Genomic DNA, 72,089 nt, shown 5'->3' on the forward strand with positions numbered 1-72,089 from the left:
TTTCTTAAATAGCTTAAACATATTGAATTTTATTTGATTTTCTTTTTAGGAGGATCCTATTTTGAATTAAATTTGGTACACATTGACGTTATTTTGTTATAAACTATTCAATTAGATTATGTTGTAATTAGACTTTGTTTAGATTATATTGTAATTAGACTTTGTTTGCAATTAGACTTTGTAATTTTTTACTATTTTGTTATGTGTGATACCTTTGTTTAAAATTTGAATTTAAGTTATGAAATTGTGAATTTATGATATGATATTTTTAAAAAATTTAAAAGCTAGTTATATTTTTTTAGAGATTGAATCATCCGGTTCGACCGGTTTTATACCTATATAATGACATGTCTATTCAACCGATTTATCTGGTTTAATCCGGTTTAGTCGTGCGGTTCGACTAGTGACCCAGTGGTTCGACCGATAAATCAGTGACCCAGTACCCTCACCGGTTCGATGACCGGTCCGATTTTTAAAACACTGGATGCAGGGATATTTGTTATTTAGATATCATTGACAACTAGTGTGATACCCGTGCGTCCGCATGCGTACCTGTTGTGGCCATGTTATTTTGTTCTATATATATATAGATATATATATATATATATATATATATATATATATATATATATATATATATATATATATATATATATATATATATATATTATTCTAGAGGTAATTTTTTTTTTGTGTAAGCATTCTAGAGGTAAATGTCATAAAACCAGATGTGTAAAATATAGAAATTTGTTTTTAATAGGTTGGGGCAAAGTTTGAGATATTTTCTTCCATAAAAATTATTTTCCCGTTAATATTCAATATTTCGATCAGTAACTTCATGTTCCCGTAAATTTTTAATATGTTTATCTGTAATACATGTTCTCGTTGAATATTTTATTCAGTAACTTCATGTTTCCGTTAATATTCAATATTTTGATTAGTATCTTCATGTTCCTGCTAATATTCATTATTTTGATCAGTAACTTCGTATTCCTGTTAATACTCCAAACTTTTTCCCGTTAATATTCAATATTTTTATCAGTAACTTCAAGTTCCCGTAAATATTTTTTATTTTGATCAGTAACTCCGTTTTTCTGTTAATATTCATTATTTTGATCAATAACTTTGTGTTCCCGTTAATATTCAAAAATTGGATCAGTAACTTAATGTTTCCGATTATATTAAAAATTTTGATAAGTAACTTTGTCTTCCGTTAATATTCAATATTTTAATCAATAACTTCGTGCTCCCGTTAATATTCAATATTTTAAATATTAACGGGATATTCGTGCATTCGCACGGGGAGTAGTGTGGTACGCTCATTTGTTTTAATATTCAATATTTCGATCAGTATGTTCATGTTCTCGTTAATATTCAATATTTTATTCAGTAACTTCATGTTCCCATTAATATTCAATATTTTGATTAGTAACTTCATGTTCTTGCTTATTTTGTTCAATATTATATTTTTTTTATAAAAAAAAGAAATTGATGTAATTATTATTATGATACATTTCGTTCAGCAAAGATACATAATAAACTTAAAAATGAAATTGATAAAGAATAGAATAATGAAGTGTTATTTTATTAATATGCAATAAAAATTGGGAAGATCAATAAAAAATACACAATGTCGATTGTCCTATGCAATAAACTTAGTCACATTTACTTTCAACGTATTCCAGATTTGTTCCCGTTAATATTCAATATTTTTATCAGTAAAGTTATGTTCCCGTTAATATTCATTATTTTGATCAGTAACTCCGTGTTCCCGTTAATATTGAAAAAATTTATCAGTAAGTTAATGTTTCCGTTGATATTCAAAAAAATTATCAGTAACTTCGTGTTCTCGTTAATATTCAATATTTTGTCAATAACCCCGTATTTCCGTTAATATTTATTATTTTGATTAGTAACTTCGTGTTCCCGTTATTGTTCAAAATTTGTTCCCGTTAATATTCAAAATTTTGATCAGTAACTTAATGTTTCCGATAATATTCAAAATTTTGATCAGTAACTTCGTGCTCCCGTTAATATTCAATATTTTAATCAATAACTCCGTACTCCAGTTAATATTCAATATTTTGAATATTAACGGGATACATGTTCATTAGCACTGGGACCAGTGTGGTACGCTCATTTATTTTAATATTAAATATTTTGATCAATAAATATTATTTTTCCGTTAATATTTAATATTTTGATCAGTAACTTCATGTTTTCATCAATATTTTTATTTCGGAATTATTTATAAAACTATTTAAATCAATTGTAAACTTATTCTCGTTATTATTCAACATTTAATTAAATGTGTTAATATCAGTACCATATGCGCGTACCATATAATTACCCGTGTGTATCCGTAATATATTATTTTGTATTTGGATAGAATTGACCCATTAAAGTTTTAATGGTAATATTTCAATTATATTATATTATATATAGATAAATATATATTGATTATTGATGAACTTGTCCAGTTAAAATTTTAAATTTTATAAATGACAAACAAATTGTATGATTAATAAAAAATATCATACAATTTTGATATTATTTATTCATATAATACTTATGTTTCATTCTATTACTATTTATTCATACATTCCTTATGTTTCATTCTATTACTATTTATTCATACAGTACTTATGTTTCATTCGATTACTTATGCTTATTAACACCCATAGTTATTTTAAATATGTTTTTTAAAAAATAGTCAATAGATCTAATATATTTATTTTATTTGATAATCTCTAAAAAAATCTCATATATATATAACTTTCAAATTTTATATTTTAAATAATTTAGTAGTATTAGTAAGAAATCTTATTAAAGTGAAAATAGAAAATAGTAGTTAGTTTAATTATGCATTTTTTATCAAAAAAATCCATACAATATATAAAAGCAATGATATGCCTAAAACACTTTATTAAAATATGTATCTAATAATATTAATCTTTTTGTTAAATGAGAGGTTAGACATCTTCTAACCTTATGAAATTTGGTTTTAAAATTAGGTTGATAAATTCAGTATTTTGGAAAGTTTCTATTAAATAATTTTGAAGGAAATCAAGTGAGATAAATTATTTTTATTAATTTTTAATGATAATTTGATTCACTCAATGTTTGGTGATACAACATCAATATAATTGGAGTACTAAATATATTTGTAAAGTATTTGTTTTATACCAATTAAGATATTGGTAAGTAATTGATATGATTTTAATGTATTGATTCTATATCAATTAAATTATCCCCAACGTAATGATTTTAACGTATGGGTCGTTAAAAAGGCTTTTATATCTTACAAAATTAGATAATTTTAGGTAAATCATACAAAAGTACAATATTTTCTCGAAATTATATTTTTTTTTAGGTAGATCATACAATATTGTAAAAACAGTATAATTTTGTAAGATATAAAAGTACAATATTTTCTCAAATCTAATAATTTAAAAATACATGTGGTAAGTACTAAAAGAATAAGAAATCAAAAGTTGCAATCACATACATTAAATCATAAATTAAAAGTTGCAATCAATCAATCAATGATTACTAAAGGTAATTATGATATTTAACTTTTTTATAGGTAAATGATTTATGTCTTTTCATTCTAAACTCTTTATTTACCTAAAAAAATGTATTGTTTTTTTTCTTTATTCTTTGATTCTATTTTCTTATACATTTCAAAATTATGTATATATTTTTAATTTGTAATATTTTATTATATTTTATCTTTATTTTTGTTTTATTTTGTTCGACCTTACAATAAATAAATATCAATCACTACAAGAAAATTGGCCAATCGCGACGGTTAGTTTTGGCAGGTTACGACGGTTTGAATCGCCGTAAAAGGTAAGGCGCGACGGTTGTGTAACTGTCGCAAAAACGTGTGTCGCTAGGGTGTATTGCGACGGTTGTTAAAACTGCCACTCCAACCGTTGTTATTAATCGCGGCAGTCACAACACTGTTGTAAATTGTAAGTAGCGACGGTTACAAACCGTCGTGAAGTTTGTATGATCTTTTTAACTCTATGCTGATTGCGGAAGTTTATAACCCCCGCTAAATAAAATAATTTTTTTTAAAAAAATAAAAAAATGTATTGTAGCTATGAAATTTATTAATAAAATATAACAAGAAAAAATACTTAGAATTAACAACACTAACACTAGAAGAATCAACAAGCAAGTTAAATGCAGTTTGTACCATATCCTATTGATATTAAGGATTCCACTTGACGCAGGCAAACATGAAAGCTAGTGCGGAAAATTTTCTCATAGTAGCCAGGAACAAAGTTGCAAAGGGCAATAAGTGTCTGTGCTCTACCAATTTTATAAACTTCTTCAAGGGCACTCATGGTTTTAGCTTCGTGTATCCATCAAATTGCACTGAAAACATCTTTCTGAAAAAGATTCTGACTATAATAAGCAATATCCATCAAGAACTAAGTAGTAGAAGTTGCAAACAAATGTACTCCATGACAACAAAGAAACCTTTTTGTAAACAAACCAAAATTATTCTCTCCATGTCTTTGATTTTGATCCAATTGTTGAAGCTTTTCCAATTCAGTTTCTATCTCAACTTGCATAACTTTTGACATATTTGCAGCAGCTTGTTCAGCATTCTTTGCAACCAAAGCAGTGTATCTTGCTGTTTCAGGCATTTTCATCCTCCAATAGTATGTCAACACTGCCGGAATTACACTGAATATCAAGACTATCCTCCAAACGTAATCCGCTTGTGGAACTGTGGACAGAATTGGGTTAACATAAAAAGCTGGAGCAGGTTAAAAGGCTTTAAAAATATATAAACTATAATTCCAACAGCTCTACCAGCAAAAATTCCAAAACCTTGCATAGCAACAGCAACTGTAAATGCGCCTCGAGTCTTTTTGTTTGCATACTCAGACATGATTGTAGCAGAAAGAGGGTAATCGCCACCAATTCCAAATCCAAGCCAAAACCTAAAGAAACAAAGAGTAGACATACGATACTTGGTAAAGAGAGCAGGAAACTCATCATGACACCAATATAGAAGATAACTTAGACACATGATCAACATTTTCAAACCTTACAATTGGAGCAACAACCTTATCTCGCCCAGGATCTAAGAAATTAGAATCAACCAGCTTAAAATCACAAACAACACTTGAAATTGATACTAATCCCTAAAACCACAATGAATTGTGAAAACTGAGCCTTACTTTAACAACCGACTTGAACAACTGGTGGTTCTCTTTAGTTCAAAATGTACAAGCTGCAGTATACACAACATGTATCAAATCTATTAACAAATACTTGACATAGTTCTACCAAACTATAGCATCACAAAGTATGTAATATTATAATTCTTAATTAGATAAACATTAGTCAGTTAATCATTAAAATATGTATAAAGTGAAGTATTTAATATGCATTTCTAATTAGAGTTTATCACAGTCCGGCTCAAACATGGCCTGCTGTTGATTGGCAAAGGCTTTAATGTACTACCAGAGATGATGTAGGATAACTGTAATTGATTATAATATGTGAATGGATTCCTAAACATATGCTTCACTATCATACATGCATTTCTAGACAACTGTTGATCTAAAAACAATGGAAACCAAGTGATACTGACTTAGCAAAGTGCACATGGCAGCCAAGTGATACTCACTAAGAAAATTGCACTTAGTACAACCACACTTAGTAACTTCTTCATCAATTTTTCGCTCAGCATAAAGTGCACTTAGTAGCCCAACAAAACTATATTTATCCAAGCTTAAAACCTTTAATAATCATATGTTCATAGTATTCAAGTGCACAAGAAGAACGACCCGAATTAATAAAAGAGCTTAAAACAGCATTGTAGAACACTAAATTACCACCTATATGTCTGTAGACAATATAGGAGTAAGGGTAAATAAATCAGGTTTCATGTTTTTTTGCTCCGATAATAAGTGAAAAACTTCAATTGCATCATCACACATTTCGAACTTCAAAAGACAATCAATTAACACATTAGAAAGAACTAAATCAGTAACAAAAAAGAGACCTAACAGAGAGAAAATGTGAACCATTCTCTGGCCTAAGAATATGTAAGGCCCGTTGTGTAAAATACTACTTGTAGGCCTCATGGAAAAGATGATAATTCAAAAATCATGACCAATCATAAGCACATGTTGACAAATAAATAATTACAAATCTTTGTTTGGCAATTGTAGTTTATAAAACACTTGCATGCCATAAACAACAAGAAACAAAAAGAGAAAGATGCAGCATTTTATGCTAGAAACTAAGCAGCTGAAGCAGAACACAATTGGAAAATGATTCGAAATCAACTATTTTAAGCAATGAAAATTACTAGTACCTGAGATAGAAGATGACCGAGGTAGTTCTAATCAAATGACATAACTCGGACAATTCTTGTTCAACAACCTAAAACAAAACAAATCCAGAACTTTGAGAAATCGATTGTTGGAATCAAAATACTAAAATATATAATACAGACAAATATAAGCAAAAATTCTAAAGGGATCTATACTTCTCAAGCTTGTATTCCATATTTATAAACCATAAATTTCATTGTCTTCCTTAATAATGTAAAAACCCACCATATCTGTTTGTGAAAAACAATTTTAAAAGAGACAAAACACGATTTTTACATAACAAATATCTTCTAGACTTGTACCTCAATCCCATTTAGGAACAACAACAATACATACAAATCAGAAGCAAGAAAGTTTTTAGAAGTTACAAGAACAACAACATTAGATACAAAACAGAAGCAAAAATGAAATTAAAAACAATTTAGGGTTTTAGAAGGAAAGACACCGGGGTGCGGTTATGGACAATTGTAGGAAGCTTATTTGTATCAAGATGAGAGAGAGATGCGTGAGCTCAAAAACCCTAAAATCAGAAATCATTGTTGGAAGCTGAGAGAGACGTGAGCTGAGAGATACCCAGAAACCTAAAATAAAAAACAAATGTTTTACCTCTTCCTCCAATTATGTGTAGCACCTTCTCTAGTTAAGTGTAGCGCCAATACAATATTTGGGGGACGACGGTTCATCAATAGTCGCAGCCCTCTTCCTCACACTTCTACAATTAAGCGCGCTGTAAAAAATTTGGGGGACGACAGCTGATAAACATTCATAGTCATTATCACTGTTGGAAAAATTAGGGCACGACTGTTCATAAACCGTCACAGCTTTAAGAGGACGACACTTAGGCCCAAAACCGTCGCGAGTATCAGGGGCGGTTTTCCAAAACCGTTGCGGCAACCATCGTTATATAAGGAAGAGGGCGGTTTTCATGGAACTGTCGTTGCCTTTGTGTCGTAAATTGCTTTTTTTTCTTGTAGTGAATAATATTTTATAAAACTAACTTTATAAATTATATATAAAGTTAGATTGATGATAATCAATGGTTAAGATCTGGAGTAAGTGTTCAACACTTACTCTTGAAGTCAATACATCCCTCCTCTATATATATATATATATATTGATAAACTTACTTTTTTAATTTGACTTAACTAAAATATTCTTTAGTTCTATGAATTAATATACACTATTAAGTTATTTATATATTATAATATCTATAATTTTTATAATTACTAAGATTTAATATAAATATCACTCAAACATAAAATCAATTAATCAATGAAATCTATTTATTTAAATTTGCAATAATATACCAATTATTTCTTGATCATATCAAGAAAATAGGTGTGCTGCTTCATTATTTCAACAAACCACTCTTTAAAATCACGTTCAAATCGACCATAATGCTTGGAGTGTTATGGATAAGAAGTTAAAAATTGCAATCACATTAAATCAAAAATCAAAATAATAAATCAAAAGTTGCAATAAGATTAAATCAAAAATTTAAGTTGCAATCAATTAAAGATGATTATGATTTTTTTTATAGGTAAATGATTTATGTCTTTTCATTTCAAAACTCTTTATTTACCTAAAAAAATATGCTGTTTTTTTTTTATTCTTTGATTCTATTTTCTTATACATTTCAAAATTATGTATACGTTTTAATTTGTAATATTTTATTATATTATATCTTTATTTTTTATTTTGTTCGACCTTACAATAAATAAATATGAATAATATTTTATAAAACTAACTTTATATATATTGATAAACTTAATTTCTTAATTTGACCTAACTAAAATATTCTTTAGTTCTATGAATTAATATAAAATATTATCTTATTTACATATTATAATATCTATAATTTCGATAATTACTAAGATTTAATATAAATACCACTCAAACATAAAATTAATCAATCTATGAGATTTATTTATTAACATTTGCACTTAAAATATAAAAAATTAAAGTTCATTCTATGAATTAATATAAAATATCATGTTATTTACCTTTTATAATATCTACAATTTCGACAAAACTTGCGCAAGCATAACCCAATAATTTCAAGCAGATTCTCCATTGTATATTGACACCAGCCAACTTGATTTCTACTTCTACTGCTCAAACTTTCAAGGCAGTCAAAGAAGAATATTTATTTCAAACGAATCGTATATACGATGTTTGCTACTGTCTGCACTAGAAAAAAAAATCCAAAACACATGGATTAGGACAATATTTAAATTGTTACTAAAAAAATAGAAAATAGGAATTGGAAACAACCCAAGTAAAAAACGAACCATATACTATGGAGTGACGCCAATTGGTACTTCAAAATGATACACTACAAATTCAAAATGATACACTACAAATTCAACCTGCAAATAACATGAAAGATATTTTCTATCCAGAAAAGAAAGGAACAAAGGTTAAATATCGGTCTGTCCATGAATAGTAGTGGGAATGGCTGCAATTGCAAAAATAGTATAAACCAAAATTTCCACGATTAGGTTTGATGAAAATGATAGAGAATGTGAAAGTATGATTGGTTATATATAGTAATGATAAAACCGTTTTGGAATGTGGAAGGTGGAGGGCTTGGAAGGCAGAAGGGTTGGAAGTTATGGATCAAAGAATAGAAGGTTGAGGCTGCTGATGTGGAATATTGTGGAGACATCAGCTGATGTGGACAGTCCCAATGATCAAGAAAAGGGAGATTTTTCTTATATGATAGATATCAAATTGAGTAGCATTATTGAGAGTGAAGCAGTTGAAACTTTTCATTTGCATAACTGCTGCATGTGGAAGTTGGAGGGATGGATTATTAACTGCTGTTGCATGTTAGAAACAGATGAATATTTGAGAAGCCAAAAGAGTGGTGACGTGGATGCACCAGGTTGAAAGTTAGAAACGGATGAATATTTGAGAAGCCAAAAGAGTGGTGACGTGGATGCACCAGGTTGAAAGTTGAAAAAGAGAATTCCTTGCTACCATGAAGCCACGTGTCGCATCCAGAGGAGTTGTTGAAAAAGATATACTTTTCTTATATTATAGATTATAATAATTTAAAATATATTGATATAGATAATTTTATTTTAATTGTGTCTCTAATTTTTAAAATATAAGTGAGTCATTTTTTATATATTATAGCTTTACTTAAAATAAAAATTATAAAATTAATAAATAAATAAAATAAATTATTTATTCAAATTAATAATTGAAATAAAAAATAAGTATAGTTATAAAATTGAAATAAAAGAAAAACAATTCATAACTAAGAATCAAAATTTGAGTGAGAGAAATTATAAATTTAAAGTTATTTATTTTTTGACATATGAGAATAAAAATATTAAAATTACATATTGGATTTAAATAATTAATTAATTTATTTATTTATTATTAAAAAGATTGGGCGGAAATTTTGGTGGAAAGAAGTTAATTAATTTATTAATTTATTTATTATTAAAAATATTGGGCGGGAAATTTTGGTGGGATAAAGTTATATGATTATAATTTAGTATGATATGATATATTTAATTATTTATTAAATAGTATAATTAGTTGTTGTTTTCAGAGCATTTTACACTAAGGGTAATCTTACCCCACGGTGGGCGCCAAATGTTTCTGCATAACACTTTAGATTACTCCCCGGAAGAAGATTCAGGCAAAGTCACACAGGAGTTTATAAGTATTTGCTTTAGGGATTTGAGCAGTGCAAGTGGTGCAAGCTAAAGATAGAATGTGTCTTGCTTATCCCTCAGTCGGGAGCCCTTTTTATAGTGAAGTACATGGTCTAATAACCATTAATCAGTTTCGTAATTGTAATCGTGCATAAATACTTGTAATGTCCTTAATCATACGTAATCGACTCCATCAATGACTTGTAACGTCTTCTGACCATTGATTCCTCTATTTCCGAGTCAGCCACGATAGCTCCAGGTTGTCATCCAGGTTTTCGACGTCTAGACGCTTTAGTGACAGGTCGGTTGCTACTACTTCTTAGCGTTGCTCGGCACATCCGACTTAGACACCAGGTCCAAAGAATTAAGGGATATGTACAACAACATTACCCAACTTTTTAAGTTCGGCAGATAAAAATTCACCATAAAAAAAATATTTGTAAAAGTACATCAATAATGATTTTACTAATGAAGAATAATAAACAATGGGTTAATTTAGGGAATTGTGAATATTTTCTTCTATTTTCTAGTTGATCTTGATTGTTATGACATTTTAATGGTGATGGTAAATTAGACTTGATTATTTCAAATTCTGAATCTTGATATTCTTTACCATTAATAAATGTCTTCTCAATCATATTCCTATTAATATTGACATGTGTCAGACTTTGATCATTATAACCGATTTGGTTTATTAACTATTTCAGCTCGGTCGAGTTTTTTCTGGATAAATTACTTAGGGTGTGTTTGTTTCAAGATTAGAAATATTATTCCTTGGAGTGGTATTCCTAGGATTAGTATTCCTTGGAATATTATTCGAACTTATGTGTTTGGTAAGAATTCAGTTTCCTAGGAATACTGATAAAATTTACCAAGAAATTTTGGACACCAGTCATGTTTCTAGAACAACCATTATTAAAGTACCAATCCTCTCTAGCAGAATCTCTGAGAGACGTGTGAGCTATGAGTGCAGACACAACCTTTTTGGGAGTCCACTTCTTTGTTTTAACAACAATCTGTTCTTTTCTAGGTTGTGATACAGGTCTGGGATAACGACATAACTTGTAACATATGGGTTTTATATGACCAAACCTTCCACAGTAATGACATCTCCATCTTTGATTCTTACTTCCTAAGAAATTCTTTTGATGTCTTTGAGGATGTTGGAACATTTGATCTAACATCTTTTGTTTTCCTTTAGCTTGAACAAACTTCACTTCAGCCACTTCACGTTTGATTTCACCTCGATTATTATACCCAACACCTTTAACATTTCCAACATTCTTCCCAGTTTGAAGAATCTCATCCAGCACATTAGAACTATTGTTAAGCATTCTAACAGACTTAGTCATATTGTCCAATTTTGAATTGAGCAATACAACTTCACTTTTCAGTTCATAGATGGTGGATAGGTGCTTCACTTTTTCATCCTTAAGTTGTGCAACAACTTTCTTTTGATCTTATACTTGTTGACATACTTTTTCACTTCTGAGGCACAACTCCTTGTATGATATTGTAGCAGGGAAAATCTGAGATCTAAGCCATAGGATTGACTCAATATTTCATTTGAAATCGCCACCGCGCTTTATTGTTTCCAAAGGAAAAGGGAAAAGAACGTAAAACCCAAAGTTTGTTTTTTAAAACAAAAAGAGAACTCAGGTTCGGGTGTTGATTATACAAGGGGAAGGTTTTAAGCACCCCTCATATCTGTGGTATTCCACAGGAACCTTTTTGAAAATCTGTGTCGTGTGTGCTAAAAAAGGGTTTGTTTTATTTTTAAAATAAGCTCGGCAATACATTAAGCCTTGTGCCTACATACCTCCTTGGTGCAATGGAGAAGTCAGAGCTAATGTAGTTCCACTTAAAAGGGAAAAAAATTTAAAAACGAATAAACACTTTATCGTCGTCGGAGAGAAATACTCAGCCATTGATCTTGAGCATGAGAACAAACGAGTTCTTTGCATCGCAAATGAAAGAAGGGCTCTAACTCGGATAAAATCAACGAGTATGCCACTAGCTCTCTCACGCGGAAAAGATCTCATTATATCAATCAATTTCAAAATCGTGGGGTATCGCCATTCGTTTCAACAATTAGTCGTGTCTAAACTTTTGAAGAAAAACCACTAAGGGCAAAAGATATTTTTAAAAGAAAGGTTTTGAAAAGATTGCAAACATAAGAAGGTTTTTAAAAAAGGGAGAACATTTTGAAAATTAAATAAGGGGAGGAGATGAAGAGGCTATCCTATTGCGTAAAATAAAAGCTAAGGAAAAGAATGGTCTAACCGAAGAAGAAGCCAACACTTGACATTATGGGTCAAGGTAGATTTCCCATCCTTTGAACTACTAATACCAACACATTATCACTTGGGGATCCAGATGAACTCATTATCTTATCACCACTTTGCATTAAGCACATTAACATTCTGACGAAAATCGGACAGAGTAACGGCTGTTTTCGGGTAAAATCCTTATCTCAATGCCTTGGAATTAATCATCAAGGACTTTCAAGGAAATACCTGCATACACAAATAGACAACAATCCAATGCCAGACAGACAGAACAATCACAGAGTAATAACAGAATAAGGGTCCAGAGGTATTAAGTCCATAAGTCCAAATCTCCAAAATGCTCCGGATAGTAACCAATAGTCCGAAAGAGAGCCTTATGTGTTTTTTAGATTTTTGTTGATTATTAGTGTTTTAGCATACAAGTAAAGTATGGTCCAAGTGGACAAAAAGAAAATAGTGGAAACATAAACATAGTGTCCAAATGGACAAAGAGAAAATAGCGGAATGTAAATATGATGAAATGATAAAGCATAAAGCAAAATATAAAGAGCAATATAATAAATTGTGGAAATTAAAATCAATTGTTAGATGTTAAAGATAACCATCTTGAAACTTGTCAAGTATGTTATCAAAGTTAGTAAGAAAGATCGATGGTGAGTGAAGGATGTTCTCGGATTTAAATTCAATGGACATTTATCAGAAGCTTGATAAAATCATAGCGACTACACGATAAATCTCCATAAGTCTAAAATCAACCGCATACAATTCTCTTCCATATTTGATCTTTTTATGATTCGGGACACGAAATATTGCGCTATGTTAAGCAGATCGCCAAGTGATTTATGTAGAAATCACCCTACAACGAGGCCGGTCAAAACTTTATGTGCTAATGCATGCGAGAGAAGCGATATGTAGATCACTCTCCGAAAGCAATACCGCACGAAAAGAAAAATGAGGAGCGATCTAGTCTTTACTAAGAATCCATAAGAATTCTCAAGGTATTAAGACTTTCATCGATCAAAAGAAAAAGAAATAAAAGATGGAATCACATTAAAAGCTCCTTTCATCCATAATTTCAATCACTTAATTTTGCGGATTTGGATTCTCATCCTATCGACGCCCTAAGTCCATTGAAATTAGAGAGAAATTAGGCCTCTAATTTGTGATTCAAAGAAAATATCAAAAGATTGGAGTAGAAGAAGAGTTAGAACCAAAAACAAGTCAAAAATAACAAAAACAAGCATTCTGCCTCACTGGAAATCGATTTACCTCTGTAGGAAATCGATTTCCTGCCTGCAGACTTCAAATCTGGCGCAAAAAACAAAGTGGAAATCGATTTCCCTCTGTAGGAAATCGATTTCCTGCGCACAGTTTTTAAAAAACAGCATTATGAACCATAAAACTTGATTTAGGCAAACATTCAAACACCTTATGATCACATATCAATTAGAGCACGAATTTTCCATCAATTCACCATCAAATTGGACCAATATAGCATCAAAGATGCATCACACACAAACACAAAAGAATCACATTACGATAGATGAAAAAGGATGAAGAAAATTACCAAATCTTGAACAAAACTTAGATCCACTTCAAAAATCACCAATACAAATCTTGATCTCTCAACAATTTGAAGAAAAAAAGTGAAATGGATGGTGGTTTAGCTCAAATTTTGTGAGGTTCAAGATGTGACTCACAAACTTTATGAAAGAAAAAGAGCTTTGGTGAATTTGGTAGGGATGAGGAGAGAAATTGCAAGGCGTTTGTTGGCTTTCCAAGCTTGAGAAATGAGAGAGTAGAGACCTCTATTTATAGGATGGGAGCAAGAGTAGTGGCAATTTGGTCATTTTGAATTTGGTAATTAATTTGTGTTTAATTGGTGTTTAAATGGTAAAATGAGACTAAAATGGGTTTAATGAAAGGAATTAATTTTGGTGAGGTGGAAAATTGGTAAAATGGCAAAAATGATCAAAGAAAATAGGTGCCAAAATGATGTCATGCTTCCCTCCTTATTTTTTTGAATTTTGCGCACAGGAAATTGATTTCCCATATGGGTAAATTGATTTCCACCTTCAAATTTTCAAAAATTTTCTTCTTGCACTGTTTTGATTTTTGTCCGATCTTTTACCTGTAAAATATAAACAAAAGAGACAAAAATGCATATTTTTTGAATTTTGGTTAGTATTAAACAAATAAAAAGCTAGAAATGCTCGATAATTCCCCTCAGAGATAATCACAGTACCAAAGATAGAGCTTCACAATGGTGCTCTTGATTAGTGATTAAAATGCAAAGGATGTATGATCTTAGGGTCGAAAATTGGGGTATGACAGATATGACGAGCTATTCAAAAGTAAGCTCTTCATAATCTGATTCTTTATCACAAACTCCAGTCAAGGAAGTAACCTATTAAGAAGTTTTAGTGTCACTCTCAGAATCATCTTCTGACCAAGACAAAGCTAAACCTTTCTACTTCCTCTTGAGATAAGTAGGACACTCAGCTTTTATGTGTCCATACCCTTCACAGTATTGACACTGAACTCATTTTCCTTTGTAGGACTATTTTTCAGTTCTGGACCTTCTCCCAACATCCTGATTATTGCTGATATCGAGTGACTTGTTCTTGACATTTGATCTTGACTTCCAGCCCATCTTTTTAAACACCTTATTAAATAGTCTTCCAAGTAGCACAAGGTCTTCAGATAACCCTTCATCTCTAGCCATGTCACCTATATCTTCTGAACTTTCATCATTAGACACAAAGGTTATATTGTTCTTCTTTTCATACTTTTCACCAAACCCTAGTTCAAAGGTCTGAAGAGATCCCATGAGTTCATCAACCTTCATGTTGTTTATATCTTGGGCTTCTTCAATGGAAGTAACCTTCATGTCAAACCTCTTTGGAAGAGATATGAGAATTTTTCTAACCAACTTGACTTCTAACATCTTCTCTCCCAATGCACTGGAGGCATTGGCTATCTCAATAATATTCATGTGAAAGTCATGAATATTCTCATCTTTCTTCATTCTTAAGTTCTCAAACTTAGTAGTAAGAAGTTAAAGTTTTGACATCTTTACCTTAGAGGTTCCTTCATGAGCAGTCTTCAAAATTTCCCAAGCTTCTTTAGCAACAGTACAACTACCTATTAGTCTGAAGATGTTATTGTCCACTTCATTGAACAGGGCATTCAATGCTTTATATTTTCCTAGAGCATATTTATCATCTTCATCATCCCAGTCTTCCTCCTCCTTCAGTAATTCAGTAATCTTCTCATCCTTATCTTTAGCCAATAGAGGACTTTATTCTTTGACCACAGATTTCCATGCCTTGTTGTCCATGGATTTAATAAAGGCCACCATATGAGTTTTCCAATAGTCATAGTTGGTTCCATCAAGAATGGGTAGTCTATTCACAAATTCTCCTTTCCTGTTCATTGTACCAGAAAGTATCTTCCCTGAATCTCACCCAAATACAGAGCAGTATGCTGCTCTGATACCAATTAAAATTTTGGTATGTAGATATTAGATGTCCTAAGAGATGTCGAGACACTTATATTTGAACAACACTCAATGACAAGATAAATGCAGTTTAAAGGTGCTGAAAAATAAATGAACACACAGATTTGTCCACTCAGTTCTATGTATACAACACCTACGCCTAGAGGTTACCAAGCCAGGGATAAGTCCACTATGATAGTATCAATTCAAAGTCCTATGTAAACAACCTTCAGTTTATTTCCTTCTCACTTAATCACTACCCATGCTATGATTCTACCTAAGACTCACTGAGGTATGAGACCGCTCTCATTCCCCCTCAATCACAATTGTGATTATTAGTTCAAATATTTTAGAAGACACACTTCAAGGACACATAACCACTCAATGCTTAAAAGCTTATGAATGACTAACAGACTTTACAACTCAAAAGAGGCAGTCCTACTCTTTTATCAAGATGATATTAGAGAGGCTCATAATTGACAAGCACAAACCCTATTAAAACACACGTAAGTTCCACTCTAAAACTAGGTTAGTGACAATCTATTTAAAGCACATATCTGAACTGGATTTAGACTTCAAAAATGCAGCAAGAAGGCTGATAAAAGTACATAATCTTCTCCATAAAAATAGGTCTTCAATCTAGATTTTCCTAAAATGTCTCAACATTTAGAAAACAGAATAAACCAACAAAGTTTCAATGAAAGTTTGTATGCTAAGACACTTGTTTGAAAATGAGAGAGTAATTGATTTGAATTGCAATGAAAGAGGTGGAGAATTGAATTATGATATATGCAGTATTTATATCAGTATTGCATCATTTTATAACAGTACAAAATGATCAAACAATGCAATGCTCGTTGTCACTTGCAATTTAGGATAAGAATGTTGCTCTAGAAATTGTCCATTTTTATCATACTTCACCAATACAGATCTATCATTTGTCACAATAACTTTTTGTACAGCACAATGGACGACAAAAGTAGTCGATGACATCAGTAGGAAGAACAAAAGTCAAAGTCCAAGAGGAATTCACTTTGTATTCTTTCATCACCCATATTTGAACCGTATCTTTTCTATAAGGCTTCATATATACGCTGAGAAAATCCTCATATACCCACAAACCACCACAACGACTACGACGCAGAGGATTACCGTCAGAATCATGTGGCAAATGCATATATGAAAGTTTCCTTTCCATTAAATTAAAGGCAACGACATCTGTAGTATATATGTCATAATGATCCACCAACCAATGAATAGCTCCCTTATAGAGAGACCCACCTGTGGGCTCATGCTCGGAGGTATAAGGGAAATGAGGACCCTCAATCTCTTTCCATGTATTAGCTTTCAATGAGAAGTATTCCAAGTATAATTTTGGTACATTGTAATTATGAAAAACCATTGAAACAACCAAGTAATCTTCGGTTGATTCATCATATCCAAAACCATAGCAATAATGATCATAAGAACCGGAACTCAAAGGAGAAGGTATTTCTTTGCAAACTCCCGTGGATGAATTCCATAGGTAGATGTCAAAGCAACCGCATAAAAGTATGAAGCCTCTACATGAGCCGTTAATTTTAAAATTTCTAAGATCCTCTGGAAAGATAGAATCGAGGTTAAGCGGTGCTTCAAAATCGATGGATCGAGTTTCATGAGTTAAAGTTGATATGATTAGAATTCTACGATTGGGTTTTGCAGAGTTAAGTTGAACCACAAAGTGAGGATCATGAGAGATGAGAGAAAACCATAACTTTTCTTCTTTATAAAAATATTTTTTTCTAGAATTTTTTTTTTTTTTTTGTTTATAAACATATTTGTATCAAACTTCTCTGCATTTATGAAAATATTTATATTAATAAAAAATTGTATACTTTTTATAAAAAAATTTATATCAATAATTATGTATTAAATTATCATAACTAAAATTGCATTTTTTTAGGATGCAAAATTATTTAATATTTATTTTTAATTGATTATAAATAATTATATTTTTTTAAAACATAATTGATCTTAAATAAGATTTTATTAACTTTAATTTTGATATAATTAATGGAAGGATAATATTATGTGTAGTATTTCAAAATTCCTATTATATTACTCCATCTCATGCGACTTATCTAAAATGCTCTCTGCTTCCTTAGATATACCTCATGAAGCACTTTTTATTAAAAAATTTGTTTTGTTTCGTAGATGCACATATTGAAGCTTTCGTAGATGCATATACGGAAACATTTTATGTTATATTCGTGTTAGACTATTCTCCTCTCCATTCTTCACATTTCTCATTTCGAAACTCTCAAACCCTCTCAACCTCAAAAATTAAACTTTCACCAAAGTTGTTTTTTTCTCTCGAGTTCGCCGTTAATGTCAACATCAACATATTCCAACAACTTCAAAACTCAATTTAATGAGTAAGTTTTCGAAATTTCTAGTTATTTTAGAGTATTTTCCGTAGAAGAGTTTGAATAGATTTTTAGGTGTAGAAATCATTAGTTACTTTTAGAGCAATGTTGGTATTCTTTGATGTGTTAAATGGACGATCAAATCACCTAGTTGTGAAACATCGAAATCGTATCATTTAGAATTTGAGTAATCAGATTCTAATATCTCATAATCTAAGTCTAAAGTTTCTCTTCATATGTTACTATCAGAGTCAGAGCCCGATAAATTCTTTAACTAATGATCATGCACACTTGAACATATGTAAGTATACTTAATTGTTCATTAACTAATTTGTTATCATCAAAATCTAAGAGATATGGTATAAACCAATTTTCTTACACCATGTGTATTATTTTCGCCACCAGTATTATTTACATAAGTAAGAAATTATCATAAATCACCCCAGTAGCAGAACTAAATTTTCTTAAAAGATCATTAACAACTGAAACAATAACAACACCTAATACACAAGAATACATAACAAGAAAAACCATAGTCACCCACCCATAAGCCTGATAATAAACTCAACAAAGAAAAGAATATTGTGGTATCGCGATGATTTATCTACAACCCCTTCACAAATAATTTCAAATCAACAGTCGTAAAATAGGAGTCCAGTCACAATTTAAAAATTAAAAAAAAAATTGATTTGAAAAATATACTAAAAGAGGAATTAACATGACTTGATTAAATTCTGTAAGAGATTAAATAGAGACCTTTTTTTTTCAAAGACTAATTTGGATTCTCCCTTTTTTGTGAGGGACTAAAATGAGTTTTCACTGGCACTCAAATCACGGTTCAAAAGTAAGAAAAAACCCGATTTAAAAAAAATATTAGTAGATGGAATAAAATGGTTCGGTCAAATCTTGTAAGGGATTTAATAAGAAATTTTTTTCAGGGATTAATATCACTTCTGCGGTTTTTGTGAAGGACTAAAATGAACATTCACTCTTAAAATTAAATTATTAAAGAATTACTATTTTAATTTTCATCATCATCTCGATTTCGTTTATATCTTCAACTTTTCTACTAATAAATAATAATTGTTTTGTGTATAATCATATTATTTACATAACTTATTTGTTTGTCAACTTTATTTATAATAATTTTTTTTTGTTTTGAAAAATTTATCTAAATTTATCTTTAATCATTCAATTAAAATATTTCTTTTAGTTTGAAATTTTTTTATAAAAATTTTCGAATTGACATTTCACAAATAAACAAATAAGAAGAGTTTATTTCACAAATAAAACAATTAAACAAATATTAATGCTTTAAATTAAAATTAAATAAAAAAGTTACATAAATATAAAGAAATTTTAATTTTTTTTTTTTTGATGAATATGACGACGCAATTCTCATTGTAACAATGAATTGAAAAAATTAATTATTAAATTTTGTATTATGTTATAATTTAATATTTTTCAATACATATTAAATTTTAATTATTGGCACTTTATTAAAAAGAGATATGATAATAATGGTAGTAATAGTAATAGTTTAAAAAAATAAATTTTGCATCAAAATTACCCCAATTTAAAAAGGTGGCAAAATTATAGATAAGGACAGCGAGATTTTCAGAATCATTAATTTTCTTATTATATAGAAGACAGATGTTAAGCTAATTGTCTATTTTGTCAATGGCATCTAATTAAGAAGCAAACCTTTAATGCACTTTTCATAAGCCAAAATAACTGCAAATCACACAAGCAAAGCTATCAAAGTAAATATGCCTATTACAAATAGTTAACCTATAACCATTTCATAACAATGTTAACAATAAGCTGATTACATAAAGTTAACCAATAAACATTTCATAACATATTACATTAGCTAGTGTGGCATTCTGACTCATATAAAATGTCCTCAAACTCAGTACCCTACAAATCCATTCAAACTCATATTACTCTATCAGTACCTTACAAATGCATTCATACATATGATTTCAGAACCTCATTCTTGTTGGTGTCAATCATCTTCTTAAGCTTTTCTAACTTCATGAACCTCATCAGTACAATCTACTCCATTCTCTTATTTCTACTATCATGAACCTAATCATGTGTTTCACCACTTGCTTCACTTTTTTCCTCATTAAGTTCTACACAACTTTCATGACCATCCTAATCAAATTTAATTTCCACCTCTTCCATATGACTTCTATCCCAATTCAACCAAGTTTCTTGTTCAAATTTCACACCCCTACACACAATATTTGCATGCATAAAAAATTTTGATATCATTGTATAATGCAGTCAATCAAATAGTTATCGCTTTTGGTTGTTATCTTTGAGGTATTTTTCTCTGTAAAATACTATGTACATATTTTAACTTGTCTTTTTCAGACTTACCCACTAAGTAAAGAACCAGTCATGAACATGTATACAATAGTTATGATAATTCTCACAGTATACAATAGTTAATCTAATTGTTTAGTTTGTCAATGACACCAAGTAAGAAACAAGCCTTTAATGCACTTTAAAAGTTTTGTTTTTCGTTATTAAAATGGAAAATGCTTTAAACCCATTTCATGAACACAATATCCCACACTTGGTTGTTAAGATAATTTCTGCTTTACTTTCATCATCTCATCTTATCCCTAATAAAAACAGGTCAAATTAAAATCAAATATGCACTTTTATGTGAAACAGAATTTCAATCAAACCATGCAGGGGAAAATAAACTATTTTTGATACAACATCGGCAAAGACAGTATAAAACTTCAATAAGAAATTTTCACTTCAAAATAAGATATACACTAGCACTACTTAGGTTGACGAGGTGGTTTACTTTCGATGTTTCTTATGATCTAAAGTATTAACATTCATTTCAATGGCCATGTATAGATCATTAGTTTGAAATTGGTTATTTTTTCTGGTTTGAAACACAAAGGACAACCGAGAAAATTATTGCGGTCCACCGAAATTAGCGAACAAAACCTTCTATTCTATTCAAATACATATGTAGTTATGATCAAATATTTAAGGAATTGCTTTGATTCAAAGTCATGTAGTTGTGATCTCGTTCAACATGCATAAAATCATCAGAATAATTTATCTTAAAAGACAATTTCAAGCAGTGACCATTGACCAAAACATATATTAGAATAAAATCCAGCAACAAACATAAATAACCGTGAATCATACATAGTCATTTGAGATCAACCTGCATTGTTAAATTATGAACTATGCTCTAGTTAAATATAAATATCAAGAAAATAGTGAAGGAGAATATTTCAAACCTCATTGTTCTTAATCTTCCTCGTTGTCACCATCACTGGGAAGTGAAAGCATAGAATCTATATACATAGTCACTTGCAAACTAAGATCATAATTAGAATAAGAATGTTGCTCTAAAAACTGTCCATTTTCATCATACTTCACCAACCCAACGCCATCATTTGACCCAATAATATCACCACTCTCTGTACAACACAATAGAGAAAAGTCATCGTTTGGGATGCGATCAATAGGAAGAACAAGAGTCATAATCCAAGAGGAGTTCACTTTGTATTCTTTCATCACCCATATTTCAACCGTGTCATTAGAATAATTCCTAACATATGCACTGAAAAATTCTCCATATACCCACAAATCACAGCGGGAAGGACTAGAACATGGCACATGCATATATGAAAGTTTCCTTTCCATTAAATTAAAGTCAACGATAACGTCATATCCAAAAACATGACAAAAAGCCACCCAATGAATAGCTCCCTTATAGAGACACCCACCTCTGGGATCATCGTCTAAGGTATAAGGGGAGTGAAGACCCTCAACTACTTTCCATGTATTAGCTTTCAATGAGAAATACTCCAAGTGTAATGGAGAATCGTCTGAATAACCATGCTGAGACATTGAAACAACTAAGTAATCATCGGTTGAATCTTCATATCCAAAACCATAGAAATATGCAGCATCTAAATTGGAACCAAAAGGAGATAAAGGTATATGTTTGTGATCTCCAGTGGATGGTTGCCATATGAAGATGTTTAAGGAACAGCAGATAAGTATGAAGCCTCTACATGACCCTGTGATATAAAAATTTTGAAAATACTGTGGAAAGATAGAATCAGGGTTGAGTGAAACACAAGCACTGTCATCGTCGAGCGATGCTTCAAAATCGATGGATAGAGATTCAGAAGGTGATATTAATAGAATTCTACGATTGGTTGTGAGTTGAAAATGTGAATTAGCAAAGTGGGAATCATGAGAGATAAGAGAAAACCACAACTTACAAACAGATTTGAAACGTATAAGAGATTTTACCGGCAATCTCAGTAAGATTTGGATGATCAATTCGTGAGGGAGAAACATGACCTGTCTTCTTCTCAATTTGCTGCATTCTCCATTTTCCGAGTTGCAGCACCTCCAAGTTAGGTTAGAGATGAATCAGGAATTGGGCTTCGACCTTAATAAATTATCAAACTTATTATTTATTTTATTTAATATATTATTACTATTATGGAAAAAGCTAACATGTGCTCCAAGGGACACAAGTTAAAGTTAATGATGTATTAAGAGACATGACCAGTGTTCTTTTACCGGCATCTTATTTCTTAATTATACTAATATTTTGTATTTATTATATTGTCTATATTTCGTCCTATAAATAGGACCAACCTCATTGTAAAAGATACACCAATAAAATAATACAGAATTATTCTCATCTTTCTCTCTTCTCTTTTATCTTATTTGTCTTTATTTTATAACACGTTATCAGCACGAAATTATGAGATTTAGAATGTACTATTATTCATTTTATTTTTTTTGTTTATATTATATATTTTATAATCAATATATTTATAAACAACACATAGAAAATATAATTCCTGAAAAACTTATTAAACATCCCTGAAAGATAACAAAATGAATCATTTATATAGTTTCTGAAGAACTTATTAAGCATCCCTGAAGGATAGAAAACGAATTATTTATATAGCTTTGGAAGAATTTATTAAACATCCCTAAAGGATAGAAAAACAAATTATTTATATAGTTTCTCAAGAACTTATTAAGCATCCTGAAGGATAACAAAACGAATTATTTATATAGTTCCTGAATAACTTATTAAGCATCCCAGAAGGATAACAAAACAAATTATCTACATAGTTACCGAAGAACCTATCAAGAATAGCAAAACAAATATGTGTATTTTTTTTATTTATGATTGATCATATTTGTTTTTTTAGATATAAAAAAAAAATCATTTTTGTGATACTGGAACAAATTGACTGTATCTTTAAATATATGTCTATATCATCATCATCATGTATATTCGAAATAATAATAATAATAATAATAATTAATAAATAAATAAATAAATAAATAAAAACACAATCAAATATGTCCATATATCAAAATATTTATTACTTTGTTACCATAATCATCAATTTGAACGAAGCACTATATTGATGTATCTAGTATCTACATAATACATATACCTACATATGATATGTATATATAATTTGATTTATATGATAATATTTTCTTGTAATTGTATATCACAGTTTTTTTCAATCATTGCGTTTATATATTACAAATGCGATCCAATAACAATTTTTTTTATATCAGATATCCCCCTAATCAAAATTCATGAGCTATATGTCTATAACAACACAAATCCAAAGCTTTTAAGCAAAAAAAATCAAGAAAACACCTACAAAGATTTGTAAAGCAAACTTTATACAACAATAGAGTAAAAATATACATAGGTTTAGAGTAAACTTACAAACAAACTCCACAAATAGAGAATACATAGAGATAAGAGAAGAAGAATCACAAATCTCTTGGTTTGTCAACTCGGATTGATGAGCAATCCGACTCCGGATCATCAAAATGAAAACTCCATTGTTGTTTTAAAGCTCTCTCTACTAAAAAGTGGTTGTGATGTGTTAGGACTCAAAAATACCCAACCCATACCTATAAAAAATTGATTTCCCCTATTTATTGAATTCCAAAGTCGCAGGGCACGCTTCGCATTCACGCACAAGTTGAGGAAAAAGAGATGATAAGTATCGTAAAACTATATACAAGAATAACTACACTTTGGCACTTATCACAGACCTGCGAGTACTGCACTACCATATCCTTGTGCTCCATGATTCTTTTCATAATCCCCGACTCTAAGTATAAGTATAAGTATAAATTGTCATTGTCTAAGTATAAGTCTAACTGTCGAGGTAGAGGCAAGCATCCGATCATCTGTTGGCTCGACCATTATCACCTGAAAAGCAGAGGAAACAAGTGAATTCGACAATCAAATCAAACCCACCCTTCCATCGCTAGTCAAGTGAAAGGGCGTTTAACTAGTCCACAAACCCTCACGTGCCCTGTACGCTCAACTCGGGAAGGGAGAAAATCATCATTAAACCCTAAACCCTAGAGGCTAGGCTAGGCATCATGACGCATTAAATGCAACACAGAGCTCGAGGCAAACACACACACGCTACCTCTCCACTTCCAAACAAACTGTTCATCTCCCCGTCTGACGCCTGGTCCATTCGAGCACCACTATCCCGTCCAGCAATAGCAACACCCCTCCTCGGAGGGTCTCATATTCCCGTTCCTGGCGACCTTAAGTCATTACTTCTACAACCAGAAGCTACGACTTGGGGAGCTTTTGTTCTGGACTAGCCCAATTGTTCCAATTGGCCTAATCCACTCATTGGTATAACCGGCCCAATAATCATTGGCCCAATCCATAGAACCAATAGGAAAGTAGTCTCCCCTTCGATCGAACATGGTTAATATCGAGACCTCCCACAACTAAGGATTAGCCGAACACGCTGAGACTTCGTCCCCGGTAACGGCTAGTACCTCATGCTCGACTAGTCAAGACCTGGTCAACTCTCTCTTATATTTTGCCCCCTAGAATCACGCCCAGACCCACAAATATAGCGCGACCCAATCCACCTCAAAGAGAACACTCTAAATAACCCTCTACCTCTAGAGAGCAAGGTAATCCTAACTTTGCCCAAAATCTCATACTTTTTGCTCTACCTCGTTGTTCTCTTTCTTACTTTGGCATCGGAGTACCTTGCAGGTACAACCCCCTTTTTTCTCATTTGTCACCGAAGATCAAGCGTTCGAGCCTACTATTGCTGGCCACCTGTTCTGCTCATCCCAGACAATTTTGATAATAGATGAGAGTGATAATTTATTCTATAAAGGATTGTAAATCTATTATTGGACTAATAAAACATTATAAATTCAAAAATATTTATTCTTTTTGTTAGATCAATTTTATTTACATGATTATATATGTCGATTTAGTATTAAATTTTGACTTTGTAACTTTACAATATACTTTTCAAATTTCACCCTGAACAATTGTAAAATAATCATTAGTGTTATTATTATGAATGATAAATTTTTATTTTATTTTATTTTTAAAAAATTAAATATATAAATATGAAACCGACTTATGATCCTTAATTAATTAAAAATTTGAGTCAATTCAAATCTTAAATTTACTTTGGAAATAAAATCAAATTTAACAAAGAGAAATAATTTGTTTAAAGATAATGTAATTTTAAATTAAATAATTTAATGATATTAATTTATTTTTAAATATAATAAATATATTAATCATTTATTTTAATATATTTTAAATATATTCAAAAATATCAAAAATAAAACCTTTGTAAATTTATTATAAAAAAATGGTGTCATTTATATCTTAAATCTTAATTTGAAAGGTTGAAGTGGAGTAGCATATATATTATGGATGAGTATTCACCATTATAAATACATACGAGCAAGCATCCACTCTATTTCCTAAAAAATGGAGGGTCCATTACTATAGTTTTGTGTGCATAAAGTTAAATAAATAATAAATATATGTCATATGTTTTAGAAATATGTGTAATATACACACAAAACTATAGTAACGAAAGAGAAATGAAGTTTAAGAAATGAAATAGATCCTTACTCAATACATACATGAACGTGATGGAGGCACTGAAAAGAGACATATGGAAAATGGTGTAAATTGTGGAGGAGTTCAATTAAATTGGAAATGATAACATATATTTAATGTATTTAGGATAAATTTGTAATTATAAAATAAAAGGCCAACTTCATTACCCATTGATAAAAAGTGGATAATTTTATCCATCTAACTTGACTTAAGTAGATTGGTGTAAAAATATCTTACTTGACATATCATTAGAAGATTTTATTTTTAATTGTTGCAACATAATTTTTTATAATTACAAATTTATCCATTATTTTATTGTATTTTCAAAACAAATGTGCATGTTTTCAATGTTGTAATGAATAGTTTTTTCGCTTAGCCTCCATGAGAAAATTAATACTTAATGATTAGAAATATTTGAATCCAAATGGATGCTTTATGTTGATTGTTAGTATTTTTTAGTAATAAAATTTTAATACTAATTTAACATTTAACATATGATTTAATTACGTACCGTACAGTATAATGGCCAAAAAAATTTATATAATATTTTTGAAATCTTTTTTTGTTTAATTTTTGCTACATTGTAATCTAATGTAGTCATCACATTTTAAAACATAAGTTTATTTAAAAATAGTTAATACTTTTAAATTTTTTAATATAACTTTATTGTTTAGTTCTAATGTTGGTGCACCACTTCTAAGATGATATTATCTATATTATATTTATATATGAACATGAAAATACATAGTTGATATAAATAATTAAATAAAAATATTATTTATCTTTTATTAAAATTATTAGACGTGGGATAAATATTGTGGATTAAATAGATTTTTTACTTTCATAATTGTCTCATAAAATAATAAATGATATGAAACAATTTCTTTATTAGAAAAAATGGTTGATACAATTGATTTTAGGATTAATGGTAGTTTATCCCTTGTAATATGAGCATGTTTCGGTTTACCCTCACCTTTGTCAAAGGCAGGTTTTGGCAACGGTTTTTTTTAAAAAACCGCTACCAAAAGGTAGGGAGGGGAAAAAGCAAAATTCGCTAACATTACACGGGTGAACTACTATTAACCCTTGATTTTATATACATTAAAACCTATTTGGTACTATAATAAAATATATGCCTAATTTAAATTTGGATAATGATCGATGAGTTCGTCGTAAAAAAAATTATCGTTGAAATTCTGATATTTATATCTCAGATGTCTTAAGAGATGTCGAGACACTGATCTCTAAACAACATATAATGAAAAGGTATACAATATAAACAGTGCTGAAACTTGAATGATCAACAGAGCTTACAACTCAAAGACACAATCCTACTTTTCTACCAGGATGATATTAGAGAGGTCACAATTCACAAAGACTGCACAAACCCTAACACAAAATACAATGTAAGTTCCACACAACAATTAGGTCGGTTGCTTGCTGATACGGGGTGATCAGAATGAGTGGGTCAGCAGCAACGTCGGAATCTTCGACGGTGGTTGAGAGAAAAAAGGGGTGTTGTACCTGCAAGGCACTCCAATGCTAGAGTAAGAAAGAGAACAAAGGTACTGTCTGGTCGGTTCAGTTGGGTTTTTTTGAAGCAGGCTAAGAAGTTCTTCAAAGCATTTTCTGACTCCCTGAAGCACTTTAAATCGCGATACTATCTTCTCCGCCCTCAAAAAAAGGCGGCCATATATTCAGTTTTTCTACGAGTGCCAGCATTGGACATGCAGGGCAAGCCGATTTTGAATGAGATCGGGGATCCGAGGATGAGGTTGAGGGGTAGGTTTAGGTTTCATTGGTCGAAATCTTTTAATGATGAGTACTCTGGTTGGGTTAGCCTTGGGTTTGAGTATACCCTCTTGATGAAGACTCTCAGAGATGCTCTTCAAGCAGCTGCCGTTCGGGAATCTTTCTTTCGTCGCTCTATGGCTTCCATTAAGGATAAGACTGACGAGGAGAGGGCCCTTGCTACCCGAGCGGACTTGAATATTCAAAATTTTAAATAATTGAACACCCAGGGGTCCACCGTCACCTTTCTATATCTCAATTCACAAGTATCACACTAGATAAGGTCCTTTTTACCTAACTTTTTCCAATCCTGAACGAATACTGATTCTAATTTTCAACATCATACTGGAGCAGATCAAATAATAGAGGATTTGTGGTTCGATATCAAGAAATCTGATTTGGTATCTTTAAATGCAACAAATGATAGATTGAAATAAAAGACAAAGGAGTTGATGAAGATGATGAATTCTGGAAAAAAATGGAAAAGGTTGTTCAGTGTTATTTTAGTGTTGCTTATCTGGAAAAGTTTATATTAGTATGTTGTAATGTTTTGAATTAGTATGTTTAAATTGAAAAATTCTGTATTGAATTTTAAAGTTATCAATGGGAAATGATTGGTTATACCTTGCTAATAGTATGTATTGAGTTTTGATTTTTGAATGAAATGGGAAATGATTGGTATGCACTTGAACATAATCAAGAATAACAATTTTAACATGACAAATAATTACAGGTCCAAAACAGTTTATAGGTCCTTCGTACACACTCAAGTCCTCACTAGCAAATTCACCACTATGGCAGATTGTAATGATTATATATTCATCCATTTCAGACTATGCCCTAGATAGACATGAAGAACAATGATTTTAGAAACATGGAATAAAAAACAAAATAAAGTATCAGACCTAACTACGTTACTAATACAGATGCAGAAACTTACCTCTGATGTCGTCTTCGCTTTCACCTTGAATGTCTTCTTCGTCTTCGTTCGCAGCAACTTCAACTTGGAGATTCGTCAATGGCAGTTGTGTTAGGGTTTCCTCCAAGAACCAACAATGACAAATGAAGTTTCTATTTCACTTCCCTTTTCTATTTTATTTCTCAAACAAAATAAACCACCTGGCAATTATAAGGGACCAGAATGGACTTTGGGGTATAGTTAAGGGACCAAAATGAATATTTTGTCTATTTTTTTGGCTTATCACCACCGATATAGTTCGGTGTTTCCATCCGATCGCAATTGCGGGGATCGAACCGTGGTTCTCTCTACCAAGTCTAGCGCCAATTACCATTGACAATTTATTTTCAATTATATTAATTTTTTAACAAAAAATATTAAATTTAAAGATAATGTAATTTTAATATAAAATAATTTCATGATATATATTTATTTTTAAATATAATAAATTTTAAATATAATAAATTTTAAATATGATAAATATATTAATAATTTATTTTAATATACTTTGTATGCATTTAAAAATATCAAAAATATTTTTTTAAAATTTCTAGTAAAATAATAAAACGGTGGCATTTCATTTTATTTCAAATTTGACAAATTAAACAAGCATAAAACATAAGCATAATTGTAAACCAGAAGTTTACAAATTAAATTTAAGAATGTTGGCAAAATCGGTTGGGTCATCCCGAATTTATTATAATCTGAAAACTAGTATTTAAGAATCAGAAGTTTCTTCAATCCCGAATGTATTATGATGCGAAAACTAGTATTGAAGAACCAGAAGTTTCTTTATTCCAATAAATTTTGTGTGTTTCTAAAGGAAAATAAAAATCTGAGAAATTGAGTTTTTCATGACATTAATTATTGCATCGACTAAAATATTGTGCAAATATTTATTGTCTACTCACCACAACCAGAAGTCTGTGAAGTTGTTTTCTCAGACTAAGATCTCAGTTTCTGAATTTTTCAGAACTTTATTGATAATTATCACATATATTATTAAAATTATTATCGAACATCTTGTAGCGTATGTTCATAAAAAAATTGGACTTGAAGATCTATTCTTTAGACGTCTAAAGTTAATTGTATGATTGATAATTGTAAGATCATGATATTTGAAACACAAAATATGAATATTAATATATTCATTCACATTAAGCCAACAAGATAGTATATGTTAATTCTCCTCTTTACTTACAAATTATTTTGAATAATAACCTAATATCTCTCATCTAAGTAAAATTTTGGATGTGTTGTGATTATTCGTTTGCTCCAATATAGTACGCTAAGATGAGTTTTGAAATAATATTAAGAAAATATCTTTTATCTGAATCTTGTATTTGAGGATGTATCTTGATCCAATAATTAGATACTTGTTTGAAGTCTAGTAGGATGATTATCAATTGATAAATTAATTTTCTCAATATTAGGGGGAGAGAATAATCAACTGAAAGTGTGAATCCAAAGTTCAAATGAGAACCAGAAGTTCAATTGATAAAATAAATTGTTCTCTTGATCCTGGTACAAACCAATATGAATCAAAAGTTCAAAATATTATTCATTTGCAAAGTTTATGAAACAAATTACCAGTTGTTAATACTCCACTCAAAGTGGATTCTCCTATTGGATAAGCTCATATTACAAAAGAAACTAAAGTTAAAGATGACCCAAGTGAGAATATGAAAATTCTAAGAGCACTTTGACATAATTTATTTTTCAGTTCCAGAAGAACTAATCAAGTACTTGAAATCTGAAATAAAGAGATCTCGGTAACTTATGTCATTAATGAAATGCGGTGGAATTGAAAGTAAGATAAACCAAACTAAAGTCAATATTGACATTGTCTTCAAATAAAATATAGCGCTAAAGATGATAAATGATAACGAGGATCATGAATCAAAGTCTATCAAAGATTGTAGACAAAGTGAGAATTGACCAAAATGAATATATTCAACTGAAGAATTAAACTCACTTTACAAGTGACTCAATTTTGAACATGTAGTCCCAACACCTCAAGGTGTAAAACCAATGGGATATAAATGAGTTTTTGTGAAAAATCAAAATAAGGATGTCATAAAGTTTGATTTGTTGCTCAAAGATTTTCACAAAGACCTAAGAATGATTTTGATGAAACATATCCACCTGTAGTGAATTTAATTAATTTTTCAATATTTGATTAGCATTGTAGCATATGAAGGGCTTAATTTGAACATGATGGATGTTGTGACATCTTACTTATAGGACTCACTTGATAATGATATTTATTGAAACTCGCTAAAGGGTTTAATATCTCAGATATAGATAATTTTGGATCTCGAGAAAGCTACTCCATCAATTTGAACAATTGTCTCAATGAATATTTGCAGATATACAAATAAATACATATGTCATTGTATTTTTTATAAAAAAAGGTTTAGAAAATCATTTTCTATATGTGGATGACATAAAATTATTGAAATTATTGAAGAGATTCCAAAATTTATAAATCTTTTAAAGAAACGGTCTGAGATAAAAGACTTAGAAAAGATAAAGTTATGTCTATGTTAACAAATTAAGTATTTTGGAAAGTAGAATATTTATATATTAAAAACCTTATATATAAAAGGTATTAAAACGTTCGTGTATGGATAAATATTGTCTACCACTATGATGTTAGACCATTGGATTGGATAAGACTTTTTCAGACCTTGAGAAAATGAGGAAAACTACTTGTTTTAGAAGTACCATATCTTAGTGTAATTCGAGCACTTGTGTGTCTTGCTAAGTATATATGCCATGATATATCAATTTCTATCAATCTATTAGAAATATACATTTCTTCACATACACAAAGAAGTTGAAACAAAGTCAGACAAATACTTTGTTACCATAGAGGTTTATGTTACTTACTAGATCCTATAATGGTATATCACAAATATGTCACTTGTTTACTTGTGGAGGTACACCAATTTCATGGAGATCTAAAAAACAACTCATTGAAACAACTTCATCAAATCCTTCATAACTATTAGCACTATATGAAGTCACTTCCAAAAAGAACTATTAAGCAACTACTACAAAAAATATTGTCTCACATATAAATGTATGCATGAGGGGGAGAAATAAATATATTATGCACTCTTTTTCCTTCACCATTGTTTTCTTCCATTATGTTTTCATGGTAAGGTTTTTAACGTGGCAGTTCTCATTCAAAAGATATTGTACTCTTTTTCTTTCACTAGATTTTTTTTCAATGGGTATCATCCCAGGGGGGTGTTATGAATAATTAGATGATTGTCCCTCAAGCATCTTATTCCTTATTTATAATATTTTGTATTTATTACATTGTCCGTATACCTCATTGTAAAATATACACCAATAAAATAATACAAAATTATTCTCATCTTTCTCTCCTCTCTTTTATCTTATTTCTCTTTATTTTATTACACAAACAATGTTGTCAATATTTACACTTGCTCTTTTGGAAGCCTTCAATAGTTTATTGGAACTCAGTACAGACAAGTCATGCTTTTGGAGTTTGTGGTCACTAATTCTCTTTACATAACTCTTAACTCTTTGGCTGCTCCACATAAATATTTTCAAATACGGTCTCACACAATAATGTATATTTGACAAATAGTCTATTTTATATAATTGTGATAATCCGTGGTATACATAGTTTATGATAGGGTTAATAGTCATTTGCCCCCTGCAATAGTAGCGATATCCGGTTTACCCCCTTTTAAAAAAAAAAATTGTTTTACCCCCCTGTAATATTTGGGTACCCCCCTAAACGTGTAAAAACCAGGGAGTAAAATCAAAAAAATATATTTTACAGGGGGTAATTTTCCCTCTTAGGGGACAAAAGACTTACAATTTTAATATTATAGAGGGGTAAAACAAAATTTTTTTTTAAAAGGGGGGTAAACCGAATATCGCTACTATTGCAGGGGGGCAAATGACTATTAACCCTTTATGATATTTCTCAGAGTATACAATAGTTAGGCACTTAGGCTAAGTGTTTATTTTGTCAATGACACCTAATAAGAAAAAACTTGTTTAGACGCTTTCCTTTCATCATCTAATAAAAACAAGTCAAATTAAAGTCAAATATACACTCTTTTTGGGCATCTATAAAACCTTCTATTTCATTCAAATACATATGTAGTTATGATCAAATTTTAAGTGATCTTGTTTAACATGCATAAACTCATCAGAATAATTAACCTTATAAGACAATTTCAAGCAATGAACATTGACCTAAACATATACTAGAATAAAACCCATCTACATGCATAAACAACATTGAATCATACAAACAACCAATAAACATTAGCTCATGTGGCACACTTACTCGTTACAAATGCAATCAAAGACATAGTACCCTACAATTGCATCCAAACATATGATTCAAAACATCATTCTTCTTCATTCTTCTAGTTTGCGTCCGTCATCTTCTTAAGCTTTCTCAATTCACCATGAATGCGAAGACTCTACATACAAAGCCACTTGGGGAAACCTGCATTGTTACAGTAGGAGCTATGCTATAGTTCAATATAAATATCAAGAAAATAGTGAAGCATCCTAAGCTTGTTGGTTGTCACCATCACCACCGGGGAGTGAAAGCAGAGAATCTATATGCATAGTCAATTCACATGTAAGATCGTAATTAGGATAAGAATGTTGCTCCAGACACTGTCCACTTTTATCACACTTCACCAATTCATCTTCACCATCTGTTCCAATAATATCACCATTTTTTGCACAACACAAAGGAAAAAAGGGATCAATAGGAAGAACAAGAGTCATAGTCCAAGAGGAGTTAACTTTGTATTCTTTCATCACCCATATTTCAACCGTATCATTACTATAATTCCAAGTATATACACTGAGAAATTCTCCATATATCCACAAACCTCTATCCGAAGGACTACCATAACAATCACTCGGCAAAGGCATATACGAAAGTTTCCTTTCGTATAAATCAAATGCAACAATACCATCACTTTGTAAATCATAGCGAAAAGCCACCCAATGAATAGCTCCCTTATAGAGCAAACCACCTTTGGGCTCATACTCCTGGAATCCATAAGGGAGGTAAGGACCCTCAACTTGTTTCCATGTATTAGATTTCAATGAGAAGTACTCCAAGCGTAACGGAGGATCTCTTGAATTAATGCGAGACATTGAAACAACCAAATAATCATCGGTTGAATCGTCATACCCAAAACCATAGAAATATTCAGTATGTAAAATGGAACCAAAAGGAGATAAAGGAAATTGTTTATGAAGTCCAGTGGATGGATTCCAAAGGTAGATGTTTAAGGAACTGCAGAAAAGTATGAAACCTCTACATGATCCTCTAATTTCAAAACCTCTAAAATCCTTTGGAAAGATAGAATCAAGGTTGTGTGAAAAAGAAGCATTGTCATCGTGAAACGATGCTTCAAAATCGATGGATCGAGATTGAAGAATTCTATATGATATTAATAGAATTCTACGAGTGTGTGTTGCAGAGTTAAGATGAAAATGTGAATTAGCAAAGTGAGGATCATGAGAAATAAGAGAAAACCACAACTTACAAACAGACTTGAAACGTATAAGAGACTTTACCGGCAACCTCAGTAAGATTTGGATAATCAATTCGTGAGGCAGAAACATGATCGATCTTGTTGTTTGCAACTTTTCTTCTTAGCTGCACTCTCCGTTTTCTGAGTTGTAGTGTCTAGGTTATAGATGAAATATGAAAGAGGAATTGGGCTCCAACCCAATAACCCACTTATAGTTCACTAATACACCCAAATTATTTCTCGTTACAAAAATAACTTAAAGTATTCAAACTAAAATTTTCTTTTTCCACTAGAAAAATTAAAAATTTATTTGTTTTCTATTAATATTTATATGGATTCTCGAAAATGATAAAAGGCAGAAATTGATCTTAAAAAGAAAATCAATTTTGATTTTAGAATGAGAAAAAGGGATATGCACTGACAGCGTAAAATATTTTTACGCGGTCAACCAATCACAACCATGTATCTAATTAAAATATAATTTTAATTAAAAAAAACTAATATGACATCGCAAGTGCAAGAATTTTGTTTGGTTGTATGTGTAAAGTTAGTTTATACTGTCAGTGTACTACCATTAAACTCTTTTAGATTTTAAAATGTTTTTTTAAAATAATTTGTATAGTTCATGTAAAAAAATTACAAAAGAAACTTTTTTATAAAAGTTTCAAATAAAAAATTTGATCTGAATAGTTGTTATTAAAATATTATTTTTAAATATTTTATTATTTTAGTGAAACTATTTTTGAATATCAAAATTTCAAAAAATCACTTAATTTTAAAACTATTTCAAATAGATTTTTATAAAAATTATTTTTAAAATACATTATGTTTAAAAAAATTGTGAATTTGACTATGTGTTAATCTTTTCAATAATGTATATTTATTTATGTTATATGGTGTTTAAATTAGTCTTTTAAATTTAGAAAAACAAATATCAAATCAATAATGTATATTTATTTATGTTATATGGTGTTTAAATTAGTCTTTTAAATTTAGAAAAACAAATATCAAAAGTTTTAAAAGTTTTAATAGTATTTTGGTCCATGTAAGTTAACGTGATTTTGTTTTTCGTCCCTGTATTTTTATTTTTAGGGATAAAGTCCTCAAATGTTAAATTTCTATTGATTTTAGTCCCTAAAATGAAAATATGAATGAAAATCTGCAGGTTTCTTGCAGATTTTCCTGCAAATTTTAATTTTAGAGACTAAAACTAAAAGGATTTTAACATTCAGGGACCATTTCCAAGAAAAATAAGATACAGGGACCAAAATAAAAAACACACCAACTTACAAGGATCAAATGACTATTTAAATCTATTTTAAAAAACAATTATTTAAAATACAAAGAAGAAATATATTTTTTTAAACTGAAACAAACAAACTCAAGAAAATTTTGAATACGGAGAAGCAAAGATTAACTTTAAGACAATCTAAAAATCATATTTTAAAAATAGAAAATCAAAATATTTCTTAAAAATTTTGTAACAAGGCTGTGAGATTTGACTATATAAAATAATTCAACCTTAAAGTTCACATTTTCATGGAGTCTTTTTTTTTTTTTAATAAACGCACTATATCTCATTAAACTAAAACAAAACCGTTAATACAACCGATTCTTAGGATCCAGGAGACTATCCAACCTATTCTATACAATTTTTGGCAACATTCACATGACTATCCAACCTTTTCATAAGACATCTAACAATAATATTATGCTTAATTTTATTCACCATCAAATGATCTATATATCTATTTGAAAAGTACAAGTTATTACGATTCCGCCAAACCTCATAAATTGTTTCAGCAAAAGCAATCTTCATGACATGAGTCTTTCTTCCTTTTTTGTTGGCTTCCTTCATCATCCATTTCACTTCTTTCTTCTAGTTTTCTGGCAATATAATTTTTGAATATGCATCCACCTAAGAACATCTTGCCAAATGTAGTTACTCCCTTACGCAAAAAAAAACACGTGATCAATAGCTTCTTGTTCATCACAAAAACTGCACTTTGCTTCTGCAATGAAACCAAAGCGCATCACCATGTCTTTAGTAGGCAGTTTTCCATTCAAGTTCATCCAAAGCGTAAAAAGCGCACAAGGCCTAGCATGATTATCAAGCATAATATTCCTCCAATTCACTTGTTGTTTTTCTCCTCTAAGCTCCTTATACATATATCTAGTTATATAAGTCCCTGTGTCCATAACTTCTACTAAACAAGTAGTGTTCCATATTATTTCTCTGCATTTTATTATTCTCTTTTACATCCATGAGCAGCTAGCAGAAATAGTCCACTGCAACACATCTTGCCCTTTGAGGTAGTAGCTATTAACCCACCTGACCCAAAACTTACCCTGCTTTGTTTGCAAGTTCCATAAAAGCTTTCCAACGGTTTCTTGGTTCCACTCCTCAAGGGAGGTGATGTTGAGGCCTCCTGCATTTGTAGGGTCACAGATATTCTCCTAAGAAATTGGAACTTTCCTTGTAACCATGTCAGGGCCACTCCACAAGAAACTCTGACAAATCGCTTTTATTTCAAGAATCATTTTTTGAGGCAGAGGAAAAACCTACATCCAACAATTTGCCACATCAATAACAACGCTTCTAATAAGTTGCATTCTACCTGCATAACTAAGAAGTCTTGATGTCTAGTGCTTTATCCTCTTCACTATTTTCATGGAGTCTTTTCTAAAATTATTATGGATGATAGGTTCCCTTAAATCAATCAGTTTTTAAATGGAAAAAAATAATTTGATTAAATTTATAAGTTATTAAAAAATAAATTTATTATACATTTAACTTAAATATTAACGTGAAAAATATTTATTCAACATAGTCCACATCATAAAAAATGAGGAGACCAACAAAATTTAAGAATAGTTGAATCTAAGATTAAAAAAAGGGTTAATACTACTTTACCCCCTGCCATATAAGCGAGATTCGGTTTACCCCCCTCTAAAAAAAAAACTTATTGGACAAACCTTGCAAAATAAAGATTCCATCAAATTTGACCCTGATCAGTTTTTTTGGCCAAGATTCTTAGAATCTTGCCTACGTGGCATTTTTGGTAGTGCTGACTGTACAGCACATTGCTTATGTGGCACAGTCAACACTGCCACGTGAAATTTATTTATTTTTTTAATTTTTTTTTTTAAAAAAATTTTGTATTAATTTTTTTTTTAATAAAAATTTAATATTTTTTTAAATTTTTTTTTATTAATTTTGTTGATTTTTTTTAATTTTTCTTTTAAAAAAATTAATATTTTTTTTACGTTTTTATTATATATAAATTATAAAAAAATTGAAAAAGAATTATAAAAAATTGGAAAAATTAAAAAAAATTTACGTTTTTATTAATTTTTTTCCAAAATTGTTTTACTGTTTTTTTTAATTATTTTTAAAATTTAATTTTATTATATATAAATTCGCAGGTATTTTCAAATCCGTAGGTAAATCCACAGGTATTGTCAAATTCGCAGGTAAATCCGCATGTATTTTTAAAGGTAAATCCGCAGGTAATTTTAAATTTGTAGTTAAATCCGCAGGTATTGTCAAATCCGTAGGTAAATCCGCAGGTATTTTTAAATCCGTAGGTAAATCCGCAGGTATTGTCAAATTCTTAGGTAAATCCGCAGGTATTGTCAAATTCGCAGGAAAATTCGTAGGTAAATCCGCAGGTATTGTCAAATTCGCAGATAAATTCGCAGGTATTGTCAAATTCGCAGGTATTGTCAAATTCGTAGGTAAATCCGCAGGTAAATACGCAGGTATTTTTAAAGGTAAATCCCCAGGTATTGTCAAATTCGTAGGTAAATCCGCAGGTATTATCAAATCCGTTGGTGAATCCGCAGGTATTTTTAAATCCGTACGTAAATCCGCAGGTACTGTCAAATATTTTTTTTAAACGTAAAAAAATATTAATTTTAAAAAAAAAAATTAATTTTTAAAAAAAAAATATTAACTTAAAAAAAAATATTAACTTAAAAAAAAATTTAATTTTTTTAAAAAAAAAAATATTTTTTTTTTTAAAAAATATTAATTTTAAAAAAAAAATTCAAAAAAAATAAATTCCACGTGGCAGTGCTGACTGTGCCACATTGCTTATGTGTTGTACAGTCAGCACTACCAAAAATGCCACGTAGGCAAGATTCTAAGAATCTTGGCCAAAAAAACTGATCAGGGTCAATATTGATGGAATCTTTATTTTGCAAGGTTTGTCCAATAAGTTTTTTTTTAGAGGGGGGTAAACCGAATCTCGCTTATGTGGATCAATTTTTTTTTATTAATATAGGAGATCAAAATATAAGCTATTAATATATTATAAATGATTAAAAAACTAAAAAAAAATAGAAAATAAATTCTCAAAGTTAATATTCTAATAAATATTTAAATTAAATCAATAAAATAAAAATATATTTAAACTAAGAAATTAAAATTAAAAATTGTTTTGGTAATTATTCATTATTTCTAAAACAATCTACCATATAAAAGAAGACAAGATGTTTTGGAAAAGTTCCAAATATCCTTTTCATTGATTAGCCAAACTTTGCTGCTTGAATGTATCTCAGGTTTTCTATTTTTCCCTACAAACTTTAAATGCGAAGTTGAACAACCAAATCCTTGTGTTACTTTCCAATGTAAACCCTTTTAAATTTTGCACACGTTTTTGGTTATCAATGCTTCTTACCCTCTATTCTTCCCCTCTACAAATAGGCTTCCACACATCGATACCAAACATTGGAATAGCAAAAATCGATTCATGGTGTTCTCATTATTTCTATAGTTAGCTCTCATCTTTGTTGTAAGTTTATATAAAACTTAAATTTTTCTTTGATTTCGGTTGTTCTTATTTCTGATTTCGATCGGTCTTCGTAGGTTTCTTCTGCTTTGTTAGATATGTGAGATGTTGGACCGAACTCTAGTATTGTCGAAGGGTAGTTTTTTGGTTCGACAGTTCGACAGAGTTAAGCATGAAGTCGAAGGATTGTTCACATGCTGGTGTCGAAGTGTGCATGCTATAGTCGAAGATGGGTCTAGCATGCAGATGTCGAAGATGCTAGGGTTGTTAGCATGTTAAATTAGGTTTTAGTGTTTAAACCCTAATTTGTTAAGTTAGCTTGTTTATTAAGTTGGCTTGTGTAATGGGCCTTGCTGAAAAAGCCCATTAGTTAGTATGTTAGGTTTTATTATAAATAGCATACTAGTCTCTCATCATTGCTAAGCTGCAAATCCTAATTTAGGGTGAGAGAGGTTATTTGTTATTCTTGTAAACTTGTAATCTTGTTTTAAGAGAAAGTGAAAGAATAGCAGTTATAACCAATTCTTGTGTTCCTCTTCTTCTGTTCCCTAATTCCCTATTATACTTTGTTATTGGTATCGTTTTTCACAACAAATTGGTGTGGTGAGCGTGGAGAAGATGCCTTCAACAAAGTATGAGATTGAAAAGTTCACCGGAGTGAATGATTTCGGTCTGTGGCGCTTGAAGATGAAAGCCCTACTGGTTCAGCGGGGTTGTTTGGAAGCGTTGAAGGGAGAGGCAGCCATGAATGCATAATTGACGGCAGCAGAGAAGACGAATATGATCGAGAAAGCTCACAGCGCAATTTTGTTAAGCCTTGGTGATAAGGTTATCAGACAGGTATCAAAGGAGACGACGACATCAGGGTTATGGGTGAAACTTGAAAGTTTGTATATGACCAAATCGCTAGTAAATCGACTCTACCTGAAGCAAGCTTTGTATTCATTCAAGATGATTGAAGACAAAGTATTGGCTGAGCAGTTGGATATGTTCAACAAGCTGATTCTTGATCTTGAAAATATTGATGTGAAGATCGATGATGAAGATCAAGCGCTGTTACTATTGTGTTCTTTGCCTCGATCACATGCTCACTTCAAAGAAACTCTCTTGTATGGAAGGGAGTCCCTGACGTTTGAAGAAGTTCAATCAGCCTTGTACTCTAAGGACTTGAATGAACGAAAGGAGCATAAATCTTCGACTGTTGGCGAAGGTTTGGCCGTTAAAGGAAAACTCTTACGAAAGGATGGTAAGTTCGACAAGAAGAAAGGCAAAAGCCAGTCAAAGTCTTACAGTGGCGAAGCATCTGGCATTCGATGCTACCATTGTAAGAATGAGGGTCACACAAGAAAGGTGTGCCCTGAACGCCTGAAATATCATGGAGGTAAGGATAATGGCAACGCTGCCATTGTTCAAGATGATTTCGAATCATCTGATGTTCTTGTGGTTTCAAGCAGTGACTCTAAGAAGGAGTGGATTATGGATTCAGGTTGCACTTGGCACATGACTCCAAACAAAGACTTGTTCGAGGAATTATGTGATCAAGATGGTGGATCAGTATTGCTGGGAAACAACAAGGCTTGCAAGATTGCAGGTGTTGGATCTGTGAGATTCAAGCTCCATGATGAGTCAATAAGGTTGTTGACTGAAGTCAGGTATGTTCCTGATTTGAAGAGAAATCTGCTTTCTCTTGGTGAATTCGACAAGAAAGGATATGTTTTCCAAGGAGAGAAAAGTATCCTAGGAGTCATGAAGGGTTCGAAGGAAGTCTTGAGAGGCGTGAAGAAACAAGGCTTGTATACCCTTGAGGCTGAAGTTGTAAGTGGTTCGACAAATGTTACATCCACGAAACCTTTGTCAAAAACAGAAATCTGGAACATGAGATTGGGCCATGTCAGTGAAAAGGGTCTGGTCGAATTAGGGAAACAAAATCTGTTTGGTGGAGACAAAGTCGAAAAGCTGAAGTTTTGTGAACCCTGTGTACTTGGAAAATCTTGCAGAGTGAAGTTCAACAAAGGCAAACAAAGAACACATGGATCCCTTGATTACATCCATGCTGATCTTTGGGGGCCTACAAGGTGTCCATCACATTCAGGAACAAGGTATTTTCTATCCATAGTAGATGATTATTCCAAAAAATTATGGGTATTCATCCAGAAGACTAAGGATGAAATTTTTGAGAATTTCAAAAGTTGGAAGACTCTGGTTGAAAATCAGACTGGCAGAAAGGTCAAGAGGTTGAGAACCGACAATGGCCTTGAATTTTGCAATGAGGCATTCGACAGTTTTTGTGCTGCCTCTGGTATTGCAAGGCATAGAACTACTGCAGGTACTCCACAGCAAAATGGTTTGGCTGAAAGGTTTAATCGAACTATTTTGGAGAGAGTCAGATGCATGTTGACTAGTGCGGGGTTAACGAAGGTGTTCTGGGCTGAGGCTGTTTCGACAGCAACATATCTGATAAACAGATGTCCTTCGACAGCGTTAGATATGAAGACACCTGAAGAAGTTTGGTCGGGACATCCACCAGATCTCGACAAACTGAGAGTATTTGGCTGCGTAGCCTATGCTCAAATTAGGCAAGACAAGGTCGAACCTAGAGCTCTGAAATGCATGTTCATGGGATACCCTGAAGGAGTCAAAGCTTATAGGCTGTGGTGCCTAGAGCCAGGTCACAGGAGGTGTATCACCAGTCGAGATGTAGTTTTCAATGAAGCTGAAATGGCTTTTAAGAAAACTAATGATGTTGGTCGAAGTACAGAAACATCTGGCGAAGAGCTGGAACAGGTAGAGATTCCTGTTGAGGTGGAGCATGTTGATGCTGAATTGCATATCCCAGATAAAGTCGAAGAAGAAGCAGAAGATGCTGAAGTTGAGGAAACTGACGATGACTACCTATTATCGAGATATAGGTCGAGAAGAGTCATCAAGCCACCTCAGAGACTTGGATATGCAGATCTTATAGCTTATGCCTTAATCTCTGCAAGTGAGGTTCTAGACGAAGAACCTAGAGACTATAAGGAAGTTATGAGAAGTCGAAATAAGACTGAATGGCTGAAGGCCATGGATGATGAAATGAAATCTCTTCATGATAATCATACTTGGGAACTGATCAAGAAACCTGTTGGGGCAAGGTTAGTCAGCTGTAAATGGATTTTCAAAGTTAAGGAAGGAATTGAAGGAGTGACGTCGAAAAGATACAAGGCAAGGTTAGTTGCAAGGGGTTTCACTTAGAAAGAAGGTGTCAACTTCAATGATGTGTTTTCTCCTGTTGTGAAGCATAAGTCCATTCGAATGTTGCTTGCCATGGTGGCACAGTTCGATCTTGAACTGGAACAGATGGATGTGAAGACTGCGTTCTTGTATGGTGATCTAGATGAAACGATCCTGATGAGGCAACCTGAAGGGTATGTCGAAAAGGGGAAGGAAGATTGTGTGTGCAATTTAAAGAGATATTTGTATGGGCTGAAACAATCTCCTCGACAGTGGAATAGGAGATTCGACAAGTTCATGGCACGCATAAGTTTCATTAGAAATCAGTTCGACCACTGCGTTTACTTCAGATTTTGGCCTGGTAATTCATTTGTTATTTTGTTGCTTTATGTGGATGATATTCTCATAGCAAGCAACAATGTTGAAGATGTGACGAGGGTGAAGGCTGAACTTAATAAGGAGTTTGATATGAAGGATCTGGGAGCTGCTTCCAGGATTCTTGGAATTGACATTCGAAGAGATAGAAAGAATTCGAAGTTATGCTTATCTCAAGAGGCATATCTACGAAAGATTCTCGAAAAATTTGGTATGTCGAATTCGAAGCCAGTTGTGACTCCAACAAACCCTCAATTCAAGCTGAGTATTGATCAGTGTCCCAGTACTGATGTTGAAAGAGCCTATATGAATAGCATCCCATATGCTAATATAGTTGGTTCTTTGATGTATGCTATGGTCTGTACTAGACCCGATATAGCATATGCAGTAAGTCTTGTAAGCAGGTACATGGCGAACCCTGGAAAGGCTCACTGGCAAGCATTGAAGTGGATTTTAAGGTACATAAATGGGTCTCTGAATAGATTTCTAATTTATGGTGGAGCCTTGGGTGAAGATAGTAAAGCAGTAATAGAAGGATATGTCGACTCTGATTATGCAGGTTATATGGATTCCGGAAAATCTATTTCTGGATATGTTTTCACTATGTTTGGCACTGCAATTAGTTGGAAAGCAACACTTCAGAAGGTTGTTGCTCTATCAACCACTGAAGCGGAGTATATTGCCCTAACTGAAGCTGTGAAAAAAGCATTGTGGCTTGAAGGTTTTGCGAAGGAGCTGAAACTTCAAGGTCGAGGTATCACTGTTAAATGTGATAGTTAAAGTGCAATACACCTATCAAAGAATTCAGCCTATCATGAGCGAACTAAGCTCATTGATGTGAGGCTGCATTTTGTCAGAGGAGTAATCGAGCGTGGAGAAGTCCAAGTGCTGAAGGTTTCGACTGAAGACAATGCTGCTGATATGATCACCAAGACATTGCCGAGTTGCAAGTTTTTCCACTGTATGCAGTTGATAAAGCTGCATGAAGAAAGCTAGTTTGTTCCTTGACGTTGTAGAGTTAGGTCCAAGGTAGAGATTTGTGAGATATTGGATCGAACTCTAATATTGTCGAAGGGTAGTTTCTTGGTTCGACAGTTCGACAGAGTTAAGCATGAAGTCGAAGGATTGTTCACATGCTGGTGTCGAAGTGTGCATGTTGTAGTCGAAGATGGGTCTAGCATGCAGATGTCGAAGATGCTAGGGTTGTTAGCATGTTAAATTAGGTTTTAGTGTTTAAACCCTAATTTGTTAAGTTAGCTTGTTTATTAAGTTGGCTTGTGTAATGGGCCTTGCTGAAAAAGCCCATTAGTTAGTATGTTAGGTTTTATTATAAATAGCATACTAGTCTCTCATCATTGCTAAGCTGCAAATCCTAATTTAGGGTAAGAGAGGTTATTTGTTATTCTTGTAAACTTGTAATCTTGTTTTAAGAGAAAGTGAAAGAATAGCAGTTATAACCAATTCTTGTGTTCCTCTTCTTCTGTTCCCTAATTCCCTATTATACTTTGTTATTGGTATTGTTTTTCACAACAGACATGATGTCAAAGATAACATTGCATTTCAAGTTGTGACTCAATGATTACGAGCTAATGACTTTTCAACATTGCCTGAAGCCCATGCATGCACTGTTTGGGTTGAAATCCTTGACCACTATGGCAAATATTGCATGTTACTACTTAGTAGTACTTATGTCCATTTCCATGTTGATTGATCTTAGTTGTTCAATTTAATTATTTTTTGATGAATCCATATATTTTTTATGAATTCATATGTCGGATGAATCTTTTCTTTTTGTGTTGATCTATCCTTTAGTGAACTCATATTATTTTTGTGTTCTTAGATAAGATTTTTTTAAAATACACTTGATCATTGTTCTTATTCTCTCATTTCAAAAAATTGCTATTTGATGTAGAAACTTGTTAACCAACTAATATGATGTTGTTTCGTTTTCTCTATTTCTTCGATGTTTTTTAAATAATTTATCTTAATTTTGTCATGATAATATAATAAAATATATGAGGCATAATTACATCTAAATTAGAATTTATTTTTGCACCTTTAGCATATAATTTTGTTTGGAATCAAAGCATTACTTTTATTACCACAGTGATTACAATCTGATCCGAAGATCCAGGAGTCAAAAACAACCACTAACTAAGTATACATATTAACTTGGGGGACAACTTCTCTACCCATCACAAAAAGATGGGTAGTGTACCTTCAGCCAATCGCATAACACCATTTAACTTTTACATATTTAATTATTTATTAAATAATACATTTGGTTGTTGTTTTCAAGACATTTTATACTAAGGGTAACCTTACCCAACTTTTTGAGTTGCGTACCATTAACTCGTATACTCAATCTTCTAACACTACTACATCTAGTTTTTACAATGGATATAATCTTATCAGAAAGTTTCAGGTCGATACTTCTTCCATTGAAGATGATGTTATTCCTTTCATGCCAAATTTTATAGATTGTTTCCGCAAGCGCCATTTTCACCATTTTCCATTGCAAGCCTTTCTTCTTTGTAGTTCTTATGAGCCATTCTATCTCTTGGTCCCACTCCATATGGATATGTTGCACCTTCAACCAATTAAGAATGTCATTCCATATTTGCTTAGTGTACCTGCACTCAAACAATAGATGTTGCAGACTTTCCTCCATATTGCAATAACAATATTTAGGATCACCTATAATTTCAAATCTCACCAATCTTTCCTTTGTTGGTAGTCTTTTCATCAATGCCATCCAAAGTGTGAAACCAATTTTATGCCTCACAAAATTATCAAACAGAACTCGTTTCCATCTCATTTGATCATGAGTTCCACATATAGCCTTGTACATGATACTTGTTTTGTATTTCTCTGTCTTTACAACTTCAGACCAATATGCTTTGCTTCTTAAACTATCCTTGTATTTGACAATTTTTTTCAAAATCCATGAGCAGGAAGTTGTAGTCTGCCAGTCCAGAATATCACATTCTTTGAAATAAAAGGTATCCAACCACTAAATCCACAGCCGATCTGCTTTTATATTGATGTTCCACAGTAATTTTCCCAATGTAGCTTGATTCCAATGTTGCAAACTCACCATATATAGGCCTCCAACAGCTTTTGGTTTACAAATCGTTGCCAAGCAATTAGTGCTTTTTTGCTACAATTAGAGCCACTTCATAAAAAACTGCGACATATAGTGTCAATGTGCTTCATAATCTGATTCGGGAGAGGAAGAACCTGCAACCAGTACGCAGACATAGCAAAGAGTACACTCTTTATTAGTTGACACCGACCCGCATAGCTAAGAAGACGAGCAGACCAATGCTTGGTACGAGCAGTGACTTTTTCGATAAGGGGTTGACATTAATTGATTGTGAGATTCCTACTTGCCAAGGGAACACCTAAGTATTTAAAAGGGAGATCCCCTTCCTTGAATCTAATTTTAGCCATAATCTCTTCCTTCACAATTTGGTGGACATCTCCAAAGTACAATTTACATTTGGCAGGGTGTGCTTTTAGTCCCATAACTTGTGAAAACTCATTGAATATTTTCATCCTAATATTGACTGACATTGCATCTCCTCTCGTAAACATTATTAAATCATTTGCAAAACAGATGTTTTTTATACAGAGTTTCTCACAGAGGGGATGGAAATTAAAATTCGAGTTTAGTTGTAGCTTGGCCAAACATCTGTGTAAATACTCCATAACCAGGAGAAAGAGCAATGGAGACATTGGGTCCCCCTGCCTGAAACCTCTCTTTGCTCTGAGTATATCAGTAACTTGGCCATTTATTGAATATTTGTAAGAAACCATGCTGACACATTCCATAACCCAAGCAATGAACTTACTTGAGAAATTCATCTCCTTCATAATATTTCCAATGATGTTCATTCAATCGTATCATACACTTTTTAGATGTCCATTTAAATGCCACATCTCTGTGAAATATGCTTGCGATTGTATCCTCTCAACAACTCATATGCCATAAGAATGTTATCATGGATCACTCTGCCTTCAGCATATAACTAATAAATAAGTAATACAATTATTCAAATCACTTATTTAATAATAATAATTTTATCAAATAAATTGGTAATAATCGCCAGACATGCATTGCATTGTATTGCATTTATGGTACACAACCATAATACAATAATGAATACATTGTCAAATTAAATCAATTAAAATTAAGAAGACATCATTAAATGCTATTAAAAAGAAAAAACTAAATAATCAATAAAAAACGATTTGTCACTCTTTTTTCTTTTGTTTCGATATTCTTAGATCTATTTTTTTTTCTACTAATATATACATTAATAAATCTTAAATTATTATTTATTATTTGTAATTAACTTTTTGATATTCTTAGAATAGATGCATATACTCTCATGGATGAAGATAGATAAATCTATTCACAAATAAAAATAATAAGTTATTAAATTTTTTTAAAAAAAAATCTCAATTCAATCAATAATCAAAATACAAAACAAAAAATCAATTTAAATTTATAATTTAGAATTTAAAAATTGTTTTATAATAAATGAAAAATAAATAATTGAAAAATTCAAATATTATATTGTAAAAAAAACATGTAAGGGTAAAAATAAAAATAAAAGAATAATTTAAAAATGGTATGACTTTAGATTGATTCTAAATAAATAAATAAAAATTAGGGTTAAATATGTTTTTAGTCCCTATAAATATGCGACCCTGCATTTTTAGTCCCTATAAAATTTTCCTTTAATGAATGGTCCTTATAAAATTATTATGCACTTAGTTTCAGTCCCTACTCTCAAACTAATGTGTATTTTAGAATGATTATTTTGCAAACATGTTCATAATGTTTTAAAAGTTTCTGGAAAAAAAAGAAACTCGAAATTTAACTTCTAAGTTGAGATTTTCATTACTTTTATCATTATTTTTTGAAATTTGAAAAATTCATATTTAATTCTTCTCGTTTTAAAAAATTCTAAAACTTGGTAAATAAATATTTTACAGTATTCTAAACATATATAAAAAAAAATTATTCAAAAATTTAAAAACTAAAAGGTAATTAAACAGTTTTTAAAATTTTAGAAAATAGCATGGACTGAAATTACATGTATAAAAATTTTAGAAGGACCATTCATTGAAAAAAAAATTTATATGGACTAATTAAAAATGCAGGGTTCCATATTTATAGGGACTAAAAACGTATTTAACCCTAAAATTTAATAGACACCTTTAAATTTTTAAAAATATAAACACACACATAAGTTATTTTTAATTTTACTGTTACATTTTATTTATAGTAATTTAACAATCTTATTATCTTATTTATATATTTTTAAATTAATTAATAAATTTATTTTTGATTTAAATCAATTTATGATTTATTATATTTTTAAATTAACTTTATTATAGATTTAATTTAAATTCAAATTCAAATTATTCTGTTATTTAATAAACCACAATTTAATCGATTCAATGCAAATTACATTGCATCTCATTTATGATACACAACTTTCAATACATCATTTAAGGTACACAACTCACAATACAACAATTAATTAATTTCCAAATTAAATCATATAAAATTAAGAAGAAGATATACAACAACTCTAATCAAATTTTAATAGGAGGCCAAAGATATTTTGACTTCAAAAGAAGATATACAACAACTCTAATCAAACATCAGTAAAAAAACTCCAAGATTTAAATCTAGCACTACTTAGTTTCATGAGGTCCTTTACTTTTGATGTTTCTTGTTGGTAGTTGAGGTAGTAGTGGTAGTTTAGAATGTAGTTGGATTGTGTAAAAAGTTAATAGTTGTGTGAGAGCTAGTATTAGAGCATTTAGTAACACAGAACAAGAAGCAACACATAAGTAAGCATCTTACTGTAGGAGGAGATTAATAGTATGATAAAGCCTCCAATGTTATTGATATTGGACCTTAAAGACTTAAACGCTTGAATACAATTAAACATATACTTGTCTATTTATAGGTGTTTAAGGATGTTTCTAGAATATAACTATCTAGACTTTTGTTTGTCTTTTTTACATTACATTGACATAGAACTTTCTAAGCTATAAGTTAATCTAAGAATTATTAGAACAATCTAGACACATGTAGAAACTTTAGACTATTCTAGTTTTCTCCAAACATTGTCAATTATTTTTGCTAGAATGTTCTAGAAGTATGCATCAATTTCAACACTCTTCCTTGATGCATATTTCAGTAACTCCAAGTGTAGTCCATAGTTGTTCAAATGTAAATTTGTGAAACTATCTCCTCCTGCATTGATACTCATATGTAATATCTTTTATTTTGAAAAGAATCATCTCCACCGTGATTCAACTTTGTCACACTAGTCATAATTACAGTTATTAAACCTTTTCTCATCATTGTTGAGGGCTTTTGACGAGAATCATTCTCTCTCCTTAGTTGCATTTGTGATCTTCCTTGTTTGTCTTCTTAAAGACTTCTAACAAGGACCACTTTTGTTTAGTTGCATATGAATCTCCTTGTCAATCTTATTGAATAATTCTGACAGGGATCAATTTTGTTTCTTAGTTACTTATGTCTCCTTGTCATTCTTGAAGAAGAATTTCGACAGGGACTCATTCTTTCTCTAGTAGTTGCATTTGTCTTCCTAGACTTGTACTCAAGTTGAGCTTAGAGGCCACAAGTCTCAATTACTAGTTCTCTAAAGATTCGTTACTGTCTAGCTACGACAATTGCACCTATCAAAGAAACTAAAAGAATTATTGAAATTAGTTCAAATGGAAGAAAAAAATCTGTTGATAAATGAATTCCAATTTGTTGACTAGTACTTATCAAATCTTGCTCAATAATCTGATATGATCTTGTAGTCCAAATAATTCTGTACCATGACGTATCTGAAATAATAGTTATTAGTGAAACAAAAATACTTGTACAAACTATCAAAGTAATTCCATCCCCTATGGTCCAAAGATTAAAATCTTGGTATTATTCAGAACTATTCATGAACATCACAGCAAATATGATTAAAATGTCAATAGCTCATGCCCAATTGGTTCACGGGTACCAATTGAGTATACTATGAAGTTACAAAGGTGGTACCCGTAAACAAACCCCCCACGGAAAAATAGGAACTAGGAAAGAGAAATAGACCGGACCAACCCACAAAAAAAAAACGGTCCCTCCGTAACCAGTCATCCATAATATCAAATAAATCATTTTGATCTTTGGTAAATTTACCAAGATCTATAGTCATAGTGATCCTCCTATTCAACTACTTCAAACCATTTCCGAACACCTCCTAGCATTTTAAGGGATGGAACCTTCGAGTCTTTTTTCATTTTATATATGATTTCTCGTAGACTGTCCCTTCTTTTCTTTTGAATACTTTTTTGGTTCTAACTCTGCAAGAATCTGTCGATATTTCGGATAAAATCTTATTGTTCCTAGGAATCAATTGGTACTCCTCTCCTCCCGTGAAAGGGCTTCTTCTATTCTAAGTTCCATACAAGTCATTTGACTTAAAAATATATTATTTCCGAATACAAGAAAAGATCAAATTTGATTTCTATTATTTCTTCCAGATATGTCTATAAAAATAATAGAAAAATTCATCAAATCATTACTTCGAGTATCAAACATTTGGTTTGCATCTATGCATACGAGATTTTTAAGACAAATAATGGACGAAACTTTACTTAGAATCTATTATTATTAATAAAATTCCCTAGAATATTCAATTACATGACATAGATAAAAAAAGAAATAGAAAATATTCAAATTTCATACCTCGATCCGAAATATAGGGTATACGTGAGAATTTGATTCATCTGAATGAAATAAAAATAGAACAAAGAAGACAATAAAAGAACGAAATGTAAAATAGAAAGTAAAAAGAGGATCAGGATCCTCTAGTAGTTTTCTAAACATACAAATTCGAAGAATCTAGAAAACTATTTTTTTTATTTCATGAACAAGATTCAAGAATAATCTTATTTGATATTTGATAAAAACAGAGTAGCTCTCAAAAGCAACTTGCAGATGTTCTAACTAAAGTTGTCAAGACTAAACACTTTATCTATTTGAGAGATGATTTTGGTGTTGTAGAGTTTAGTTAGCTGAATATGAATTAGGGGATGGTGTTATAAATAATTCATATTCAAAAGTGTTTTGTTAACTCAGAAATATAAGCTTGGTTGTTCCAGAAGCATTGTTAGTTTCTGGGTCATAGTAATAGTTTGTTATGCTTACGTGGCAGTTAGCTTTGTTTAGCATTTTTAGCTTTGCCTACGTAGTATGTTTCATTGGTGTATTTAAACACCTTGGTGTAACAGTTTTTCATAACTTCTCATAACTAAACTTTCACCACTGAGAGTTTGTTACATTTTATCTCTTCACTCATCTTTATATTCATCTTCGACCTTCTACACAAATGGCAAAGACAAACTTCTTTATCTCTTCTGACTTCAATTCACCATTCAACTGCTCCACCATGTTACTATCTAGATTAGGAAATTTGGTTTTGGTTTGAATTCACTCTTCAATCTCCACACCTGTTGTATAGAGCTTCTAATAACACTATATAAAAAGATTTTTGATAAGATCTGGATCTTCATTCCACTCTTCATTACTAGCCATAATCATATTAATACTTTTCTTTTTCATAACTTTGACCCATCTAAACTTTGTTATTTCTAAAGCAAAGTAGAATTCATTAGGATTTGTTGCTACTTTATTTTCTTAGATAGTAAATCCATAAAATGAAAAACAAAGTAAATTAATGTTGGTTCCCACACATAACATATTACATAATATGGGTTAAATTTATAAACAATGTTAGCGAGATTCGATTTTATTGTTAAGTTAATTGTTTATTTTGTCAGTGACACCTAATAAGAAGCAAGCCTTTAATGCAATTTAAAGTTTTTTATTTTCATTATTAAAATGGAAAATACTTTAAAACCATCTCATGAACACAATATAATATCTCCCACATAATATAATATCTCCCACATGCATGTTTAGATAATTTCTACTTTCCTTTCATCATCTCATCTTATCTCTTATAAACATAGTCAAGTTAAAATAAGGTTTAAATAGTCTTTTGGTCCATGTAAGTTAGCGTGTTTTTGGTTTTCGTCCATGTATCTTTTTTGGTGAATTCTTATCTACCCAACTCAAATTGGATAAAGTTACCTTCAATGTAAAATGTTTTGGAAACAACCAAAAGTATACTATTTAATAATTAATTAAATAAGATAAAACTAAATGATGCAACGTGATTTGCGGAATGTACACTATCCAACTTTTTGTGATGGGTAGATAAATTGTCCCCATCTTTTTTTTCTTAGATAAAGTCCTTAAATATTAAATTTCTTTTGGACTTAGTCCCTAAAACTAAGATTCGCAGGAAAATCTGCAGGTTTCCTTCGGATTTTAACTTTAGGGACTAAAACCAAAAAGATTTTAATATTAAGGGATCATATCCAAGAAAAATAAGATACAGGGACGAAAATCAAAAACACGCTAACTTACAGGGACCAACTAACTATTTAAGCCTAAAATGAAATATACACTTCACGCTAACTTACCAACTTACCGGGACCAACTAACTATTTAAGTCTAAAATGAAATATCCACTCTTTTTGTGAAACAAAATTTCAATCAAACCATGCAGGGAAAAGAAACTACTTTTGATACAATAACAGCAAAGACAATATAAAATTTCAATGGGAGGCCAAAGATATTTTCACTTCAAAAGAAGATATACAATAACTCAAATCACACTTCAATAAAAAAAAAACTCCAAGTTGTAAGTCTAGCACTATTTAGGTTCACGAGGTCCTTTAGTTTTGGTGCTTTTTCTGATTTAAAAAATTAATATTCATATAAGTGGTAGTGTATCATTAGTTTGAAGTTGGTTATTGTTTTGTTTGAAATACAAAGTACAACAACGAAAATTATTATAATCCACCGAAATTAGCGAACAAAATCTTCAATATCATTCAAATACACATGCAGTTATGCTCAAATTTTTAATAAATTGCTGAGTCAAAGTCATATAGTTGTGATCTTGGTCAATGTCGCACGCTCGCGAAAAATGATCAGAGTCGCCACCAATATATTTATCCCATAAGGGAAAGGAATACCAGGAAACCTAACAAAGGAAGGAACAGGGTCTTGCGACCAGAGAATCAAGGTACGGGAGTCGGTTACGCAAGGGGAAGGTATTAGCACCCCTCGCGCCCATCGTACTCGATGGTATCCACCTATGTTTGCTTCTATCTGAAGGGTGTATACTATGTCTATGTCTAAATGCGAAATGAATGCAAAATGTAGGGAAAATAAAGAATTGTACTCGCACGGGCCCTACCCCGCTGCCTACGTATCCTTTTCAGGAATCAGAGTTACCGTAGCTCGGCTAAAGATTTTCTGTTTGTTTTTGTGTTTTTTAGTTGGGCGGCGTTAACGCTCACGCTCTTGCACAAGGGGACAGCCTAGGATGCAATGGAGCGGAGATAACAATGCCCTTAGAAAGAAGAAAAGAGATTGGTTTGTGTCTTTTAGGGTAATTCCATGATGACGAGAACCCACTACAAGGTCTCGCATCACTTCCTTACTTTGTGTTAAATCTGACCATTTATTAAGTTTTTTGGAGTATTTTTGGTTGGTGTTTTTTATGGGGATTTTAATTTTGTGACTTAGATCATACCAAAAAGAGTTTTGTTTTGCATATTTAGAGAACGCACATCGAGGCCTACGCCACAATCGTTTCTCTAAATAGCGGCTAAGAAATACATCGAGGCCTCACACCTCAATCATTTCTTCTCCGCTAAGTAAAGGAGCTACAAAAAGAGTTCTTTTGTGAGTATTTAGAGAAAGCACATCGAGGCCTACGCCACAATCGTTTCCCTAAATAACGGCTAAGAAATACATCGAGGCTTCACACCTCAATCATTTCTTCTCCGCTAAGTAGGAAAGAACATACATCGAGGCCTACGCCTCAATCATTTCTTTCCTATCATGAACTAAGGCAACGGTATGATCTTCATCGGTTTTTTATTAAGTATTTTAAAGTTGAAAAGGAAAAGAAAATGATAAGGGAACTATTCCTAAATCTAATCTAAGTTGTCTAATTCCTATTTATGTACAAAAGGAATCTAAAATGGTACTAACGAAATAGGCCTAAAATAAGGCCAAAGTCAAGCGACAAAGTCACACAAAAATTATATAGAAGTCAACATGTAAATGATACAAAAGCAATTCAAACATTAGTGCAAAATTAACCTAAAAGTGCTACTATTTTTATGAGCTTTTGAAGTGTTAAGAGAATTCTAAGTCGAACCTAAAATATACTAAAATCTATTAAGCCTAAGACTAATGTTTTTTATGCATCTTTTTATCAACAAAAGGCTACCAAGATGGTATTGATTCTATATATTTTTAATATCTAAAAAACTTGAACAAAAATCTAAAAAGAAAAAGATTAAGGTCTAATGTTTGAAGTCAGGGGGGTGCACAACCCAAAACTATGGTGCAGTCAGAAGGTTGTGGCCCAAAGCTTGGTTTTTTGTATATATTTTTAGCTGCATGGGCCAAGGGGGGGTGAATGGAAGCAATTCGGTGAAGGCCCAAGGGTATTGTGTTATTCAGATTTCTTTCAATTGTTTATCAATCACCAAATTTAATTAAAAATAAATAAATAAATAAAATAGAAAGAGGAACTAGGGATTTCGTTTGTGACCATCCACTTCTTCTCAATCCAACCCTATCTCTTTCGTCCTCACGATTTCCGGCGAGAGTCTCCGCCGTGAGTCACCGATAACTCCACCATCATCTAACTCCGTTCTCACTCTCCTCTATGCCCTATCCTCTCCAATGAAATCGAACTCTCCGGCCACCGTATGCAAAACGAAACAAGCTCCTCTCTCCGACTCGTTCTCACTCTTTCTCGATCTCACTCAGACTCAAGCAACGAAACGAAAGAAAAGTGGAAACGGAGCCTTACCTGTCGAAGATCGGAGATGGATGATGAAAAACCCGAACGAAAGCTCCTAGCTGTGAACGCGAAATAAACGCGTGAGTGATCTTCTACCCAGGTATCATTATCGTTCTTGTTCTTCAATATACCTTCTGCTCTTCTTCTTTTCGATCTGCTCTTCTTCTTCTTCTTTCCGTGTGCAATTTCTCTGTGTGTGAATCGTTATTGTTGCGGTGAGACGAGTGTTGAGGGTGATGACGGAGATTAGGCTTAGCACGTCTTCGTTCAGAGTTCAAAGGTGGAACTCTGGTGAAGGATGGAAGTTGTGCTTTGGGGATGGTGGAGAAGATGTGGTTGCAGAGTGAATGGGCGTGGAGTGAAGAGGATGAAGGTGAGAAAAAGTGGAGAGAGTCTGATTGATGAAGATGATGAAAGGTTGAATGGTGAGTGAAGATTAGAGAGAGGTTGAAGATGAGAGTGGATCTGTTATATAGAGTTTGGAAGAGTGAATTCGGTTGAGGGTGAAGATTGTGAGCCATTGGATCAGTGAGACAGTTAGGAGATTAAAGGTGAGGATTGAGTTGGTTTTTTAGGGAGAGGAAGTTAGTTATGAAATCTGTTTTCTGTTATGGATCTGTTTTCAGTTAGAGGTTGTTGTAGGTAGTTATAATTCTGTTAGGGGACGGTTATTGATGCTGGGAGTTAGTTAGTAACTGTTTGGTGGTTAGGTTGTTAGAAAACTGTTAAGTGTTAAACTGTTAGAAGTTAGGCGACAGTTAGGAGATGTTAACACTAAACTTAAAACCCTGTTAATGGTTAGTATATGCTGCTGCTAATTGTGAGCTTTTATTGCCAACTGTTTTCCCATTGAACTGAGTGCACATTCTAGGACTGAACCGGAGCATTTGTATATCGATTTTCTGATTTTGACATATGCCTCTTGAAATATGATGTCATCCCGGAATCTTATTGCACACTTGGAATCCTTGAACTCGCATCACAACGCCTTTTTGAATCATATGCCGTACACTGTGTGTCTGAGACGATATTTATGCATTGATGTTCAGCCCTGACCTATAACTGATCGTGAAACCCATTGAGCCGTCCGGAATGTCGCATCTGTTTTGAGTATTGAATGTACGACTGAAAATGGATTTTGTGAGCACGATTGATTTGAATACAAACTGTGCATGGATCGGTTTTGAATTTGAACTGATGTGAATTGGATGTTTTTATGTGTATGCAGGGCTGTTTTGAAGATGGATGCAGAGCCGAAATCGTGCAATTGGTGGCTGAAATAGCGTGGTTTCAATTCTGTTTGTACAGCTCTGCTACTCGACTGTTTCAAGTGTGAATGGTACTCTTTTTCTTTGAATTGATGTGGAAGTTTAATAACTTGTCTTGAATGCAGTATGTGGTTTGTATGGTAGTTTTCTACTGATTTTAAACATGCTGCAGGGGCTGAACCTGTTTGTTAATATTGAGTTGCTGTTAGTAAATAAAGGTTAGAATTATGAAAGCTGTTAGGGCAACTCTGTTTTTTGACATTTAGGTTGTTGGTTGAAAGTTGACTATTGCACATTAGTTGGACAGTTAGGGATTAACAACCAGTAAGTTAGAACTTATGAAAGGTAACACTATTAGTACGTTAGCTTTGGTGAATGAACAAGAAACCTGGAGTTGAACGGATATGAGCATTCGGTTTTATTTGTTGCTCATGATTTGCATCATTTTTTGAAATGGTTTATGATCTTTTGTGTAGGTTGGTATATGTACAGGATATGGCTTTGTTCTTTTGGTGCAAGACTATTGGCATGGGGTTTACTTGGAGCAAAATAGAGGCAAAAGGATTGAGCATGAAGTTGGCGTGAAGAAGGAGCTTCGAAGACGGATATTGAAGCTTTTAGGCATCAGCTTGGGATTAGTTTATGATCTTTGTGTTGTAACTTTGTAAAGCCTTTGAATTTGTAATGGGCATGGACACTTTGAGATGAACTTCGGAATTGGATATTTTCTTAGGATATTTGAATGGTGAATGAATGATGTTGACTCTTGAATTTGAACGATGTAGAACACTTGGACTTGTAATATTAACTTTAGGATGAATGAGATTGACTTTTGAATTTGAATTTTGAGCTCTTAGAGGGAACTTTGATGATTGAATGAGTATGACCTTGAATGCCATTTAGACAACTTTCAATTACGCTTTGTCCGTGTGACTTGAATTTCTAGGAACTAGTCATGAACGAATCTTGCATATGAAAATCCTCACTCTGCGTTCAAATCCGAATCGTCTTTCTCTTGAAGCAATCCCAACAAATGAATGGTAAGACAATCCCAATCCTTCACATAAAACATCTCAAATCGAGCTTTGACCAAGATAACTCCATAAGAACAATACCTTTAAATCTCTTGAGAAGCATAGAGCAAGTAACGAGGAACCCTTAAACGACATTGGTTAGGAAATAAATCCTAATCCTTAGCCGCGGTGAATTTGTATGAAGCACAACCCTTGTAACTGGAGGAGGAATAATTCATAACGCCTATACTTCAAACCCAACTTCCACAGTCCCATACTCTAAGAATAGCTAGATAAATCAAGCTTGAATGAAGGAGAGGCCATAGTTTCCAAGATCCTTGATCTCATGCCAAATTTATTGATTAATGAATGCATGAATGTTAGATGACCTAATGAAGGGTATGCAAATGAAATGAGAACTTAAGCCAGTTAGAATTAAAAGGGGTAGGACAAATTTGGGGTATGACAGCTGCCCCTATTTAATCGTCTTAAACCTGAAGGTGAGATTGATGCTAGTCTTTCGAACCTTCAAGGTGGAAGAAGATTAAATATCACAGTACCAGAAATTTGTCCTGAAAAGATGATATGAATGCTATCCTTAATTTTTTCCATTTTTGTTTTGATATCTGCTGGGGAAAGAAAGTTTTTGTTTTTTCTGGTGGAAGAATTTACAATGAGTAATTGGATGAACGGTGATAGCTTGTAACGTGGTAATGGTGCCAATACGAGGTTCTCGATGGAAATGGTTATTGCATGGAAGTAATTGGAAAATTCGGGTTTGATGGAAAGGTAGGACCTACGATCTGTGGCTCGAAACTAGGGTAAGGTCAACGGACCTACGACCCACAAGAATTGAAAAAGACGAGGATAAGGTTGACAGACCTACGATCCACAAGAAATGAAAAAGATGAGGATAAGGTTGACAGACCTACGATCCACAAGAAATGAAAAAGACGAGGATAAGGTTGACAGACCTACGATCCACAAGAAATGAAAAAGACGAGGATAAGGTTGACAGACCTACGATCCACAAGAAATGAAAAAGACGAGGATAAGGTTGACAGACCTACGATCCACAAGGATTGAAAAAGACGAGGATAAGGTTGACAGACCTAGGATCCACAAGAATTGAAAAAGATGAGGATAAGGTTGACAGACCTACGATCCACAAGGATTGAAAAAGACGAGGATAAGGTTGACAGACCTACGATCCACAAGAAATGAAAAAGATGAGGATAAGGTTGACAGACCTACGATCCACAAGAAATGAAAAAGATGAGGATAAGGTTGACAGACCTACGATCCACAAGAAATGAAAAAGATGAGGATAAGGTTGACAGACCTACGATCCACAAGAAATGAAAAAGATGAGGATAAGGTTGACAGACCTACGATCCACAAGAAATGAAAAAGATGAGGATAAGGTTGACAGACCTACGATCCACAAGAATTGAAAAAGATGAGGATAAGGTTGACAGACCTACGATCCACAAGAAACGAAAAAGACGAGGATAAGGTTGACAGACCTACGATCCCCAAGGAATGAAAAAGGATGAGGATAAGGTTGACAGACCTACGATCCACAAAAAAATTATTGAAAAGCACTTAGACTGGGGATTGGGGATTGGTAAAACCAAGTATCGGCACCATGGGTAGAGGAGATTTGTGATGTAGTAGCAGATATCAATCGGGGTTTGTAAGGACATTTTATGTGGGGATGTGTCATTGTCCTGATTGAGGGCTGATTTGTATTATCTGGCTTAAACTTTGTATGCATGTTTGAATTTTTCATGGCGTAATGATCCGCTTTGATGGATATGCTACGCTTTTGAGGATGCAATGTTATATGCAATGAACACTATATGCAGAGTGCCAAATAGAGGCATTAGTGAGGTAAACACCAGGGAGAATCCCCTTAGTGTTAAGGACCATGTGGAGGTGCCAATAGACATTGGACTTTGATTTGTAAGATGCCCCTTCTGGTTGTTGGCTTGTGGAGTGTGGAATAACTTCTGACTTCTCACCATGTGCCACTACTTGGAGGATTTTCAGTTTGAGGAGATTTCCTCGATTCGCCATGTTGGGGATGAGGAATCCAGATAAGGAGCCTTGATTAGGGAAATAGGACAACTCCTAGGAGAAATAAACTCCTATGCCTGAGGAATGGAGCAAACTCTCGGGAGAAATAAACTCCATGCTTGGGGAGACCAAGTTTCCGGGAGAAATAAACTCCTATGATTAGGGAGAGGACGCTAAAATTCAGAAGATCGTGCCCCAAGTTTCATGACCCATGAAGGAAACTGCCCCAGTGGATCCTTGGAGAGATTTGTCGAATCTCGACGTAACTGCCCCAGATTGGTTGAATTTGAGGGAGATTCCTTGACATGATTGCCCCAGATTGATCAAAGCTTGAAGAGATTTATCGACATGATTTCCCCAGATGTACTGAATTTGAGAGGTCCAACCTCGATTCAATTGCCCCTGATTAGGTACATCTTACTTAGAATCCTCAAGCTTTCTTTGTTTTGAAGTCAAACAAACGTGGAAACAACTTTTCCACGCTCAACGGAGTCTTCAAACTCTTCCCCTCAGAGTAATCAAAGAGCGCATCAATTGTCTATGCCCAACGGATTCCTTCAGAGACCTATCCCTTGGTGGTCAACATTTGAGATGATTAGCTTTTACTCCTCGGAGTTCTCGAGTCCTTTGTACTTTGACATGATCAAGTTGCTCACTGATTCTCATCCTGAAATTTCTTTGATGTTTAAGCAGATGTTTGTATGCAAAAGAATGTTAATTCTAGGAATGATAATTCTAATGCAAAGTGTACGTTAGTCTTGAAGTTTAAAGAAACTTTTTTATTGAAATGAGGTTGCGACCTCTTGTGATCGAATCGCTAGTTGACACCACCTCGATTTTTTGCATATGGAAGATAAAGCAAACGTACGATACCAACATGGATATGAGTCTCGCTTCATTGGGAGTTAGTTAAACGCTATCTCATCGGAGTGCGCTTTCAAAATAAACCCTACTTCAATTAGGACTTTTAAGGGTTGTAATTTGGCCGGGTTCACGGTTTTAGAAACAAAGGATTTTTTTAGGCTCAAAATTATTTGGTGCCCACCCCCCTTCGTGATGTTCTCCATTCCTACGTTCAGTTAACTAGACACGAGTGTTCATCCCTTACAAGGAATTTGAAATGGTTGAGGAATCAATGAGGTTTTTTGGACATGGCGGTCGCTCACCTTTTATTCTTCTGATTCATTATCACACGACTTTGTTCTTGCTTGGCAATTTCATCATCTTTTTCTTTTGCTATTTTCTTTTCATCTTTTTTTATTTTCATTATTTTTTCGCCATTTTTTCTTCTTTTTTTTTTTGAACAAGTCGTGTGACCTCGCATTATCTTTGATTCGTTGGAGGTGATTGCGACTGCCTCATTCTTTTGATTTGATGAAGGATTACCATTGTGGCATCGTCATCTCTTGATCTTTTGATGAAATAAGGATAATCATTGCATTTTTGACATTCCTCAACCTTTTGAAGGATAACCATTGTTGTACCCTTAAATGTATGCCCTTCTGGTGAGTTTTGAACACTCGATCAAGTTAAATGAACACTACCCTGCCCCAAGGTTAAAATAAGGTTTTTTTTATGATTAGAAAAGAAACTCCTACTTCAAGGCCCAAAGGGGTTAACGAGGGTCTATCTCCCTTATATCTCCGGTGTTTGGGGATTTGAAATAATGCCTGTACATCCTCAGTAGGGTTTTATTCAAAAGCACACAATTGGAGGTTTTGCATTTTTGTTTTTCATCATTCTCCCTCAGCTTTTTGCCTAAGCAAGTGATTAGTAGAGTTGGTATCGTAATGCCAAAAACATTTTATGAGTGATAACGAATGGATTTCTTCAAAACAAACATAAACAATGCATTTATTTTCATTCAGAAATTAACAAGTTTTTACATGCTATAAATGCTTAAACACACAAATGAAAAATTACAATGAGAATGCAGTAAGAAACTAAATGGGTGTCGTTGTTGAGGAGACTTGACTCCGTCTGGACTTGTTGAGCTTGAATACTTTCTGCAGTTCCTTCCAAACACTTCAGATTACTTCAAAAGAGAACTCCAACAAAGTCATCCATGAATTGTAAACTTTTGCCTTACTTTAGGGATTCGAGCAATGCGAGTGATGCAATGCTCAAGATAAGAGTACGTCTTGCTTATCCCTCGTGCGGGAGCCCCAAGCATAGTTTCTAGAGTAGTAATCGCCATCCTAAATGGAAAGAAACTTGTATGATCATCAACTCAAGAGATACTTGTGGTGAAGAAGACCCAATACTAGAATCTTAACCAATTGTGATTCCAACAAACAAGGAAACGGATGAGTACAAGGCAATAGAACCACGTCAATTTGTTTCTCATATTCTTCTTGTCTCTGTTAACTAGCAAGGCCACTGAGAAGGAGATCCTGAGAAAAGGCAACTGATATATGAAGTAGGACCTTGAGAATGAGAAGCATTGTGAAGAACACTCTTGATTATCACACGGAAGAAAATTCTGACGAAGTCACCCAAGAATTTGTAATGCTTTAGGGATTCGAGCAAGGCGAATGATGCAATGCTCAAGATAAGAGTGCGTCTTGCTTATCCCTCGTGCGGGAGCCCCAAGCATATTCATTGAAGAAGTATTTACTATCAAACATGGAGGAACCTTGCGTGGTCATCAAACTTAGAGAAGTTATCTGTTGTAAGGGAAGACCAAAACACCAACTGAAACACCAACCTCCACGGATACAACTGAGCACAAGAACCTTGAGAATGAGAGGTGCTTCTACAGGAAATTCTTGATTACCTCTTGGAAAGAAGATTCTGACAAAGTTGTTCGAGAATTTGTGGTGCTTTCATTATTACCATACCAACGAGTTCAGACAAGGAAGTAGCCTTCTACAAAACAGGAAATACTGAAAATGAGAATGCAGAAGTGAAATGATGATTGCCATAGTTGAGGAGCCTTGACCCCATTTGGGCTTATTCTCTTTTTTTTTTTTTGATACTTTCTGGAATACGGGCATTCACTTACGCATGAACTCTTCGCTTTATGCGTAGGCCATTTGGAGTGAATGATATTATTTTAGAGTCAATGAGATCTTGGACTTTGTGTTTCAAAATACTACAATCCTCAGTTGAATGTCCAGATGTCCCAGAATGGTACTCACACCTTGCATTTAAGTCATATCCTTGAGGAATTGGTATTGGAGGGGGCTTAAACTCCCTTAATTGGACCAAAGAATCCTTGAGCAAATGAGAAAGCAGCTGACCATAGGTCATAGGAATTGGGTCAATCCTTCTTGGTGGTCTCCTTGGCATTTGTGGACCCTGCTGATGGCAATGATTCCAGTACCCATTCTGTTCAGGTGTCTTCCTCTTTTGACCTGGCTGTGAAACAAATGGAGACTGATGAGGTGGGAAACCTGGAACCCAAGATGGTGCATTATGCTTCTGATTTGAAGTAGATCTGACATAGAAGTATGAATCAACCTTTTCTTCCATCGCAATTGGAACCCCATTTCCTCGAACAAACATACCCTCAGGGGTGAACAAAATCACTTCTGAATCAATGAGATCTTGAACTTGATGTTTCAGTGCCCTACAATGCTCAACATCATGACCAGGTGCCCCAGAATGGAACTCACATCGAGCATTGGCATCAAAGTTGGGGGGAAGCTTTTCAGGCGTAGCCAATTCTCGTAGCTCAACCAACTGAAGCTCCAGCAAACAGGGAAGTAACTGAGCGTAAGGCATCGGGATAGGATTGAGAATTCTCTGAGGTATCTTAGGCTTTTTCCCACACATTTGGCCCCCTTGAAGAACAGATTGGCATGGAGGTAATGGCACATGGAGTTGAGAAGGAACTTCCTGAGGTATTCCATGAGTGGGACGGGATCCTATTGAAGAGAAGGGATCAACAACTTCTGTTGCCGCAGTAGGGACAACATCCTCTTCCTTCCTTAATACCGTCTTCAGAACTTCCATGACCAAGCTCAATTGAGTCTTCAACTGACTATTCTCTTCTTTTAGTGCATCCTGATTATGGACCAAATCTTGCATCTCCAACATAAGATGACCCATTTGTTCCCTCATCTCGTCCATTTCCTCACGGAGTTGTTCCATAGTTGACTTTGGAGTTGTGGCGGTGAGAAGTCAAATATGTTGTTGATCTTGAAATCTGAATAGAAATGGTTCCATAAGTCTTTGACAGAACCATGATATGCATGATAGTATGAATGCATGTTTCATTTATGAGAGATCCTAAAGTCTTTTCATACACTTTCATTTTTCTCTTTTTTTTTTGGAATCAAAGCTTCTCTTTTTTGTATAGAATATCTTTTCTTTCTTTTTTTATTTTTCTCTTTTTTTTTTTGGAAATAGACTTTAGGATCCCCCATAAATGAAGTGGATAAAGAAATGATGTTATGCGATGCAACAGCATGGGGTCAACGGTCCACATAATCTTAGTAACCACTGTACAAACTTCTGAATAACTGATACAGGTCGAATGTCACAGGATCAAAGGTCCGACACCTTTTTGACTACCAGGAAAACCAATAGTCACCAACAGAACAGAATAGTCACCAACGATACCTGTCATGTATATCCCTCCCCACTCACAGGTGAATCTAGGTCAAGGTAGGTCAAAAAAGCCAACAGAGGATTGAAAGTAGGCGTAATCATACGATATTGCCTCTTTCAACCAAGCTCTGTCCGTGGATACATGATCGGATCAATCAGACATACGTCTTCTGTCCGTCATGGCCACTCTATTCCTAGTTCCTAAGGTATCACTCATGGCCTGGGTATTGGGCCTTTTACCTCATAGAACAATCCCACCCAACCTGCAAAACAGAACAGAAGACCCCAAGGAACACAGAATATAATCCATATGCATGATGTGCAAACAGAAATAAACATGATATGCAGGCAGAAAAGTAAACATGCAAACATATATACAAGGTATAGACATAAAAACAAATAAACACCCAGTAAATAAACAAACAAACGCAGGCTAGGATCGACTCACTAAGGATGGACCAGCAACAGGTCTAGCAACATCCCCAGCAGAGTCGCCAGCTGTCGCACGCTCGCGAAAAATGATCAGAGTCGCCACCAATATATTTATCCCATAAGGGAAAGGAATACCAGGAAACCTAACAAAGGAAGGAACAGGGTCTTGCGACCAGAGAATCAAGGTACGGGAGTCGGTTACGCAAGGGGAAGGTATTAGCACCCCTCGCGCCCATCGTACTCGATGGTATCCACCTATGTTTGCTTCTATCTGAAGGGTGTATACTATGTCTATGTCTAAATGCGAAATGAATGCAAAATGTAGGGAAAATAAAGAATTGTACTCGCACGGGCCCTACCCCGCTGCCTACGTATCCTTTTCAGGAATCAGAGTTACCGTAGCTCGGCTAAAGATTTTCTGTTTGTTTTTGTGTTTTTTAGTTGGGCGGCGTTAACGCTCACGCTCTTGCACAAGGGGACAGCCTAGGATGCAATGGAGCGGAGATAACAATGCCCTTAGAAAGAAGAAAAGAGATTGGTTTGTGTCTTTTAGGGTAATTCCATGATGACGAGAACCCACTACAAGGTCTCGCATCACTTCCTTACTTTGTGTTAAATCTGACCATTTATTAAGTTTTTTGGAGTATTTTTGGTTGGTGTTTTTTATGGGGATTTTAATTTTGTGACTTAGATCATACCAAAAAGAGTTTTGTTTTGCATATTTAGAGAACGCACATCGAGGCCTACGCCACAATCGTTTCTCTAAATAGCGGCTAAGAAATACATCGAGGCCTCACACCTCAATCATTTCTTCTCCGCTAAGTAAAGGAGCTACAAAAAGAGTTCTTTTGTGAGTATTTAGAGAAAGCACATCGAGGCCTACGCCACAATCGTTTCCCTAAATAACGGCTAAGAAATACATCGAGGCTTCACACCTCAATCATTTCTTCTCCGCTAAGTAGGAAAGAACATACATCGAGGCCTACGCCTCAATCATTTCTTTCCTATCATGAACTAAGGCAACGGTATGATCTTCATCGGTTTTTTATTAAGTATTTTAAAGTTGAAAAGGAAAAGAAAATGATAAGGGAACTATTCCTAAATCTAATCTAAGTTGTCTAATTCCTATTTATGTACAAAAGGAATCTAAAATGGTACTAACGAAATAGGCCTAAAATAAGGCCAAAGTCAAGCGACAAAGTCACACAAAAATTATATAGAAGTCAACATGTAAATGATACAAAAGCAATTCAAACATTAGTGCAAAATTAACCTAAAAGTGCTACTATTTTTATGAGCTTTTGAAGTGTTAAGAGAATTCTAAGTCGAACCTAAAATATACTAAAATCTATTAAGCCTAAGACTAATGTTTTTTATGCATCTTTTTATCAACAAAAGGCTACCAAGATGGTATTGATTCTATATATTTTTAATATCTAAAAAACTTGAACAAAAATCTAAAAAGAAAAAGATTAAGGTCTAATGTTTGAAGTCAGGGGGGTGCACAACCCAAAACTATGGTGCAGTCAGAAGGTTGTGGCCCAAAGCTTGGTTTTTTGTATATATTTTTAGCTGCATGGGCCAAGGGGGGGTGAATGGAAGCAATTCGGTGAAGGCCCAAGGGTATTGTGTTATTCAGATTTCTTTCAATTGTTTATCAATCACCAAATTTAATTAAAAATAAATAAATAAATAAAATAGAAAGAGGAACTAGGGATTTCGTTTGTGACCATCCACTTCTTCTCAATCCAACCCTATCTCTTTCGTCCTCACGATTTCCGGCGAGAGTCTCCGCCGTGAGTCACCGATAACTCCACCATCATCTAACTCCGTTCTCACTCTCCTCTATGCCCTATCCTCTCCAATGAAATCGAACTCTCCGGCCACCGTATGCAAAACGAAACAAGCTCCTCTCTCCGACTCGTTCTCACTCTTTCTCGATCTCACTCAGACTCAAGCAACGAAACGAAAGAAAAGTGGAAACGGAGCCTTACCTGTCGAAGATCGGAGATGGATGATGAAAAACCCGAACGAAAGCTCCTAGCTGTGAACGCGAAATAAACGCGTGAGTGATCTTCTACCCAGGTATCATTATCGTTCTTGTTCTTCAATATACCTTCTGCTCTTCTTCTTTTCGATCTGCTCTTCTTCTTCTTCTTTCCGTGTGCAATTTCTCTGTGTGTGAATCGTTATTGTTGCGGTGAGACGAGTGTTGAGGGTGATGACGGAGATTAGGCTTAGCACGTCTTCGTTCAGAGTTCAAAGGTGGAACTCTGGTGAAGGATGGAAGTTGTGCTTTGGGGATGGTGGAGAAGATGTGGTTGCAGAGTGAATGGGCGTGGAGTGAAGAGGATGAAGGTGAGAAAAAGTGGAGAGAGTCTGATTGATGAAGATGATGAAAGGTTGAATGGTGAGTGAAGATTAGAGAGAGGTTGAAGATGAGAGTGGATCTGTTATATAGAGTTTGGAAGAGTGAATTCGGTTGAGGGTGAAGATTGTGAGCCATTGGATCAGTGAGACAGTTAGGAGATTAAAGGTGAGGATTGAGTTGGTTTTTTAGGGAGAGGAAGTTAGTTATGAAATCTGTTTTCTGTTATGGATCTGTTTTCAGTTAGAGGTTGTTGTAGGTAGTTATAATTCTGTTAGGGGACGGTTATTGATGCTGGGAGTTAGTTAGTAACTGTTTGGTGGTTAGGTTGTTAGAAAACTGTTAAGTGTTAAACTGTTAGAAGTTAGGCGACAGTTAGGAGATGTTAACACTAAACTTAAAACCCTGTTAATGGTTAGTATATGCTGCTGCTAATTGTGAGCTTTTATTGCCAACTGTTTTCCCATTGAACTGAGTGCACATTCTAGGACTGAACCGGAGCATTTGTATATCGATTTTCTGATTTTGACATATGCCTCTTGAAATATGATGTCATCCCGGAATCTTATTGCACACTTGGAATCCTTGAACTCGCATCACAACGCCTTTTTGAATCATATGCCGTACACTGTGTGTCTGAGACGATATTTATGCATTGATGTTCAGCCCTGACCTATAACTGATCGTGAAACCCATTGAGCCGTCCGGAATGTCGCATCTGTTTTGAGTATTGAATGTACGACTGAAAATGGATTTTGTGAGCACGATTGATTTGAATACAAACTGTGCATGGATCGGTTTTGAATTTGAACTGATGTGAATTGGATGTTTTTATGTGTATGCAGGGCTGTTTTGAAGATGGATGCAGAGCCGAAATCGTGCAATTGGTGGCTGAAATAGCGTGGTTTCAATTCTGTTTGTACAGCTCTGCTACTCGACTGTTTCAAGTGTGAATGGTACTCTTTTTCTTTGAATTGATGTGGAAGTTTAATAACTTGTCTTGAATGCAGTATGTGGTTTGTATGGTAGTTTTCTACTGATTTTAAACATGCTGCAGGGGCTGAACCTGTTTGTTAATATTGAGTTGCTGTTAGTAAATAAAGGTTAGAATTATGAAAGCTGTTAGGGCAACTCTGTTTTTTGACATTTAGGTTGTTGGTTGAAAGTTGACTATTGCACATTAGTTGGACAGTTAGGGATTAACAACCAGTAAGTTAGAACTTATGAAAGGTAACACTATTAGTACGTTAGCTTTGGTGAATGAACAAGAAACCTGGAGTTGAACGGATATGAGCATTCGGTTTTATTTGTTGCTCATGATTTGCATCATTTTTTGAAATGGTTTATGATCTTTTGTGTAGGTTGGTATATGTACAGGATATGGCTTTGTTCTTTTGGTGCAAGACTATTGGCATGGGGTTTACTTGGAGCAAAATAGAGGCAAAAGGATTGAGCATGAAGTTGGCGTGAAGAAGGAGCTTCGAAGACGGATATTGAAGCTTTTAGGCATCAGCTTGGGATTAGTTTATGATCTTTGTGTTGTAACTTTGTAAAGCCTTTGAATTTGTAATGGGCATGGACACTTTGAGATGAACTTCGGAATTGGATATTTTCTTAGGATATTTGAATGGTGAATGAATGATGTTGACTCTTGAATTTGAACGATGTAGAACACTTGGACTTGTAATATTAACTTTAGGATGAATGAGATTGACTTTTGAATTTGAATTTTGAGCTCTTAGAGGGAACTTTGATGATTGAATGAGTATGACCTTGAATGCCATTTAGACAACTTTCAATTACGCTTTGTCCGTGTGACTTGAATTTCTAGGAACTAGTCATGAACGAATCTTGCATATGAAAATCCTCACTCTGCGTTCAAATCCGAATCGTCTTTCTCTTGAAGCAATCCCAACAAATGAATGGTAAGACAATCCCAATCCTTCACATAAAACATCTCAAATCGAGCTTTGACCAAGATAACTCCATAAGAACAATACCTTTAAATCTCTTGAGAAGCATAGAGCAAGTAACGAGGAACCCTTAAACGACATTGGTTAGGAAATAAATCCTAATCCTTAGCCGCGGTGAATTTGTATGAAGCACAACCCTTGTAACTGGAGGAGGAATAATTCATAACGCCTATACTTCAAACCCAACTTCCACAGTCCCATACTCTAAGAATAGCTAGATAAATCAAGCTTGAATGAAGGAGAGGCCATAGTTTCCAAGATCCTTGATCTCATGCCAAATTTATTGATTAATGAATGCATGAATGTTAGATGACCTAATGAAGGGTATGCAAATGAAATGAGAACTTAAGCCAGTTAGAATTAAAAGGGGTAGGACAAATTTGGGGTATGACAGTCAACATGCATAAACTCATCCTTATAAGACAATTTCAAACAGTAATCAAAACATATATTAGAATAAATCCAACTTCATACATAAATAACAGTGAATCACACAAAGCTGACAATGTTACCAATAAACAAATAATTAACCATTCAAACATATGATTTAGAAGAACGCATGTTTATTTATGTTAAGAGGGACTAAGTTAATTAGTTGGAATCAAACGGTTTTGGTTAGGAAGTAACTAAATGGCAACCTTGTGAATACTACTTAGTTGGAGGGCATTGTGGTAACTAGCCATTTCTAGTTAATGACATAAAAACTTGTTTGGATGCACTTTCTATCCTTTTATCCTACAAAATCAGAATTTGAGAATGAAGAGTTCAAAAGCAAAAAGAAAGAAGAAGGAACTCATGGCCATGTTCCATTTTTGCAACTTTGGGGATGCCTTCACTAAAGATAGTCAATTCACATCTAAGGTCGTAATTTGGATAAGAATGTTGCTCCAGACACTGTCCACTTTTATCGTACTTCACCAATCCATCTGCACCATCTGTTCCAATAATATCATCACTTCTTGTACAACATAACAACACAATGGACAAAAGATATCAATAGAATGAACAAGAGTCATAGTCCAAGAGGAACTCACTTTGTGTTCTTTCATCGCCCATAATTCAACTGGATCATTACTATAACTCAAAGTGTATACGCTGAGAAATTCTCCATATATCCACAAACCACTATCCAAAGGATTACCATAACAATGCAAAATCATATATAAAAGTTTCATTTCCATTAAATCAAATGCAACAATAACATCACTTTGTAAATCATAACGATAAGCCAACCAATGAATAGCTCCCTTATAGAGCAAACCACCTTTGAGCTCATACTCCTAGAAGGTATAAGGGAAGTAAGGACCCCAACTTCTTTTCATATATTAGATTTCAATGAGAAGAACTCCAGGCGAGACATTGAAACAACCAAATAATCATGGGTTGAATCATCATACCCAAAACCATAGAAATATCCAACGTCTAAATTGGAACCAAAAGGAGATAAAGTATTTGTTTATAATCTCCAATGGATGGATTCGGTAGATGTTTAAGGAACTGTAGAAAAGTATGAAACCTCTACACTACCCTCTAATTTGAAAGCCTGTAAAATCCCCTGGAAGGTTGAGTGAAAAAGAAGCATTGTCATCGTCAAGTGATGCTTCAAAATCTATGGATAGAGATTCTTCATGAGTTGAGTTGTAGAGTTAATCAACTCTTAGCCAATTATTTTTGCTCTTATAAATAAAATAATAAGTGAAAGATTAGAGTTACAAAATTTTATTCTAATTAAACAAACAAAAACCCTAATCATTGTTCTAATTCCCTTCGGAAACAAGAGTAAATGGGAAGACAACGTAAAATTGCAAAAGCTGACCACCATAGAGGCCGTATTGAGCAAGAGATGGTCTCATCTTTAGATATTTTGTGACAGTATCACCTTCCCTAACATTGTCGTTTATAGCCTTAATTCTAGTCGTAGATTTAACAAGTCTGTCAACTATGTTTTGGCTTTGAGAGATGATGCGGACTCACATTCAATACTTGTTAACTCTCGAAGTTTCTTATAGTAACCTTTATTTTGTTTTTCGACTAGGCTTTCCAAAAATGGTCAAATGACTCAATATTGTTTTTCCGTGTCAACGGCTATCATTTGACATTGAACAACAATATTGAGCCATTTGACAATTTTTGGAAAGTCAAATGAAGTCTACCATAATAAACTTGAGGTTGATTGAATGTGAGTCCAAATAAACGCCAAAACGGAGTTGACAAACTTATTAAATCTGTGACTAGAATTAAGGCTATCAACGAAAAGGTTAGTAAAAGTGATATTGTCACAAAATTGACAAAGATGAGTAAGGTTGTTCCATTGGTCTCTTTGGTAGTGAGGAAACATAGAATGTAGTGGAGAGAATATCACCAGTAAAGGGTTGATTTTATCTACTTTTCCAATTCTATGTCATCTTCCAATTTACGTTTGAAATAAGAACAATGATTAATATTTTTGTTTGTTGAATTAAAATGAAAGTTATAATATTTCAATTACTATTTTATTTATAATTAGAGTAAAAGTAATTGGCTAATAGTCAATTAGCCCCAAAACTGCAGGGGTAATCTTTAAAAATCTATCAAAAGAATTCTACGAGTGTGTTAGAGTTAATTTGAGAATGTGAATATGCAAAATGGGAATCATGAGAAATAAAAGAAAACCACAACTTACAATCAGACTTGGAACGTAGAAGAGACTTTACCGACAACTTCACTAAGATTTGTATAATCAATTCATGAGGCAAAAGCATGATCGATCTTCTTTTATCCTTGGGTGCCCAAAATTTCTTCGCTGCTCATTGCATTGTCGGCTTTGTGAGCTGCACCCAACAGCCCAGTTATATTTTACTAATACAGCCCAAAATATTTCTTCACAAAATGAACATGCTGTTGTGCTATAAAATCCTAAAAAAACTTTTGCAGAAGTTATCTTTGAGATTCATCTATTATACTCTTTAAAAATATATATAGGTGTCACGGCGCAAAAAAGTATCCGAGTTTTTCTTATGAAAAAAGATGATGTGAAAGGTTCACTTATTAAATTTTTTTTAAGTATGAAAGGATGAGTCTGTCTAACAATCAACTATTTAAATACTCGGAATTGAAGGAGCAAGCAGTGTTCAACCAACCTTTTTCGCATCCAAGTTTATTGTGAAAATCTTTTGAAAATCACAACTCGTTTCCAGAAATATTTGAAATTGCTTGATTTTAATCTTGAATTAAGGTGGACATGATAAGCCGGCCAAGGTATTAAGGATACAAACATAAAGTCAATGACAATTAATTAATAGAACTAAATCAATTACAACCATTAGTAAGATTAATCAAACAAAATTAAATAATTAAACTTATATTTAAGCCATTATTTAAATGGACAAGTTAATAAAATAAAAATTAAAATAATAACAATGAAAGAAGAGAAAAAAAATTCATTAGGATAACACAATTTAGATTTTTTTTTTTTTGCTATGACCGGTTTACGACGTCACTTACACGTTTTAGATTTTATAGTAGTGATGTATGCTATCACAATTTCAGTAATAACCTCTCACAAAGATAGT

General features: G+C 33.0%; 2 protein-coding genes and 2 long non-coding RNA genes across 8 annotated transcripts in view; all 4 read right to left on the reverse strand.

Moving 5' to 3' along the window:
• Nucleotides 1–4,100: 4,100 nt before the first annotated feature.
• Nucleotides 4,101–7,325, reverse strand: LOC131632198 (uncharacterized). The gene is made up of 6 exons (XR_009292925.1): nt 6,972–7,325; nt 6,347–6,414; nt 5,202–5,254; nt 5,068–5,104; nt 4,831–4,961; nt 4,101–4,744 (listed from the first exon to the last, which is right to left on the reverse strand). It is a non-coding gene; the product is annotated as an uncharacterized LOC131632198 (long non-coding RNA).
• Nucleotides 7,326–20,066: 12,741 nt separating this feature from the next.
• LOC131632204 (F-box/kelch-repeat protein At3g06240-like) lies at nt 20,067–22,669 on the reverse strand. Of its 3 annotated transcripts, none has more exons than XM_058902992.1 (3): nt 22,534–22,669; nt 21,507–22,295; nt 20,067–20,467 (listed from the first exon to the last, which is right to left on the reverse strand). In XM_058902992.1, exons 1-2 carry the CDS (start codon nt 22,607–22,609, stop codon nt 21,517–21,519), a joined length of 855 nt encoding a protein of 284 aa, XP_058758975.1. In that variant the 5' UTR covers nt 22,610–22,669; the 3' UTR covers nt 20,067–20,467; nt 21,507–21,516. The 3 variants fall into 3 exon arrangements, with proteins under 3 accessions (XP_058758975.1, XP_058758981.1, XP_058758972.1); XM_058902998.1 differs by having other exon boundaries at nt 21,507–21,689; nt 21,999–22,666; XM_058902989.1 differs by having other exon boundaries at nt 21,507–22,666.
• Nucleotides 22,670–33,229: 10,560 nt separating this feature from the next.
• LOC131603371 (F-box/kelch-repeat protein At3g06240-like) lies at nt 33,230–34,652 on the reverse strand. Its single transcript, XM_058875677.1, has one exon. The coding sequence runs from the start codon at nt 34,575–34,577 to the stop codon at nt 33,501–33,503; it is 1,077 nt and encodes a 358-aa protein (XP_058731660.1). The 5' UTR covers nt 34,578–34,652; the 3' UTR covers nt 33,230–33,500.
• A 34,558-nt stretch (nt 34,653–69,210) lies between these two features.
• LOC131632222 (uncharacterized) overlaps nt 69,211–72,089 on the reverse strand; it is a 3,276-nt gene continuing 397 nt past the window's right edge. The window contains exons 2-4 of one of the 3 annotated variants that reach the window (XR_009292931.1): nt 71,201–71,348; nt 69,573–70,093; nt 69,211–69,473 (exon numbers count right to left, since the gene is read on the reverse strand). This is a non-coding gene — a long non-coding RNA (uncharacterized LOC131632222). Of the gene's footprint in view, nt 69,474–69,572; nt 71,349–72,089 lie in introns of all 3 variants that reach the window. The other 2 variants (XR_009292930.1, XR_009292929.1) reach the window with 2 other exon arrangements.

The sequence above is a fragment of the Vicia villosa genome, linkage group LG1, assembly GCF_029867415.1.
Source record: "Vicia villosa cultivar HV-30 ecotype Madison, WI linkage group LG1, Vvil1.0, whole genome shotgun sequence".
NCBI lineage: Eukaryota > Viridiplantae > Streptophyta > Magnoliopsida > Fabales > Fabaceae > Vicia > Vicia villosa.

What these genes read in the sequence shown, in the direction of transcription:
- LOC131632204 (XM_058902989.1), bottom strand. Translation starts at nt 22,581, where the DNA reads ATGTTTCTCCCTCACGAATTGATCATCCAAATCTTACTGAGATTGCCG.
- LOC131603371 (XM_058875677.1), bottom strand. Translation starts at nt 34,577, where the DNA reads ATGTTTCTGCCTCACGAATTGATTATCCAAATCTTACTGAGGTTGCCG.